Here is a 72,089-nt window from a genome sequence, read left to right as displayed (position 1 = left end):
CATATGCAACCTTCTACTTCTCAACCCCTCTGAAGTAATAAATAATAAGTAATAGAATTCTGAATCTATCCTCTCTCTGAATGGTTGTCTGCTCACCCGGTGTAAGGAGTACTCTGGAAGTTCTTGATGGCTGGGGCATATCAGGAAGCGGGAAACACGTTCTAGTACACTTAAAATTGAACACATACAGATTGTCTATAGATCTCGCTGCTCAATTTAGGTGGACAACAATATCCCTGATCATCGTCAGCTGAATGGTCCTTAAGATATAGTATCTAGAAACTGAGGATCATATATAATATCTAGGAATTTAGGATCACATTGTCTTGTCACTTATAGTATGTCCTAATTTTGTCACAATTTTCGTGTTTAAGTGGACAACAATACCGACAATCGACCAGACAAAGATGTGAATATGAAATGTACCGACAAGCGGATAATGGTTGTCTAAAAACTTTGATCCCAAATCTCTCTTAAAGTTAGATATCATTTTTATTTTTGTTAAATTTGTCATAGTTTCTTCTAATTTAAATATTAGGAGAGCATTAAAAATTAAAAAAAAATCAGAAAAATTCAAAAATAAAAAAAAAACAAAAGAAAAATCAGAAAAATTTAAAAATCCAAAAATAGTGTTATTTCTGTTTTATTTCTTGTTCAGAAAAATCGAAAATCCAAAAATATTTTTTGTTTCTGTTTTTCATTTGTGTGGTAAGTTTTCTTTTAGTTTTGTTTTGTCTTGAAAAGTGATTTCAGGTATAGATAAGACTCATGGAGTTTGTGTTGAAGATTTCTGAGCCAAAGCCTCGTCCGTGAGCATCGAAGAATTCACATTCGAAGGAGCAAGAAATGAAGATTATTCTTTCGACATTCAATCTGTCAACCCCAGAAGCATGGTGAAGCTGTACTTGAAGATTATGTCACAGATTGCATTGAAGCCTCCTCAATCAATCTGCTGCTATCTTTGTACCTGCTGAAGTGATCCATTAGATTTGTTCTCTTTGTAGATTCTCAAGCTGAAGCGCTATCTTTCAAGAATCTGTACATCAAGCCTCCTCACCCAATGTGCGTTCAGAGTCAAATCTTGAAGAAAAGCCCAACCGCTCGAGATGAAGTCATTCATGAATATTCATCAAGTTCATCTTGAAGCTGTGAAGAAATCAAAGATTAATGCTGAAGCCAAGCTCCCAATGAAGATTAACAAGAAAAAGCCAGCTACTTTTTAGGGGGAGCTTGTTGGGTCAATTAGAAAAGAAAGTTATAAACCAAGAGGGAGATTTTTGGGTCAAAAATATGGTTTATACTTTGCTTTTCTAGGAAAATATATTTTTATGTAATGTTGTATGTGTTTGCGGTTTGTGTGTACGACCGTACACCCTGTGTGCGGCTGTACACATGTGTATGGCTGGAGGCCCATATAAATAGAGGAGTGCATGTGAGTGTACGGTTGGAGAAAAAGAAGAGAAAAGGCTAGAGAAGAGAGAGAAAGTTAGAGAATAAGAGTGTGTGTGTGTGTGTGTGGATCTATTGTAAGGAGCATAATTCATATCATCAATACATTAGATTCAAGTTATTCTTCTTCTCCTTCTCTTCTATATTGATCTGACATCATCCAATTAATTGGGATTCCACACCACCAATTGGATCTGATTGATACACAAGCAATTTTGGGGACTTACAATTGGTTTCAGAGCTTGGTTGTATCAATCAATTTTTTCAGATCTGGAGCTTATTTGATCTTATTTTGAAAAGATAATAGCGTTTTTGGATAGATCTCGCAAAAATAAGGTGGGTTACTTCTTTGCATTTTTCATAAAAATGAGTTTTTGATCAAGTTTTAGAGCAAAAAAGTGTGAAAAACGTCGTTTTTTTCGCGAATCTGTTGAAGGAGTGCGGCCACTTGAAGGTGTGCGTCTCAGCAGCCTCGGTGTACGGCTCGGAGTATACGGCTCGGTGTGTGCGGCTCAGCAGTGCAGCTCTGAGTGTGCGCCTCGGTGTGCGGCTAGGGTTTCGGTGTGCGGCCTCGGTATACGGCTCGGTCTCGCCTCTGTTTCATGGCTCAGCAGCATCGTTCTCGGCTTCGCAGCTCTAGTCCTCGCTTCGCAGCCGTCCTCGCTCAGCAGCCTTCGTATAAAAAAAGGAAACGAAATTGAGTTGCCAGGGATCGAACACTGGACCTCCAGGTCATTGCCCCAGCGTCTTACCTTCTCGTTTAGGAGGCTCCTTGTGTCCAACATCCGAAATTTCGAATATAACTCATCCTTTTCGCCTATAATTTCGCAAATTGACATTTTCAACCCCAAATATTCAAAATTTTATTTTTAAAATCCTTTTTCAACCCAAAAATTTTAGTTTTTAAATTTGAACTTTTATTTTTGATTTTTTACTTAAAATTTTGACTTTGACTTTTAAAAAGTTGACATTTGACTTTAAATTTTGACTTTCTCGTTTGACTTTTAATTTTTCAAATTTGGCTTTTCGGTTTGACTTTTATGTTTGACTTTTCAAGTTTGACTTTTTAAATTTGACTTTTAAGGTTGACTTTATCGGTTTTTTTTAGTCAAAGGGCAATTAAAAATATATAAAAAAATTAAAAAAAAATTAAAAAAAGAAAAAAAAGAAAATGAGTTCCACATCAATTCCGGTAAATGAAGTTTCATGTACTCCATCTTGTAAAGCTACAATTAAATTTCTTCGCGAACAAATTGATTTGTTAAAAAGAGAAAATGAGGACCTCAAATACGAAGGCTATACTCTTAGGAAAGGACAGAAACCCCTGAAAGCTCAATTAGAGGCCAAAATCAAGAATTTCCGAAAATTGCAAGAAGATTACAGCAATAAGTGTGAGAATTATGATCACATTAAAAGAAAACTTGCTGTTGTAACTGAAGAACTTGACGCTTTGAAACTTAAGTGTGGAAAAACAGATATTAGTTTTAAAAATTACACTGCCTCAAGTAAGACAGTCGAGTCATTATTTGAAAACCAATTAAAATTCAAAGATAATCGAAACAAGGGTTTAGGGTATGATAGTGTTCCTCCACCTTTCAATCACAACTATAACCCACCCCTTGAGACCAATGAGGAAGAAATGTATGCTCAGTATGGCCAAACCTCTGCTTCAGCTTCAGTTAAGACTGAACAATCAGGGCCAACTGAGGATGTTGAGATGAACGTTTCTAATAATTTTGTTACATGTGCAGGTAAAGTAGCAGAAGATGAGAACAAGGAGAAAACTATTGAACACACCAATGCCTCCTTGAACTCTAAATCTGTTGCTTCGAGCTCAATTGCTTCTGATCATCCTGCTGTTGAGAAGTACAGGCCACCAAATCAAGTGAAACAGCCGACTTGCTACAAATGTGCTTGTGGGAACAATCAGAAACAAGGCAAGGATACGCCACCAGGGGCAGGAAGAAACAACTCCACAGTGAAGAAAAAGACATGTTTTCACTGTGGAACACGTTGTCACATTGCCAGAAATTGTCCAAATCGCGCATACGTTTCTTACTATGCACATGGCTGGCAGAACGCGCCAAGAGGAAATCACTTTAAAAGAAAACCTTCGAGGCCACGTTCAAACAATAATAACTGGAATGCCAAGAAGGACAAGAATCCAACTCCCAAGAACAAGAAGGGAATGCCAGCCAAGAAGAAAAATCCAAGAGATGCTCCCGAGAAGCCAAAATCAAAATCATCTCGGAAGCTGACTTCGAGTTCAAAATCAAGGGCCGAGTCACCCATCGGATCGAAAAAGAAATGGGTCAAACCCGACTACAGATGGGTTCCAATGGCTCACTCTCCCAAATCAACTAATGACTCTAATATTTCTTCATCTTCTGTTTGTGATAAACAGGATATGTCATGGGAGAGTGTACCATGCAAGGATGAAAAAGGTCAACCTAGTTTCAAAATGGACTGGGTTCCAAAGGCCAACTGATCCCGCTCTGTGTCGGATCAGCTATGGAGGCATATCATCAGACTTCGGTTTGTTGGTAGTAGCTGTTCCAGTCACATGATAGGAGACATCTCTCAACTATACAATATTCAGACATTTATTTGAGAGTATGTGTCCTTTGCAGGAAGGGAAGAAAGGAAGTGATCACTCACGGGTTTTGTGCTTAACGACATGAAGAGTTTTCGGATCTGTTATGAGATTACACGTACTGTTCTCAGACCTTTTGGATGCAAATTCAATCGGTGACTTACGGTTTGAGTTTTCTTCTCTATACTCCTGAGTTTTTCTTAAGCTGATTCGCTTTAAAGACAAATTTTTGTTTTAGGATTGTTTAAATTTGCACATTTACTTTCGTTTCTCTCCTATGCACAAATTTAGGGGGAGAAATAAAAACAAAACAAAAATTAGAAAACTTTAGAAAATTAATATATATATATATATATATATATATATATATATACATATAAAAAAATAGAAAATTAAAATATAATATGTTGGTTATGGAATGTGCTTGAGGGAGATGTTTTGGGAAGTGAATGATAACGGGCAATCTGAGTCTGCGTAACGTACCCAAAGTTGAAGGGTCTATGCTCTGGTTTGATGTGTCGGTAGGCACGAAAGATTCTAAATGGACATGACTAGGCAGAGTTGAACTTAGGAAATCAAATGACTTGACAAATCTTGACCTAGATATTTCCATTTAGCCTGACAATACGACGCTCGGATAGGTTGAGCAGGGAGATATATATGGGAATCTACTCGTCACATTAATTGAACCCGTACTTGGAACCGTGGTTTAACTTTTCCCCGATGTGCGGATTCTGTCCTTAATTCCGGTTGGATGGGGCGACTGGTAAATTCCGATAAATTAGGTCTGTAGAATATCATTTTCTTTCTTTCCGTCCGTTAGTCATATGTTGTCTCCTTTGCGTGACTTCTAATCCGACCTGCTATAAAACATATGCAACTCTATTTCTCTGCATGTTATGTATGTGAAAAACTTCTTATTTGTTAGCCATATGCTGTCTCCTTTGCGTGACTTCTAATCCGACCTGGTACACAGCATATGCAACCTTCTACTTCTCAACCCCTCTGAAGTAATAAGTAATAGAATTCTAAATCTATCTTCTCTCTGAATGGTTGTCTGCTCACCCGGTGTAAGGAGTACTCTGGAAGTTCTTGATGGCTGGGGCATATCTGGAAGCTGGAAACATGTTCCAGCACAATTAAAATTGAACACTCAAAGATTGTCTATAGATCTCGCTGCTCAATTTAGGTGGACAACAATATCCCTGGTCGTCGTCAACTGAATGGTCCTTAAGATATAGTATCTAGAAACTTAGGATCATATATAATATCTAGGAACTTAGGATCACATTGTCTTGTCACTTATATTATGTCCTAATTTTGTCACAATTTTTCGTGTTTAAGTAGACAACAATACCGGCGATCGACCAAACAAGGACGTGAAGATGGAAGGTACCGACAAGCGGATAAAGGCTGTCTAAAAACTTTGATCCCAAATCATTCTTAAAGTTAGATATCATTTTATTTTTGTTAAATTTGTTCATAGTTTTCCTCTATGCACAAATTTTAGGGGGAGAATTAAAAATAATTCAAAAATCAAACAAAAATCAGAAAATTAAAATCCAAAAAAAATAGTGTTATTTCTTGTTTAGAAAAATCAGAAAATCCAAAAATATTTTTGTTTCTATTTTTATTTTGTGTGTTAATTTTTCTTTTAGTTTTGTTTTGTCTTGAAAAATGATTTCAGGTATAGATAAGACTCATGGAGTTTGTGTTGAAGTTTTCTGAGCCAAGGCTTCATCTGTGAGCATCGAAGAATTTTCATTCGAAGAAGCAAGAAATGAAGATTATTCTTTAAACATTCAATCCTTCAACTCCAGAAGCAAGGTGAAGCTGAAATTGAAGATTATGTCATGGATTGCATTGAAGCCTCCTCAATCAGTCTACTGCTATCTTAAACCTGCTGAAGTGATCTAGAAGATTATTTCTCTCTGATAGTTCTCTCTGAAGATTCTCAAGCTGAAAGTGCTATCTTTCAAGAATCCTTTCATCAAGCCTCCTCACCCAATGTGCGTTCAGAATCAAATCTTGAAGAAATGCCCAACCACTCAAGATGAAGTCATTCATAGAAGATTCTAGTTCATCTTGAAGCTGTGAAGAATTTAAAGATTAATGCTGAAGCCAAGTTCCCAATGAAGATTAACAAGAAAAGCCAACTACTTTTTAGGGGTAGCTTGTTGGGTCAATTAGAAAAGAAAGCTATAAACCAAGGGGGAGGTTGGACAGAGGGTCATGAGGAGCACGGAAGTAATTGTAACGCCCGTGTTTCTAGGCTAGGCATTAATGATGATGTAATAGTCTAGGTCAACCTTTGTAATTTGTTTTGAAATAATAAAGATGTATTATTTGATTATTTTTGTGTTTATTGCTTAATTATTATGATTTAATAAGTTAAGAATAAAAATAAGCGTCAAAAATAAACGTTCGATAAACCTGATATCTAAGAATGAAATTGTAGTGGTTTGAACAAGGATTCCGAAGATATAAAGAATGTCGAAATCCGAGTTACAACGAAAACGTTATGATTTGTCGAAGTTTCGCGACAGATCTGTCACAATGTTGTATGACGTAAAATGTGAATTTACGATAAAGTTCTTTTTAGCCTTAGTGATCTAAACGAAAGTCGTAGAGTTCGTTAAACAGAGAGTGTGCATAAAAAGAATGCCCAAATCTGACTTCGTATGAGGAATTATGATTTTTCTAAGTTTCGACTTAGCAGTATGTAGCCCAAAACTCAAAATTTAGATCGAGTGATTTTTAGTCGAAACAATCTAAACGAGAATCGAAGATCTCATCGAAATTAGTGCAACGGTAAAAAGACAAACGAAAACGGACGTCAGATGAAGAAGTTATGAATTTTTAACAAACTTTTCCTGTCCCGTCCTGTTAAAAATAACTTTAAAAATTATCTCAAAATTAGCTGATGGAGTCTAAACGAAAGGTGTAGAGCACAGTCTCAGCTATGCGTGGATATAAAGAACGTCAAAAACGGAGCTCGTATGCAAAAAATACAAAATTTTGAAGTTTGGAAAAAATGGGAGTACGCCCAGCGTACTCGTGTACATGACCTGGAGTCTGTCACCTTCCCTACTCCATTGCATGAATGCCACGTGTTCGTAGCTTGGACACGTCCAGAGTTAGCCCCTACTACGCCCAGCGTACTAGTGTACGCCCAGCGAAGAACCTCGCGAGACAGTACACCCCACGTACCTGAGCATTACGCCCAACGTACTAAGGAGCTTCAGCCTCCTAAAAATAAGAACCGATGCCATCCGGATTTTTGTTACAGATTTCCATTCTCTTACCTTATACTCTCTCCTAAATGGCAAGAAATACCCCCAAAGCTTAGTGTATCGTCCTAGCACCCGAAGCAAGTTCTAGATCCCCGAAGATCCCGAGAAAAAGAGTTTTCGAGCCGAAACTCTGTCCACGTGAAGCCCGGTTTTTGAGAAAACACCCTGGTTTCATCGAAGAATATTATTTTAAAAGACGAGGTGCTGCCCAATTATCGTCTTAACAAGTGAGTGTATAGTCATTTTCTTCTTTCACATAGATATGAAGTATTTTCTATAAAATACGTGTTATGTGTAATTATATGGTTTGTTTATTTGAGATGGGTGTTGATAGATATTTTATACAAGTTTTGACCTTTATATGTATTTTTCTCTACAAATATGTTGGGTAAAACATGAGTAGATAAAATAGTCGATGTGTGTTAAAATGATGAGAGGCCTCGATATTGTTATTGTTTCAGTCATCTAGTGGAGTATAAATGACAACCACGGACCTTTCTAGACAGTCCAGAGGAACGCTAGTAGGTTCGCAACCTGTAGGTGTTTGTGAACTTAGTGTTTGATGGTATACTCCATCCCCCACATGGTTGCCTTATTTGAGATAAATTGCTGAGGAATCCCCTAAAGCAGTGTTGTCACCCCAATGGAAATCCTTAGGCTAGGTCCCTTATGAAAGGTGTTAGGGAAGTAAAGTAAGGATAATGGGAAAGGCTAATCTGGGTTATTGTTTAATGAATTTAATAAATTTATTGTTGGTTGATAAAAATTAATAAATTTATTATTTGTGGGTTGAAAACCCTATATGCTCACCAGACTCCCAAGTCTTGCCCACTCAACTTTATGTATTACAGGTAGTGGACCCTGAGCATAATTGGAAAACAACGAGAGACTTTTTGATTATAGGCCAGTAGTTGTAAATAACTGTTGTAAGACTTATAATGTACTGTTTATGCTTTTGATCTGTATCAGAACATGGCATCCCAAGGTTTTGTTATATAATGAAAACATATTTCTTTAAGAAATGTTTTGATAAACTTTTATTATATTTTGTTTTGGTAACAAATTCCGCAACACATTTTGGAGAACTTACTCTGATTTTATTTTAAAAGCATAAACTAAATCGGTCTTTTCTGGCCGAGAAAATTGGGGATGTCATAGTTGGTATCAGAGCATTAGTTTAAGCGAACTAGGAATTTGTAGGATTTCTAGACTTAAACTTAGAATGCTAAGTGATGATCGTTAGATGAGTGTCTACCATATTTTAGACACAAGCACTAGTATATTTTAGGAGAGATGCCTAAAATGCTTTTATGTGCTAATTGCTATATGTTTACCATATATGCCATTAATTGTTTGGATTTATGGTCTGTTGCTGACCGGATCTAGAAACTTTGTGTTTAGGATTCTAAGCGTACGAGTACGATATTAGAACTAGCATATAAATGTTTCAGAGTAATAAAGTGAATTTAAACCTCTATCGTGATTAAAGATCTTAATTCACCTATCTTGATGTATAGATCAAGATGGCAAAAACCAGAAGTGGAGCTGGAAATGCAAACATAAACTAGCAACCTCAACCCCAAGTGGTGGAACAGGTGCCGATAGTAGAAGTTGCACCAGAACCCATCACAATGGCTAGAGTAAGAGCCATGATTCAGAAAATGATGGCTGGTCAAAGGGAGGAAATGAGACAATTGTTGTTGAACAACATGGGTGAACCTTCAGTGACCTGTTGAACAACTGGAATTAAATGATGATCAATCAAGATGAACCGATTGTGGTTTGGAGGAATAACCCGGAGAGGGAAATCCACGGAGATAGGCGTATGTATAAAGATTTCTTAGGCGCCAAACCGCCAAGTCTCCGAAATGGAGATGATATTTGAAAGCTGCAACTGTAGTGACTAGCAGAAAACTGTTTTTGCGGTTACACAACTGAAGACCAAAATATTAAGCTGGTGGAAGTTATTGGCAGACATGATGCCACATGGAGAAGCCCTGAAAATGTATTGGGAAATTTTCTTGGAGCAGTTAAAGATGCAATGTTGCTCAGAGATAGATCTGATAGATCTAAACAATGAGTTTTAGAACTTGAAGAAAGGGAAAATGAGCATAGACGACAATGCTACTGCATTTACCGAAAAAATGAAGTTATTTCCATACTTAGTGCCAACTGAACTCTCAAAAATTAAGAGGTTCGTAAATGGACTGGCAGCCGACATTGGCCTAACGGTCAAGATGGCAGCTACTCTGAAGACAGCAGTCCGAACAACTAAAAATGTGGAAACCCAGTTAAAAGAAAGGAATCAGGAAAGGGCAGAAGTTGGCGAAAAGAGAGAGTTTGAAGGAACTTCAGGTTCCAACAAGAAAAGTAAGTTCTTGAAGTCTGGTTCGAGAAAATTCGGAGGAGGAGACGAAGCAAAATGGTGTGATAAATGTAAGAAGAAAGATGTTGGGAAATGTAACGAGGAGGTCACTTGTTTTAAATGTGGAAAGCCAAGGCACTACGCCAGCAAGTGCACAACCAACAAAAGGGTGTGCTATAGATACCATGAATAAGGGCACATTTCAAAGGATTGCCCGAAGAAGATAGAGGCAGCGAAGCCTAATCTCCCAAAGCCAAAAGCCAGAGCTTTCCAAATGACATTAGAAGCTGCAAAGGATGCAACAGATGTCGCTTCAGGTACCTTTCTTGTGAATGGATTGCCTGCCAATTTATTGTTTGATTCCGGAGCGAATTACTCCTTTATATTACATAAAATTGGTGAAAGACTAGCATTGCCTATAGAAAATCTAGATGATGCCCTAATTGTAGAAGTTTCTAGTGGCAAATTCATACATGTTAGCGATTATATTAGGAATATCTTCATCGACCTGAATGGAAACGAATTCCAAGAGAAGTTGTTATCCATCGAGTTAAATGGTTTCGACATTGTTCTAGGAATGGATTGGCTTAGCACCAATGATGCCGAAATACTATGCAAGAAAAAGATAGTAAGGGTAAACCTGCCTAGAAAGGAGTCATTTATGGTATACGGAGATAAGCATCGATTAAATTCTGGAATCATTTCCCTAATGAAAGCCAGAAGATGTTTGTCTAAAGGATGCACTTCATACTTGTCATTCGTGATCGATGCTAAGAAAGAGAAAAAGGGTATGCAAAGTATAGTAGTGGTGTGTGACTATCCGAAAGTTTTTCCTGATAATCTTCCTGGATTTTCCCCTGATAGACAAGTGGATTTTAGAATAGACTTGTTACCAGGAACAACACCAATAGTAAAAGCCCCATATCGATTAGCACTGACAGAGATGAAGGAGCTTATGAAGAAACTTCAGGAGTTGTTGGACAACAGTTTTATTAGACCTAGTTCATCACTCTAGGGTGCTCCGGTGTTATTCGTGAAGAAGAAAGATGGGAGCATGGAATGTGTATAGATTACAGGGAGCTGAACAAGGCAACAATAAAGAACAAGTACCTGTTGCCAAGAATTGGTGACCTGTTTGATCAGTTGCAAGGTTCGAGCTATTTCTCGAAGACTGGTCTTAGGTAAGGATATCATCAACTAAAGGTAAGGGAGCAGCATATTGAGAAACTGCATTCAGAACAAGATATGGACACTACGAGTTTTTGGTTATGTCATTTGGACTGACCAATGCTCCAGCAGCCTTCATGGCTTTAATGAACAAGGTTTGTAAACCATTCCTAGATAAATCTGTGATAGTGTTCATAGATGACATTCTGAATTACTCGAAAATCCAGGAGGAGCATGGAAGACACTTGCGAGAAGTGCTAGAAGTATTAAAAAAGGAGAAGTTGTATGCGAAGTTCTCCAAATGTGATTTTTGGATTCAAGAAGTCCTATTTTTGGGTCATGTGGTTAACCAAGAAGGGATAATGGTTGACCCAACTAAGAATGAAGCTAGAACAATGTAACATCCGGATTTCCAGGGATAATATTTTGAGTATTCATTTCGAGATATGGGGAGTGACTCGACGAGTTGGTGCCCTAACTCGTCGAGTAGGGGCGCGCTTTGGTGACGTGTTTAATGAATGGACTCGACGAGTCGGGTATCTGACTCGCCAAGTCAGCGCTGCTAAGAAAAACCCTAATTGTTCGGGTTTGTGACCTATTTAAAGGCCCTTATGGCCTTCATTTGTGGCCACACTTCCCTTAAGAGACCCTAATTGATCCAAAGAGCATAGAGAGAAATAGGGAGCTAATTTTCATTAGTTTGGGTGCATTCTTGTGAGGAAGAAGGAGAGTGTTCAAGCTAAATTGTTGGAGGGGCTCAGATCTACTACTATTCCATTCAAAGCTGTTGTTTGAGGTATAAATCTCTACTTATTTTCGTATGGTTAGTAGATCTCATGAATTTAGGGTTTCTTTACCCTCTTTTGAGTTGAGTTATGATGAAAGTGAAGTCTCCTTGAGGCATAGACATCAGATCTGGACCTTGAGAGGTCCAGAGAGTCCCATGATCCTAACTTTATGTAGTTACATAAGAGTATTGAGCCTAAAAGACCATTATGAGGGTTATTTTGTCAATTAGAGCTATATGTACGATGCATGATCATAAAGATTGAACCTTTATGTGATTAACGAGCCTTGTGAGCATAAATCTGAAGTTTGGGAAAGTATCTTGCACTAAAATGGTCTGAATGCAAAAGAGTCTGAATAGACTCACCGAGTTGAGCCGCTGACTCGGCGAGTAGCCAGGGTTTTGTCCCGATGAGCTGAGTCAGGTGGTGACCCGACGAGTTAGTGGTTAGCTCGTCGAGTTGGAGTCTGTTGGGGTTGCCATGAATCGACTAGACTCGACGAGTCTTCCAAGTGCACTCGGCGAGTCTGGTCAAAGCTGGAGTTGACTTTTGTTGACCTTAGGAGTGAAAGAGGTCATGAAGGGTAGAATGGACTTTACCCATCCGAGAGAGAGCATAGGAAGGGAATAGTCTAGCCTTTGAGATCCATTGTTAATTAGAGGTAATTTTTGTATGTGATTAGGCGGAGGCTAGATCAGTGTTTTGAGTTTGAGATCATCCGAGTTTACCCGAGGTGAGTCTTCTCACTATACTTTACCTTGAGTGGTAGTTATGTGTGAACGGAAGGTCTTATGTACTTACATTGAGTATTATGTTATCCTATTGTATGTGGTATGCTATGCATTATGTCTTTGTGATTATAGACCAGACCGGAGGGTCCAACGATCCGTGAGGCCGGAGACTCACAACCAGACCGAACCGGAGGGTCCAACGAGCTACGGGATTAGAGGGTCCCGCTGAGACACATTGACCGGAGGGTCTTATAGAGTATAGCCTCAAGTGGCGAATTATTGTACGTGGTATTTTGGGGAACTCACTAAGCTTTGTGCTTACCGTGTTATGTGTTATGTGTTTCAGGTTTCTCAGGATCGCGAGACAGCACCAACTTGGTTGTACACACCAGAGAAATAGTTATGAGGAACTTGGATTATTAATGGAGTTGTGTTTTGTAATTTGAATAAATGAGATTTTTATACAATATTTTATGAAAAGTATGCGATGTTTAAATGAAAATTTGGTTTGAAAATTTACGTTGTTACAAGTTGGTATCAGAGCCTTGGTTTGAGGGATTCGGATGCGCCTTCGGGTAAATTTGGACTCAAACTGAGGATTTGAGAAAAAAATTTCAAAGAAAGGATATTTCTAAAACGAGCAAGAGTTTCTAAAAGAGAGAAAAGAAAGAGCAGTGTGTACAATGGGCTAGAGCCGGAACAGTGACTTCCCAAAATACCCTTACTTTTGTGTTATGAAATGTTATGAGATATTTTATGAGATATTATGCATGCTAGAGATAGGCTAGGTATTTCATATTTTTGGACTAGAGTGGCCCGATTTGTGATGCCTTAGCGTAGGAGTTGCTGCTATGTGCTTTCAAGTATGTGCTGAGTAAAAATATCCAGCATGAATCCTTTTTAGAGAGGTATTTGAGTAGAGGAGTAATATAGGAGAGATACCTAGATGAGCATTTATGGAGTCTACTGAGAGGGTAGTCAGGTGCCCGTGTGGGGGTGAAGTTGCTTGAGTTCGGTGGTATGCTACGAGTATGAGGAGAGCAAGTAGGATAATAGCCTAGATGGGTTTTACATGCTAGTGGAGATTATTTGATGCCCGGATGATGCTTGCTTCGTGCTTTGTGGAACTCTTGATGATTGGAGTCACCAACTAAGTGAATATAACGATATTCAAGAGGTAGATGGCTGGCATCATTAGGATTTCTTCAGCAGCTGATGGCAGAGAAGTGTGAGTACCTAGGAAGAGCCTAGGGGTGACCGTGGTCAGATGAGGGCGCTGAAAGGGTAGAGTATTTCGCTGGGGAGCGAACACGAGTAACGGGATGGATGAGCGAGAAGGTTGAGCAGCCACTTAGGAAATTTGGGATGGTCCGTGTTGATGGTATGGGTAGATGTGGTAGGTAATATGGGCCCGTACTAGTGAAAGCAGAGGACCCATACTTGATGCAGGGAATATTCTGGAGATTCTAAGTAGCAGATTGAGAGGTGATGTCATGGTTCGAGTACCATGATTGGTAGCAGATTGAGAGGTGATGTCGTGGTTCGAGTACCATGATTGGTAGCAGATTAAGAGGTGATGTCATGGTTCGAGTACCATAATTGGTAGCAGATTGAGATGTGATGTCATGGTTCGAGTACCATGATTGGTAGCAGATTAAGAGGTGATGTCATGGTTCGAGTACCATGATTGGTGGCAGATTGAGAGGTTATGTCATGGTTTGAGTACCATGATTGGTAGCAGATTAAGAGGTGATGTCATGGTTCGAGTTCCATGATTGGTAGCAGATTGAGAGGTGATGTCATGGTTCGAGTGCCATGATTGGTAGCAGATTGAGAGGTGATGTCATGGTTCGAGTACCTTGATTGGTAGCAGATTGAGAGGTGATGTCATGGTTCGAGTACCTTGATTGGTAGCAGATTGAGAGGTAATGTCATGGTTCGAGTACCTTGATTGGTAGCAGATTGAGAGGTGATGACATGGTTCGAGCAACATGGCACGTGACGGTTAGTGTTACTGGTTCTACCAGTTATTCCGTTGTGATTAGTTAGACCGAGATCGGATGCGATAGAGTATGAGGTCAGAGGGCCATGTGGAACAAGTTCCAGCAAAGCATCCCTTGTGAGGGAAGTCGAGATGACTCCAAGGTATTTTTGGTGAGATGTTAGATGAAGTCGAAAGACTCAAGGATGAGTAGAGATGGCGTTTATGGAGGATTGCGACATGAGTTAAGCAATCAACTGATAGTGGAGATGTCACCTTCTGTGACCGGGGTGGTGTTATTTCCATTTCCTGGGGGAAACATAAGTGGTGTCGAGATTTCGGTTTCTGAGCTTGGGGGTAAAACCCTGCGGGTTAGCATTGATGGCGACCTTCCATCAGAGTATTTGGGTAGTATGTCTGCCGAGAGGTAACGATAGAGCATGAGCAGGTTGTCAGTAGGGACTGAGATGGTTAAGGACAAGGATACACCCTATTTCAGCATAGTAGGGCATTTATTAGCTACAGAGGCGGACGATCAAGAAGATGTTATTGGGGTAGTGGCTCTTATTGTCTTTGTTGAGTATTGAGTGTGGTAATGAGGTCTCAGCTCTTATGATAATTCACGTGATGGGACGTTGGTTGAGGAGTCGAGAATAAGGAGTATGTTAGTTCATTATTTTCAGAGTGAGAGTCATGGTTACTACTAGATAGTTGAGATGTCCGGTAGTGGGATGGTGCGAGATTCTGAATGACTAGAGGCAGTCATGATGAGAAGTTTCTAAGGATTTTATCTGAGATTTGGGGTATTTGGAGTTGTTTGATCTCCATTGGGGAGATCATCGAGCATTGCGAATCACCTTCCAAGATTAGGTGCGATGTTACTGGTAAAAACAGTCTATGGGATAGATTGTTGGTGAACCAATTGGTGATGGTTCGAACCCTGAGTAGGGAGAACCGGGTACTTTTGAGAAGATAATAGATTTGTTCAAGAACGGTTAGAGAACTTGATATAGAGACCTGCAATATGGATTCCTGAGACCACGGTTATTGGTGGCCAGGGCGAGGTGCAGACCGAGATAGTGCATGTGGTACGTGTTTGAGAAAGGATGAGTGTCTCCACGGAGAGTGGCCGTTGGTCGGAGACCTTGTGTTGGTTAGGAATCCATCAAGGTTATAATGGTAAATTCGAGGTGGTTGGCTTGTAAGGTTAGTTCAGCGGTTGAGAATTTATGGTTCAAGGTATGGGCTATTATATGTAGTGTGTGAAGGGAAGAACACTACTAGAAGAACAGCCTTTTACGACGCTCATTGCGCGTCGTAAAACGCTCAGACGACGCGCAAATGCGCGTCAATAAAGGCCCTGTCATAAAGAGAGACGACGCGCATTTATAATGCGCGGTTACGACGCGCGGTTATGACACGCAATGCACATCAAGGAAGGCCCTGTCATAAAGGAAGATGACACGCATTTTCGTGTCATAACCTTACGACGCGCGTGTTTATGATACGCAGTGCGTATCAAGGAAGCCCCTGTCAAGAAAGGCCATGTCATAAATGAAGATGACACACATTTTTTCATATCATAATTATAATTGTTCTAAAAAAATATATTTATATATTTATTAATTTTTAAATTAAATTTGCATTTAATGTCTCATAATATAAATAAAATATCATATACAAAAAATACAATCCATTGCATAAAATTTAATGTCATACAATTCTATTTCTTACTATATCTAAATTTACATCTAATCTACTCTGTACATCAAATTCCAACTAAGTAAAGTTGCATCTTGTCTTTCATAATTCTTTAAGACTTAGCCAAATTCAAGTCCAAGTCTTTACTGCATCTTGCTGATAATGCTGCAAGATTTGAATCAAGTGGCTTCATATTCCTTTCTTCCATCAACTTTACCTGATGCACAAAATACACAGAAACAAAAAAAAAACATTGTAGAGGAAGGGGTAATTTGGGAAAATGTGAGCGGTATCCTCTGAAAAACAAAACAATAAATATCCTTTACAAGATTTGCTCTTTAGTATCCTCTGCAAAAGAAAACAAAAAATATATATCAAAAAATGAAATTTTTTTATAGTTTTATATTATAATTATGCCTAGAGTATTGCATACCTGAAGAACCATTTGTTAGCTCTACAACACTTTTTTTATCTGAACCTTGTCTTTCATTACTAACATCAACACCTTTTGTAGCCCCTAGGACTCCGCATAAAAGTTAGAAAAACTAAATATTCCAAAAATACCCCTAGGACTCTTTTTGTCCCAGAATATGAATTAAACCACAAGTGATGCTTCGATTTCTTTGTTTCTTGCAACTTCAACATGAAGTGTTCTGATGTTGTATGTGTAAAGTTTCACACTTTACAGGAGATTCTTGGGGAAGGAAAGAAGGTTAAGCTTGAACAGAAGGTAATTTCATATCATATGCTTTTGTGTTTTAAGGGTTAAACGAATCATTTCAAGATTTGAAAATTATTAAAAAAATGTTATAATTGTAGAAAACAAATTGATAACCTTCTAAAATCTTGGGAGCTAAAATATATCCAATTAAAACAATGAAAATGTGATTTTGTTTTTGTTTTCAATGTTGTAGTAGTAGGAAGAGATGAAAGTTTGATATAATAAACAAATCACTAAAAGTAGGTTGCTATTTCTTAAAAAGTAGTTCAACTTTGGCATATTATAGCTTACCTTCTCTGTTGGTGGCAACTGCAATGAGTTCTTTCACGACTATATCAACAACTTTGGATACAAAATCAGAACTCTGCATGGATTTTTTATAAAAAGGATTAAATAATCACTTAAATAAAATAACTGAAAGTTTATTGATGGATTCCAAATAAGGCTGTGTGATTATAGATAGAGTTGAATGCTGAAAACGATTGAATCTCAGGGTACTCATTCAAAACTCTAAGATCTGCTCACGATAAAAATCCAAAAAAATAATTTAAAAATTAAAATTAGTATGTGAATTATGATAACTAATTTTAAATTTAATAAAAATAATATGAAGAAGCAACTCATAGAGATGAGAGTACATCCCTTTTCCAGGACCACCAGCTGAAAAGGATCCACCTCCTCCTATTGTCTTTCGGTCTCTTCGAGTAGATATCCTTCTCTTTATGAGCAATACTTTGGAGTTAATCTGTTACTAGTTTGACCATCGATCCAGAACGACTACACAAAACAATACACATGTTTCAGAAGGCAATATAGGGGTATCTTGGTCTTTTTAACAAAGTGATGATATTGAATTCAAACAAGTGTAGATGATATTGAACTAAACGCTTTGGATGTGGATCACTCTCTCCATATCCTACTCTGTCAAATGACAGAAAGTAAATTTGCAGCTCTTCAATAAGTTCCTGTCATTATAACAAGATATATCAGAAAAAAAAAGACCAATATGTTAAAGATAATGAATATAGTGTTCATGATAACTGAGAAATCGGGAGTTGCATGTCTTTGGAGCTATCAAAGCCATGAATGACAATGATCTTGCTGATAATATATGCATGTTCATTTTTATCAATTCTAAAGTCCAAACAAATTCTAGAATCCAAATACCAAGCAGCTCATCAAAAAGCTTTAAAGGATCAAGAGCTGCAAGTTGGAATATTAACATTTCGGGAGCTATATCAGTATGCGACAAAGTATATAAAAACTTAAGACATTTTTTTAATCTTTAAAAAAAAGTTTTTGAACATATACATACCACTTTGCGATTTCTGCATCCGAAAAATAAAACGAATGATCCGAGTTGGGATTCGGATTCCTTTAGGGCTAATCTTTCTTGAAGGAAACCCCTAAAAGGAGCCAATCCGGTTCCTAGACCAATCATAATAATTGGGATTTTAGGATCAGATAGAAGTCTGAAATTTGAAGTTCTGACAAAAATAGGTGCCCAACTACAATCTTCACTTTCTGTCATTGGCACTGCATTCTGAAAAATAAAACCATAAACTTCAAATCTCATGTTTACCCTTTTGGTTGCTATTTATAGGAAGAAAATAAAAAGTAATTGATAATTGATAATTGATACCTTCATCCAGGTGGAACAAACTCCTTTGTGGACACGTCGTGATGGTGTTTTCTCATACACTAATGCACAAGTAACATGAATCCTTTCTAGTGCCATTCTGTAAGATTAATAACATATAAATATTATTACATTCTTGAATTATTATTTTAATAAATAAAATCAAGATTATGGAAATAAACTTACTTAGGGGAGGAAGAAATTGAGTAGTATCTGGGTTGTAATTGAGGGGCAACAGATGCAAAGAAAACACCAAGTGGAGGTTTAGCTGAAGGGAAAGCCTCCATGACTTCAAGAAGGCTTCTTTGGCTTGACACTATCCACTGAGCATATTCATCCTGAACAATATTTATCCAACAAATAAATAAATATATAACATCACTTTTCATATTAAGAAAAAGAAATCCCAAACCTTTCTAGCAGGAGATGCAAGGAATTTCAGTCTCTCAGCTTCATCAGGATCAGTAGCATGAGCAGCTAGGGCAAGTAAAGCAGACTAAAATAAATAAGCATCAAGAATTTGCTAAGTTTAAATTCGGATAATAATTATTGAAATAATAAATAGTACATTGCTAGAAATGAAGGTATAAATTATAATTATAAATACCTTTTTGGGAGAAGTCAAAACGTCTGCATAGGAAGCCAATGCTTTTCTTAAAGTGCATGGTGGGAAAGAAGGCGGCAAGGAGGTTCCACCATGGTCCCTGGTCTCCTATCTAAAATACGAATAAATAAATAAACAGATTCTTCCAACAACCCCTGACACTGTCAGATGTAAATCAGGTACACAGTAGCCACTGACTACCACATTGGTATGCAAAAGGGTTATTCTTCCAACAACCCCAGAGCTTCCTTGCAATAACTTCCTTGCTTTATAAATTACTAGTTTGACCATCCATCCAGAACGACTACACAAAACAATACACATGTTTCAGAAGGCAATATAGGGGTATTTTGGTCTTTCACCACATTTACACCCACCCCTACTCCCAATCTGTCCCAGCTTCTTGAACCTTAACCTGAAACAAAAAAAAGACGAATATAGCCCTATCATTTTCTCAAGTATTTGACACTACCCCAAGTACAATCTCAATTTTATAAATAAGTTGATGAACAAATACTTCACTGAACTCAAACTCTTCTTCATGGTCATGGGAGCCATGATGACCTCCCTCCACCAATGACTCATCTATTCCTTCAAGTGCCACGTAGGAATCACCTTGGTGTGTCTGGAACATTAAATAAAGTATATAATATGGTCTTTAAATATTTATCAAAAAATATAAACATGGTTAAAAAAATAAAAAGAACATGACATACCCTGTTATGATGTGCCTTTAAAATGAAAGGCTTGGGTAGTAGCATCCATGGGACAACAATTAAGGATAGAAGTAGCAGCATAAGTTGCCACTGCCATTGCCAATCAGATCATTTCTATTAGTTGTCACCTTCAATAAACTTTAGTTGAATAAAGTTTATTTTAATAAAAAATAACATTTTTGCTTTATTCATTAACTTAATTGATTTAGTTTTCTAGTTATACCTGACTGTCTTTCAGCGGAGATGAGTGATGACCTAAACTCTTTGCTATTAAGTGTTTTCATTTTTTATATTGCTTTCAAGTTATGATATGTAATTACTTGTGCACCAGACTTAATTTATAATCATATGCACTCGTCATTAGCCTAACATTGCAACCTGCATCTCATGAATTCTTTTATGTTGGATCACACTGAAAAGAGCAAAAATAAATATTCTTAGCTAAAGATTACTTTATAATAAAATCCAATAACACAAGTGAAGGAATGTAGTGGTAAACAAAGAAGTATGAGTTGAAAATTTGGTAATGGAAGTTAACCTCTACTGTTCTTTTAGCTAAATAAGATTCATTTTTCAAATTCTCCTCAACATTTGTACACATGACAGCTATCATCTTAATCACACATCTCCTATTATAAATAGAAAATCGTTATTAAAAGATGGATATGATAAATAAAACATCAGAAAGAGGTTAAGAGCTATCTCCATATTAGGTGAGCATGAAAGGTATGTTCAAGCACATTTGGCAGCCATCTACCAAATGAGTAAGCATCAACATTAAAAAAGAAGAGAAACCTTAATTGTGAAACGGAAACATACCCATGCCAACTCTAAGATTCCTTTGGGCATTTATACAAACAGATTGTACGCATATCCATGTTCCACATAATCATATAAAAATCATGCACTAACATCGATCCATGTGGTTAGAAATTAATGAATTACAATACACAAAAAAAAATTAATTTTTCCATTTCAGTTGATGGATGAATCTCACTGACACTCAAAAATTGCTTTGATAACGAAATTTATGAAAATATGAACTGGTAAAAAAATGTATCGATGAAAGAGATGAGAATAACACCTCAAAATTTGGTAACGTTCACACAAGTCAGCCACCAAGTGATTATAAAAATTGATTTTAGGGATGTCATTCTTCAAATTACTTGCTCTATAAATGAAAAAACCCTAGTATCAGGGGGAGAGAGAGAGAGAGAGAGAGAGAGAGAGAGAGAGAAGAATCAAAATAGGACCTGAATGCTCAAGTTGTTAGCTCAACCCGTCTTTTTCCATCCTCGTCCCAGTTTAGAGAGATGTGCTTGAAATTTCAAAAGAATATAGGGTTAGAAAACCTTGGACGGCCTAATTCAACTGTGGACTTGATTTTTTGCTAATAGAATCGCACGATAGGGATGTAAACGTGTATCTGGTGGAAGCTCTCCAATCTTCCTTCCCTTAATTATGTCGTCAACTTTGTGTGCGTGAAGAACCGAAAAGAGAAAAGTAGAAGCAAGGAAGGAGAATAAGGCGGGTTTTTCTATTTTTCGGGGATTTCTTTTCCCTCTTCGCTATTAAATGTCGAAAAACGCGTGTTTCATCGATTTTTGCATCTAGGTTTGAAGGAAGAAGAAGGTGTGGTTAGAGGGGATGTATGAAACTGAGAAAGAGTTAGGACGAGCGACTTGTACAATTGTTTCCTTGGGTAACTTATTGAAAATTCGAGTCCCTTTAGGCGGATTTTGATGAAATGAGAAGAACGATGACAACCTCGACGGCTCCGATTGCATTTGGACATAATGGGATCCACTCCCTCCATCGGACATCAACTGCTCTACTCCGATTTTGATGAAACAAGAAGAACCAATCGGATTCTTCTGGAATTAGGGTTCTAACATGGCTTGATAACAGGAATATAATTTGTTAAGATACAACAAAAAGGGAAGAACTCATGTCGGAGCCCTGAGCTTTGGTAAATGAAATCTGATTGGCAGACCGTGTGAACGTAAGAAGTTGGCGATGCAGAAAAAGATGAGTCGAGGTCGCCGGCAGGAGGTGATTCGAGGTAGAGAACGTTGTTGAAGGTTTCAGGAGGAGAGTTGATGTAGAATGTGGTAGAGAGCCCTCATTGACAAAACCCTAGAAAATGATCCCTGTGAATTTTTTAATAAGATAAATAGTCTAAACGCGTGTTCATTTTAAAAATTATAAAGCGACATGACTAGACGACACGCCTTTTATGCTGAGTGCCCTCCGTGTTTTTTTTTTTGTTCTGACACTTATTTTCAGGGCACGCAAAAATGCGCGTCCAAAATCCTTCAAATTTTAGAAGAGATGACATTATTTTTAGGGCATACGCTTTTGCGTATCGTAAATCACTGCGTGTCATTGTTTGTGCGTCATTAAAGGCCTATATTCTAGTAGTGGAAGTTGATTGGGCAACCAACTTCAGGGTTGTTATGAGAATTCTTGCACGAGTTTTGAGCAATAGAGGAGGAAGTTTCATATTGTCGTCTACGTATTCTGAGTCGCTGACGACTCCTCCGTGTTTCAATTTAGAGTTGGAATATTACGGAGTTACGAGTGGTGCGAGAGGATGATCAGTTGCAACAATTTGAAAGGATGCTTTGCGGTATCAGGGTATGATGTTGTATATAGGAGATCGGTGGGTGAGGAAAGACTTCATGAGGTTCGGTGACGGTGTACCGAGGTATCCAAGCATGATGCCCTGATTATCGGGTTATACTGAGGCTTGAATTGCGAGATAGTAAGTGGAGTATCAAGTATCTATGATTCCAGTGGGATCCCTTCGGCTAGCGACATCAAGAGAGATTATTTAAGAATGTGGATGGTAGCAAGAAAAGGTGTTGTGATACTATGGGGAGCCGTAGTACTCACTAGTCAGTGAGAAGGTGTTATGATATTGCGGGGATCCGTAGTACTCACTAGTCAGTGAGAAGGTGTTGTGATACTGTGGGGATCCGTAGTACTCACTAGTCAGTGAGAAGGTGTTGTGATATTGTGGGGAGCCGTAGTACTCACTAGTCAAAGAAGGTGTTGTGATACTGTGGGGAGCCGTAGTACTCACTAGTTAGTGAGAAGGTGTTGTGATACTGCGGGGAGCCGTAGTACTCACTAGTCAGTGAGAAGGTGTTGTGATACTGCGGGGAGCCGTAGTACTCACTATTCAGAGAGGGTGTTGTGACACTGCGGGGAGCCGTAGTACTCACTACTCAGTGAGAAAGTGTTGTGATACTGCGGGGAGCCGTAGTACTCATTAGTCGGTGAGAGGGTGTCGTGGTACTGCAAGGAACCGCGTTATTCGTTAGTCGGAACATGACTCAGGAGAGTTCTTAGGCTTGAATAGCCTTACTGCATTGAGTAGGCTTGAGTAGCCTTGTTGCATTGAGTATCCGAGAGCCTGGTGGCCAGATCAGGAAAGAGACGGAGGTCTCTATGATAGTCGGGAATCATTATATCCTGAGTTAGGCTATGGAGACCGTAATGGGAAGGAATCGGAGAAGTGATGTACGAGTGGGTTGCGAGTCATGAGTCATGAGTTGGGTGATTTATTGGGACGGGTGGTTCCAAATTCGCGTCGGGCCAGACTCTCGAGTTGAGTTTGATTCTAGTGGTGTATCGAGTAAATGGATTGAGATTCCGGATTTAGAGAGGGATTTATTTTTGGAAGGGGTATTGTTCTCATCTGGTGTCTTGGAACTTGGTGGGTCGGTTCGTTGGTGTGGGAAAGACCACGAGACACATGAGACTAATGGGTAGTTGTCGACAGAGGTTGAGGGTGAGACGATTTTAGTTGGGATTATAGTAATCGCTTGGGGTAAAGAGAACTCCGTGACTTGTGTGTCACTGGGCAAAGATAGTTGTTGTGAGAAGGAAGTCAGTGAGACATTTCAGGATATGTTATGGGTAACCTTTCGAGGTTCAATTGCCGAGTTGAGAGATGACCTAGTACTCAGTATGGAGTAGGATAACTTGAGAGTAAGTTGGGGTTTATAATTTTTGATGCCATAGGGAACTTCTGAGCGAACTTGATTATTTTATTGTGTCTGAGGATAGGGTGTTGAGGGTTCAATGTTCGGACGTATTCTGACAGTAGTCCAGTGGATGGGTCTCCGGTAGCGTGTGACCCTTTCGTCTATGGAAGTGAGTTTGGGATCATTTGGTATGTCTGGCATGGGTGATCGGTAGCCGATTCTTGGGCTTATCTTGTGAGAATCTAAGGGGCAGTGAGTTATCGGGGTCTGTTATTCGAGGAGCAAATAACGTGATGATATCTTTAGTGGACAGTCTAGCGGCGGACCAGACCACTAGAGTTCCAGATTTGGAAAGTCAGAAGGGGTATCCTAGCGGAAGAGGGGTCAGTATTGTTCCGACTTTAGGAGTTCCTATTGGGTTCATGTATCCATGGAGTAAGATATCGTTTTGGTGTGAGATCCTTTCAATGGTGCTTTTCAGGTGTTTGGTTTATATCTATGTGGTTGGAGCGATTTTGAGGGCGAAATCTAATTCAAGTAGGGGAGAAATGTAACATCCGGATTTCCAGGGATAATATTTTGAGTATTCATTTCGAGATATGGGGAGTGACTCAACGAGTTGGTGCCCTAACTCATTGAGTAGGGTCGCGCTTTGGTGACGTGTTTAATGAATGGACTCGACGTGTTTAATGAATGGACTCGACGAGTCGGGTATCTCTACCTATTTTGGTATGGTTAGTAGATCTCATGAATTTAGGGTTTCTTTACCCTCTTTTGAGTTAAGTTATGATGAAAGTGAAGTCTCCTTGAGGCATAAACATCAGACCAGGACCTTGAGAGGTCCAGAGAGTCCCATGATCCTAGCTTTATGCAGTCACATAAGAGTATTGAGCCTAACATACCATTATGAGGGTTATTTTGTCAGTTAGAGCTAGATGTGCGATGCATGATCATAAAGATTGAAGCTTTACGTGATTAATGAGCCTTGTGAGCATAATTATGAAGTTTGGGAAAGTATCTTGCACTAAAATGGTCTGAATGCAAAAGAGTCTGAATAGACTCGCCGAGTTGAGCCGCTGACTTGGCGAGAAGCCAGGCTTTTGTCCCGATGAACTGAGTCAGGTGGTGACCCAAAGAGTTAGGGGTTAGCTCGTCGAGTTGGAGCCTGCTGGGGTTGCCATGAATCGACTAGACTTGACGAGTCTCCCAAGTGCACTCGGCAAGTCTGGTCAAAACTGGAGTTGACTTTTGTTGACCTTAGGAGTGAAAGAGGTCAGGAAGGGTAGAATGGTATTTACCCATCCGAGAGAGAGCATATGTAACGCCCGTAGATCCGGGTTAGACAATTTAGAGGCAATAAGTGTCGAAAATGACTTTTTGGCAAAATATTATTTAGAATAAATAACATTAACCAACTTGTAGAATATGTATCAAGGTTTCCGTAGATATAAAGAACGCCAAAATCCGAGTTTTAACGAAGAAGTTATGGCCCGTCGAAGTTTCACAGCAAAACCGGCACGGCACCGGGAAACGTAAAATAATGAATTTACGATAGAAGACTTTTTGGCCTTCGTAATCTAACCCAAAGTTGTATTATACGTTAAACCGAGAGCGTCCATAAAAAGAACGCCCAAATCTGACTTCGTATGAGGAAGTTATGATTTTTCGAAGTTCCGACTTAGTAGTGTACGGCCCGAAACTCGAATTTTAGTTCGAGCGGTTTTTAGCCTACTCGACCTAAATGATACTTGAAGATCTCATTAATAGGAACTCAACGGTAAAAAGACAGACGAAAATGGAGTCCGTATTAAGGAGTTATGAATCCTTCGCGGTCATTTAACAGTCTAATCTCCTCCTACTGTTAAATTTTAGATCGGTCGAGAATTAGCCGACAGAGTCTAAATGAAAGTTGTAGATTTTGTTTTTACCTACGCGTGGATCTAAAGAACGTCGAAAACGGAGTTCGTATGCGAAAGTTATGAATTTTTGAAAGTCGGCTGATTTCCACCCTGTGTGCGATGCCACATGTTAGCACCAGGCAGGGCCTGGCTGTAGCCAGCCTGGCTCACGACGTGAATATTAAAAATTCACGCTGTGAACCTTCCTCCAGCCCCTATAAATCAGTGGTGAGGCCTCCATTCCTTCCTCACACCTCGCCTCACTTCCCTCTTTCTCTAGAACTTCTCTCTAGCCCCGAAACCCCCCGAAAATCCTAGGGAACCTCCCTAGCACGAGGTGGAAGCCCCAGAGTGCCCGACGACTCCGAGAAAAAGAGCCTTTTGGCTCGAAAATGCTGCTCCAGCGAAGCCCGGTTTTCGAGAAAACCCGCTGTAAGTGAGCTACGCCTAACCTATCTTTAGTATAGCTTATGTTTCAATATAGTAATGATATTAGGACCTTAAAATAATTATCTGGGCTCGTATTATGAGTTATATAGGGTGTTGTTTAACGCTTATATAATAGTATTAATAGCTAGAGTATTAATTAGTTGCGGTTAACGTTAGATTAAACCCTAGTGATATTTTGATATTAGGTTTTGTCGAGGAAAATTATTTTAAGAGTAACGAAGTGTTGTCCGAGTGCCAAGTCACCACCTAATCAAGTGAGTGCATAGTTACTTTCATCTTACACATAGATATGAAGTATTTTATATAAACTACGTGTTATGTTTGTATATTTTCTGAATACTTGTTGTCTGTGCTGGGTGAAAGATTTTCATACATGTTTTAAATTATTTAAACTGTATACGTATTTTATATCTATAAAATGTGTTGGGTAAAACATGGGTAGATGAAATAGTTTCTGTGTGAAAAAAATAAAATGATGAAGAGGTGATATAGACCATGAGGTAAGGGTAAGAGGTCAACCATGAGAGAAGCCTTTTACCCAAGTGATGGCCCCGTCATCCAGCAGAGTATGGATGACAACCACGGACTATTGTAGACAGTCCAGTGGACACTAGCAGGCTCGCAGCCTGTAGGTGTTTTGAACTGTGTATTCACCAGGTGTACTCTAAAAACCCATCGACATGTATTGCGAGTGGATTCTCGGAAACGATACCGTCGATAAACGAGATAAAACCCACTGACCTGTATTGCGAGAGGAGTCTCAGAAACAATACTATCAATAAACAAGATAAACCTTGGTAACTATGGATTTAGTGCCTGTTGAGTAAACCTTGGCAACGATGAATTTCATGCCTATTCCTTAGGATAACCCTTAGGAATAAATAAACGAGGAATAGCTGAATTCTTAGGGTAGAATAAAGAAGATAATCGGGATGGGTAATTGGGTTGATTGTTTAAATGTTTAAACATAATAATTATATTATTGTGGGCTGAAAACCCTATGTACTCACTAGGTTTCCCAACCTGACCCACTCAGTTTATTTATATCACAGGTGTTGATATGAAGTCACATTACACTAAGAGATTAAGGAGATACAAATCACTAGTGATAATGAATGTAAGTTCTGTTTATGCTTATGTTTCTGCATTGACAATGACATCCTAAATGTTTTAAAATGAATAAAAATACTTTTCTTCGGAACTGCTTTGATAACGTATTTATCATGTTTTACTGGGAACAAATTCCACAACCTTTTTATTAAAAATAGATACTCTGATTTTTATAAAGCATAAACAAAATCGGTCTTTTCTGGCCATGAAAATGGGGATGTCACAGTTGGTATTAGAGCATTAGTTTAAGCGAACTAGGAATATGGATTTATTTCTAGCTTAAACTTAGAATCCTAAGAAATGATTGTGAAGAGTGTGTCTAATAGATTTTGGTAATACACCTGAATAGACAAAAGCACTAGTTTATTTTAGGAATGATGCCTAACATGCTTTTATGTGCTAAATGATTGATAATATGCATTATATGATCGGATGTATGGTCTATTGCCGACCGGATCTGGAAACTTCATGTGTTCAGGTTTCTAAACGTTTAATTACGGTATTAGAACTAGCATGTAACTTTTCGGAGTAATAGGGAGATTTATACGTCTATCATAAATAACACTTTCCTATCTTAAATTCTCGCCTCGGTACACCGAATGTCTGATTTGGTGCATATATCAACATGGTGAGCACTAGAAGAGGATTTAGAAGCGGTAACCCGCAGCTCAAGCCACCAGTGCTTGGGCATGTGCCATAGGTAGCAGCTGCACCTGGGCCAATCATGATAGCCGGAGTACTAGCAATGGTGTAGATAATGTTGGATCAACAGATGGAAGAAACAAGGTGTTTACTTCAACAAAGCAAGGACAAACTTACTATGCCATTACGCCAGACACCCACTCTTGAGGCGACCATCTGGGTTGCTAAGTCTGTCGATGAAGTGATCAACGACAGTATCGTCAACAAGGTTGATGTTGGAAAGAAGAGGAAATTTGAGGGGTCTTCAAGGTCTGACAAGAACAACATGTTCTCAAAGTTTGGAGGAGTAGGTGAAGCAAAATGGTGTGACAAGTATGGAAGAAAACACAACGGTAGATGCCCTAAGGAGGTAACCTGCTTCAAATGCGGGAAGACTGGTCACTATGTCCACGAATGCCCAACTGAGGAAGAAGTTTGCTTTAAGTGTAGTAAAGAGGGACACTTCAAGCAAGAATGTCCAATGAGAGCTACAAAGCCAAGTGTACCGCTGAAGCACCATGGGAGGTACTACGAAAAAGTAACTTGTTTCAAGTGTGGAAAGCATGGGCATTACGCCGATGAGTGTACATTCAACACCAGGGTTCGTTACGAATGTAATGAGGAAGGGCACCTTAAGTAAGACTGCCCAAAAAGGAAAGGAGTTACAAATCCAAAGGCACCACTAAAGCACTATGGGAGATGCTACGAAGAAGTGACTTGTTTTAAGTGTGGGAAGAATGGACATTACGCCAACGTCTGTACATCCAGCAAGAGGTTTTGTTACGGATGCAGGGACAAAAGGCATATATCAAAGGATTACCCGAAGAAAAGTGAAGCATCAAGAGTGGATGCACCTCCAAAGCAAAGAAGCCTCCCTAACGAAGCAGCGGAAAACGCATTGAAGAGTGAGGATTGATATCCAAAGCAAAGAAGCCTCCCACAAAGGAGCTACTTATGCTTGGAGTGAGAAGCATAAGGAAGCATTCGAGAAGCTAAAGAAGAAATTATGTGAAGCACCAATTCTTTCTCTACTCGATGGAGTTGAAGACTTTGCAATGTATAGCGATGCGTCAGGAGTCGGGTTGGGATGTGTTCTAACTCAAAGAGAAAAGGTGATAGCATATGCATCTCGACAATTGAAAGAACATGAAAAGAACTACCCTACTCATGATATGGAGGCATTATCTTTATGGCACAAAGTGCAAACTTTTCACTGTTCATAAGAGTCTTCAATATCTCTTTAATAATAAGGAATTGAACATGAGACAACGACCCTGGCTAGAGTTACTTAAGGACTACGACTGTGAGACACTTTACCACCCTGGTAAAGCAAATGTTGTCGCTGATGCTCTCATTTAGAAGGTAAACCTTGAAAAGAAAAGGCCAAGAGCGTTGAGAATTGAAGTAGTCTCGACAATTATGGAAAGTATAAAGAAAGCTCGGGAAGAAGCTTCAGAGAAAAATGACCGAAAGGAAGAACGTTTGGGCAAAACGTTAGTGTTCGGTACCAACAACCAAGGGTTGAAGGTATTCCAAGATAGGATTTGGGTACCTAAGACAGGAGGAATGATAAATCTTCTGATAGAGGAAGCTCACAAGACCATGTACTCGATTCATCCTGGCAGCACAAAGATGTATAGGGATCTGAAACCCTACTACTGGTGGCCGAAAATGAAGCTCAATGTTGCAAAGTATGTGGCTGAGTGTCTGACATGTGCGAGGGTTAAAGCACAACTTCAGAAACCGTGTGGGAGTTTAGAACGTTTACCTGTACCCATGGGTAAATGGGAAGACATCACTATGGATTTCGTAACTAAACTACCTAGAACAAAGAACGGTCACGACATGATTTGGGTAGTCATTGATTGCTTCACAGAAGGTGCACATTTCATAGTCGATAATGAGAAGTGGTCAATGGAAAAACTTGCAAAGGTTTACGTGAAAGAGATAGTAAAAGCTCATGCTGTTCCCATGACGATTGTGTTAGATCGTGATAGTCGTTTCACGTCGTGGTTTTGGAGAAGTCTACAAGAGGAATTGGGTACAAAATTGTGTCTGAGTACAGCTAACCATCGGCAAACCGATGGTCAGAGTTAATGAACAATTAAAACGTTGGAGGATATGCTGCGAGCATGTAACCTGGAGTTCCAAGGTAATTGGGATGAACATTTACCTCTGGTAGAATTTTCCTATAATAATAGTTTCCACTAAAGCATCAGGATGGCACCTTATCAAGCTTTGTATGGAAAAAAGTATCGAACGCCGTTGTGTTGGCTTGAAGCTGGGGAAAAGCAGTTTATGGGACCTGAAATAGTCCATCAGACTCCTGAAAAGTTGAAAGTGATTAGGAAAAGGATGTTAGAAGCCCAAGATCGTCAAAAGAGCTATACTAACAAGAAAAGACAACCGATATCATTCGAAGTTGGTGATTCGGTTTTACTTAAAGTCTTGCTGTGGAAGGGACTTATAAGATTTGGTAAAAGAGGAAAGTTGAGTCCAAGGTTGATTGGACCGTTTAAAGTTCTTCAGAGGATTGGGAATCAAGCTTACAAATTAGAATTACCAAAAGAAATAGAAGGTATTCATCACACCTTCCATGTGTGTTATTTGAGGAAGTTCACAGGAGAAGTTACCGACATCATTCCAATTTTTGAATTAAGGTTGGATGAAAGTTAAAGGTTGATCGTAGAACCAGAGGCAATTGTTGACTGTAAGACTAAGAATTTATGACGCAAGATGGTCGATTTAGTGATATTCTGTTGGAAACATACGAATGGGCCAAATCTCACCTGGCAAATGGAGAATGACATGATGAGTCGCTATCTGTATTTGTTTGCTGATGAGTGATTCCGAGGACCGAATCATCCTTAGGGGTAGAAGATTATAACGCCCGTGTTTCTAGGCTAGACAGTAATGATGATGTAATAGTCTAGGTCAACCTTTGTAATTTGTTTTGAAATAGTAAAGATGTATTATTTGATTATTTTTGTGTTTATTGCTTAATTTGTAACACTCTAACAATTCAAACCAATTTAAACTTTTCAAAAACAACCCATTTTCATTAATTCATTACAAAAAGGTTTCCAATTCATTTATTATCAGAGTATTTCCCAGAACCACATCCTAAGTACATAAAACATGAGGAGCGGTACGATCACGCCTTTGCCTTGCCACAGTCTCCTGAAGTACCTGAAACATAAAACCACAACTGTAAGATACCCCTAAAATACTACATACAACACATACGCCCTTCCAGGCCATAACTCAATGGGATCTTCCGATCCGAATGTCTCAGGGGATTTCCATCCCATAACTCTGTTGACCTTCCGGTCCGTATTCTATTGACCTTCCGTTCCATATCATCTTGACCTTCCGGTCCTTACCATACACAACATACATAGCACATACATATCATATAACCGCACATAACATGATGACCTCCCAGTCCATAACATATTGCTCATATCGTAACATAACACATACAACTCTCATAACATCTCCCGACATACATCTCATACTCTTCATAGCACATAAGACCTTCTATAACATGATGACCTTCCGGTCCATAACATACTGCTCATAACGTAACATAACACATACAGCTCTCAAAACATCTAACGACATATATCTCATACTCTTCATAGCACCTAAGACCTTCCGGTCACACATATACCATCCTAACTATCTGGATGCAAACATAGCAAGGCAATAACATAACAACAATACCCGGATTTCCATCTGATAGAGGCCGTAGACCCTGTTAGTATAGTGAGGATAACTCACCTGAAATTGCTGACTGGATAACTAGATCACGCTGCTCCGTCCACTGCTACAAACTCCACCACTGCACACTACCAAACAACCAATTCCAGTAAACACCAATTTACCAAAATACCCTTAGAAGACAAACTGGTAAATCCCTTGGTCAAAGTCAAGCTTCCTGACTGACCCTACTCACCGAGTCAACCCGCTGACTCGTCGAGTCCCTATACTCTGAGAAACCCCATATCACGAATCAACTCGCCGAGTCAACCCGATGACTCGTTGAGTTCCTATGCTCTGAATACTCCCATGCCTCGACTCTACTCGCCGAGTCACTCCGAGACTCGCCGAGTCCAGGGATCCTCGAGTCCTATCCTGATCAGCACACCGAGTCGTCCCTCGACTCACCGATTCACGACTTAACCAGAAACGTTAGGGCCCCACGACCATACTCGCCGAGTCCAAGGCAATCTTCAACAGACTCGCCGAGTTGTTCTTCAAACTCGTCGAGTCCATGCTCATGTTCATACAACTCGCCGAGTACACCCATGTGACTCGCCGAGTATCTCTAGTTCTCAATCCATACAGAGGCTTTCCAAGCCATGCAGGGGCTCAAATCCATAGATCTACTTTTCTACAAGCCATCCATCACGTAAAGTGGCAAAATTTACGTGAATCCAAAGAGATCTAAGCCATACACAGTCTAGGCTAGGGTTTGGGATAAGAAGGCTTCACCAACAACTCAAGAACATGGACTTTATGCACTTCTGAATCATCTCAATCCCAGATCTGAGGTAGCAACCTCAGATCCAACCTCCAAACCCGACATAACATTAGATGTGCTCCCAAAACTTCCACAAATGATAGATCTAGATGCACAAAAGCTCAAGCAACGAATTATTACCTCAAAAGAAAGCTCCAACTGAAGAATAATCACAATCTCTGTAAAGCCCCTTGCTCCAATCCCCTTAATCTTAAAAATCTCTTCACCAATCACTTTTCAAAGCTCCAGTTTGCTCTCCAATGCTCTCACCAACGGATCTAGGGTTTCCTGGACTTCAAAGGGGGCTAAGGGGACTGAAGGGAGGATATTAAGTCCTTTAAATAGGGTGCAACCCCGAAGATTAGGGTTTTTCTCTCTTCAGCACGAACTCGCCGAGTCCAGCTGTCGACTCGCTGAGTTGGCCACTTAACACGCGACCAGAATCGCGACTCAACTCGTCGAGTCTACCTATGGACTCGCCGAGTTAACCATCCTTATTTAGACTTTGAACCCTAAACTTGCACTTCTGAACTTGGGATGTTACATAATTATTATGATTTAATAAGTTAAGAATAAAAATAAGTGTTGAAAATAAATGTTAGATAGACCCGATATCTAAGAATGAAGTTGTAGTGGTTGGAACAAGGATTTCGGGGATATAAGGAATGCCGAAATTCAAGTTATAACGAAAACGTTATGACCTGTCGAAGTTTCGCGACAAAACTGGCACAACGTGGTATGATGTAAAAAGTGAATTTACGATAAAGTGCTTTTTAGCCTTAGTGATCTAAACGAAAGCCGTAGAGTTCATTAAACCAAGAGCGTGCGTAAAAAGAACGCCCAAATCTGACTTCGTATGAGGAATTATGATTTTCTAAGTTTTGACTTAGCAGTATGCAGCCCAAAACTTGAAAATTAGATCGAGTGATTTTTAGTTGAAACAATCTAAATGACAATCGAAGATCTCGTCGATATTAGCGCAACGGTAAAAAGACAGACGAAAACGGATGTCGGATGAAGAAGTTATAAATTTTTAACGGACATTTCTTGTCTCGGCCTGTTAAAAATATAACTTTAAAAATTAATTCAAAATTAGCCGACGGAGTCTAAACAAAAGTTGTAGAGCACAATCTCACCTACGCGTGGATATAAAGAATGTAAAAAACGAAGATCGTATGCGAAAGATACAAATTTTTGAAGTTAGGAAAATGGGAGTACGCCCAGCGTACCGGAGTATTTCCAGCGTACTCGTGTACGTGACCCGGATTCCGTCACCTTCCCTACTCCATTGCATGAATGCCACATGTTCGTAGCTTAGACACATCCGGAGTTATCCCCTAGTACGCCCAACATACTAGTGTACGCCCAACAAAGAACCTCGCGAGGCAGTACGCCCCGCGTACCTGAGCATTACGCCCAGCGTACTAAGGAGCTTCAGCCTCCTATAAATAGGAACTGATGCCATCTAGATTTTTGTTACAAATATCCATTCTCTCACCTTATACTCTCTCCTAAATTGCAAGAAATACCCCCAAAGCTTAGTGTATCGTCCTAGCACCCGAAGCAAGTTCCAGAGCCCCGAAGAACCCGAGAAAAAGAGTTTTCGAGTGTAAACTCTATCCACGTGAAGCCCGGTTTTTGAGAAAACAGCCCGGTTTCATCGAAGAATATTATTTTAAAAGACAAGGTGCTACCCAATTATCGTCTTAACAAGTGAGTGTATAGTCACTTTCTTTTTACACTTAGTTATGAAGTATTTTCTATAAAATACGTGCTATGTGTAATTATATGGTTTGTTTATTTGAGCTATGTATTGAATAGATATTTGAGTAAATTACTGAAATCGTCCCTATGGTTTGGTCAAAATTGCATCTTTGGTCCCTCACTTTCTTTTTGCACTCAGGTCGTCCCTGTGGTTTGATTTTGTTGTATTTTTCGTCCCTTACATACATAAACTTAGGGACCAAACGTGTAATTTTGACCAAACCATAAGGAATAAAAACACAACAAATCAAACCACAGGGATGATCCGAGGGCAAAAAAAAGTTAGGGACCAAACGTGTAATTTTGGCCAAACCATAGGAAAGATTTCAGTAATTTACTGAAGATATTTTATACAAGTTTTAAACTGTATATGTATTTTTATCTACAAATATGTTGGGTAAAACATGGGTAGATAAAATAGTCGATGTGTATTAAAATGATGAGAGGCCTCGATATTGTTATTGTTTCAGTCATCTACTGGAGTATAGATGACGACCATGGACCTTTCTAGACAGTCCAGTGGAACTTTAGCAAGCTCACAACATGTAGGTGTTTGTGAACTTAGTGTTCAACGGTATACTCCATCCCCCACATGGTTGCCTTATTTGACATAAATTGTTGAGGAATCCCCTAAAGCAGTGTTGTCACCCCGATGGAAATCCTTAGGCTAGGTCCCTTATGAAAGGTGTTTAGGGACGTAAAGTGAGGATAACGGGAACAGGTAATCAGGGTTATTGTTTCATGAATTTAATAAATTTATTGTTGGTTGATGAAAATTAGTAAATTTATTATTTTTGGGTTGAAAAGCCTATATGCTCACCAGGCTCCCAAGCCTGACCCACTCAGCTTTCTGTATTACAGATAGTGGACCCCGAGCATAATTGGAAGACAACGAGAGACTTTTTGATTATAAGCCAGTAGTTGTAAATAACTGTTGTAAGGCTTATAAAGTACTGTTTATGCTTTTGATTTGTATCGAAACATGACATCCCGAGGTTTTGTTATATAATGAAAACATATTTATTTAAGAAATGTTTTGATAAAATTTTATTATATTTCGTTTTGGGAACAAATTCCGCAAAACATTTTGGAAAAATTACTTTGATTTTATTTTAAAAGCATAAATTAAATCGGTCTTTTCTGGTCGAGAAAATTGGGGATGTCACAGTAATGCTCAAGACGACTCAGCCTATACAAGATGTTAGACAGAGGTTGCTGACTGATCAGAGCCACCAGAAGAGTTATGCGAATTGGCGGCACTCTGGGTTAGAGTTTCATGTGGTGGATTTAGTGCTTCTGAAGGTGTCACCCTAGAAGGGTGTTATCCGCTTCAGAGAGCGGGGCAATTTGGGCCCCAGGTTTACTCGCTCTTTTCGAGTTTTGGCCCGTGTGGGCAAGGTGGCTTACCGGTTGGAGCTACCGAAGGATTTGAGACATATTCATGATATCTTCCATGTTCCCCAGCTGAGGAAGCATATAGCTGACGAGGTAGCCATGGTCCCTATGGAGGACATTCAGATCGACGATCGCTTGAACTATGTTGAGAAGCCTATGGCAATTATGGATCGAAAAGTGAAGACCTTGAGGAACAAGTTGTTGAACTTGTTCAAAGTCCAGTGGCAACACTGAAAGGGATCAGAGTGGATATGGGAACTCGAGACCAAGATACGTGAGCACTATCCTGAGTTGTTTCCTGAGGATGACTTCAAGGGTGAACTCTGATTCTAGTGGGGGAGAATTGTAAAATCCCAACATCAGGTATTATTATTATTATTGCTCGTTATTTTATGTGAAATGGCACAATTGGTCCCTAAGTAGAAAAGGCATGCACTTTGGTCGTACGTTGGGCGTACTCGAGGGTACGCACAATGTACTCGTGCTTTTTGGAACGCGGATGACTTGCTAGTACGCTGGGCATATGGGTTGTATGTCGGGCGTACTAGCCCAGACTCCAAACCCTAGTTTTAAGGGTTGCTCCCAATTTAAACAACATTATATCCCCATTTGATCATCCTTGTCAGCCACCCCCAAACCCTAATCCCAAGTCTAAGTTGTTTGTGTGAGTTTTGTGGGCTTATTGAGTGTTTTGGTGCATTTTGTTGAAGGAGTCTAGAGAAGAAGAAGTGGTTTCTTGCAAGCTTGTAGATCCATGAACATTTTCTCCTTGTGCATCTATTTCAGGTATAAAGTTTATACCTTGTTTTCTATTTGATCTACATGGTTGAAGTTTTATGAGCTTTTGTCCCCAAGATTGGACCTTTATGATTTTAGTGCACTCCAGGGAATTGTAGATGTCCTTTATGCATTTTAGCACATATAGATTCATAAAAATGGTTGTTTGATCATCCCCTATGGCTCATGCATGAGTAAAGTAGATTAGAGTGAGTTAGAAGTTAAGGATTGTTGCATTGAGTCCTTCCTAGCCATGGAAAGGCTTAAAGTCGATGACTTCATGGATTAGGACATCTTAGATTGGTCAGATATGAGGTTTGGTTAGTTGTCTTAAAGGATTAAGACACAAAGTTGGTGAAAATGGAAGCAGGCAGAGTATGTCGGGCGTAATCCTGGCTACCCCCCGCGTAGTCGGTTCCACCCCCGATAGGTTCTGATTGAGTTGTATGCCCCACTCAAGGACATGTACGCCTAACGTATGCGTTGGGCAATTGACTTTCTGACTTTTGGTTAAGATTTAGGATTTTGGACCATGTGAAGGGAAAAATGGTCTTTTTGCCCTTTAGGACTTAGTTGTGGGATATGGACTCGCGGGTTGAGTTTTAGACCTTAATTATTAATTATGGTTAATTATTTCGTTGATTATGCGGAGTCTAGTTCCGACAATTCGGGTGTGAGATTTACTTGTCGACAATGTCAGGTGAGTTTCCTCATTTATACTTACTAGTGTGGTAGGATAGTTGTATCTGTGATGACCAGCTGGGTCTAGCTGTTATTATCGTGTTATGTTGTTTGTATGTGACTGAGACTACTGATCGTCTACAGGGTTGATGATAACCCACCGGGCGTTACGGATGAGAGTGGGTCCAAACCCGAACCGGGAAAACCCAGAAACCGGTTAAAAATATATTTTAGGACCGGAAACCGGATCGGTATATAGGAACCGGTTTCGGTTCGGTTCCGGGTAAGGTACCGGGTAAAGTGGGTCTAGAATCAGAAAACCTGGAAATATCAAAGTGGGTCGAATGGAACCGGATAAAGTGGGTCTAAAACTGAAAAACCTGGGGAACCGGGTAAAGTGGATCGAATGCATGTTTTAAAATTTCACAAAATACAAAAATAAAGCTGAGAAAAAAATTTCGCAGCTTTGATATCCCAACTTTGGGAGAGCATAAATCAATGAATATGAAACAAAAAATGACAAAATTATAGTCTAAAATCATGTACAAACTCTATACTACACTTTGAAAAAAATCGCATGCTATTCCGACTTCAAACGAATTAAATATGCATGTTTTAAATCTATCACGAAATACAAAGAAAGCTGAAAAACATAAAATTTTCAGTTTTGATATCCCGACTTTGAGAGACTATAAGTCAATGAATAAACACCCAAAATAACAAAATTATAGCCTAAAATCATGTACAAACTATAAAATACACTCCGGAAAAAACCTCATGTCAATCCGACTTCAAACGAATGAGATATGCATATTTTAAAACTATCACATAATATAAAAAAAGCTGAAAAACATAAAATTTCCAGCTTTGAAATTTCAACTTTGAGAGACTATAAGTCAATGAATATAAACCCAAAAATGACAAAATTATAGTCTAAAATCATGTACAAACTATAAAAAATACTATGGAAAAAACCTCATGCCAATCCGACTTTAAACGAACGAGATATGCACATTTTACAACTATCACATAATACAAAAAAAAGCTGAAAAACATAAAATTTCCAGCTTCGATATCCCGGCTTTGAGAGACTATAAGTCAATGAATATAAACCCAAAAATGACAAAATTATAGTCTAAAATCATGTAAAAACTATAAACTATACTATGGGAAAAAACCCATGCCAATACGACTTCAAATGAATGAGATATGCATGTTTTAAACTTTCCATAGAAACCGGTTCCGGTTCCTAACACGGTTCCGGTTCTTAAACCCAGTTTACCCGGACCCAGAGGACCCGAAATCTGGATTACCCGGAACCTGGATAGAGCCATTCTTTAAACTCGGGACCCGGACCGGTTTTACATATTCTGGTTCTAACAGTTCCGGTTCCGATCCGATTCCGGTTCCGGTTCGGTTTTCCGGCTCTAAATCCCATCCCTACCAGGCGTGCTGTTAGCCCATTGGGACTGATGATAATCCCCAGGGCTGCTGATAACCCATAACTGTTTATTCTTGTTGTCATGTGTGTGATATTCTGGGGAACTCACTAAGCTTTCTGCTTACAGTTGTTGATTTATGTGTTTCAGCTACTTCTGAGGACAACAGGAAGACGAATGTTCGATTATACGCACTCGTTGGGGTATTTGTTGTTGGGACGGTTTGTGAACTCTAATATTTTGTGACAATGTTTGTTTTAGATAATCGTGTATTTCAGAACTTGATTTGTGAAACCCTAATCTTTGGTAAATTAAAAATGAAAATTTTTGTTTAAATTTTGAGGTGTTACATGAATGGTTAAGAATAAATAGATAAGAAAAATATATGATTGAGCTCTACGAAAAAGATGTTGAGGATGTTATGGAAAAATTCGAATTACAGGAATATCTTGATGCTTTGCTTGAAAAAAATAAATGAATAATGAAACATTTAAAATTTTGAAGTGGTTTAGTGACAAATACACTACATATAAGGTGTTGACATCAATTGAAAAAGACATTCTAGTCATTCCGATTTCTTTAGTTGTTAGTGAGTCCACTTTTAGTATATATGGTCCTTTGGTAGATGACTTTCGTAGTAATTTGCTTCCAAAGACGGTGGAAGCTTTGATATGGTTGGTTGAGAGTATCAAATGTATGTATTAACCTTGAACAGTTATTGGAAGATGTGCAAAAATGCAAACAATGTAAGTTACACGTTTAATTATTATTTTATTGTATATTTTTTATAATATTTATTGTTCTACTTTAGTTTCAATTATAGAAATCAATCAACATTTGAAGGTAATAAGTAACTCCTTTTGTGATGTAATGATATTGATGTTATTGTTTATATTATTCCGTTTCTAGTTCATTTTTTCCCGATTTCTCCATCCCTACCTCTACCTTTAGAGATGACAATGTCCTTCAAAATTTCAATTATCATAACCATTCCCAACATATTCCTAATTATCGAATTTGAGAATCTGGTTGGGTTCTACCAAAAAAAAACAATAATCATCTAAAAAAACTGTCAGTCTTGAAGATACAACTGCTATCAACTTAAATTCACCGCAAAACATTTTTGTATAAGACTATCACATATACATACCACGAATTGGGTCGTGGTCTACGTGTCCACGATCGTGGACCGTGAACACCAGCCTACACCTTCGTGGTGGGGAGTGGTTGTGACGTTTTGTGATGCCAACAACACCCTACAATGGCCAATAAAAACTCTTTGCTCTTTGACTCATGGCTTGAACATTCTAACGACTACTTTGAGCATTTTTTTTAATTAAAATTTTACAATTATAAATGTCACTACAAAGCACCTTATTTGTCATATAATTCTTCTCTCCTTTTACTCACATTCACACATTTGTATCATTAAATTTCAAAACTATGGTTCCGAAAAGGATGAATTAGTCGAAAGAGGAAGAAGAGAGTTAACACTAGCACGAGTGTCAATTTCTGAAGACGAAGATTGTCAAACCTCTAGATATTTTTAGGGAAAAGTTCTAAGATTTTTCTATTTAATTGGTTGTACAAGTCAAAATCCCATTTAAATATGTTCGAAGTGACACAATATGAGGATAAAATGTTGTCAATTCAATGGAATTTACAACATGGTAAACAATCAACAAGAAGACGATATCCATGTGGTTAGTGTTGCCTTGCATCATTATGAAAATCATAAACCTTTTCCACATCTCAAAACATAGTTAAAGTTGAGGAATCGTCCAAAATGGAAAGAGTAGTTTATTTTTTTTGAATTTTTTACATTTGCCCAAAGTAAACTAAGATTGTAGGGATAGTTTATTTTATGTTTTCTTACATTTTATTTTAAATTGTCGTTTTTATTTTTGATTTAATTTTAATTACAAAAATGATGTGGAGTGGTGTATTAGATATTTCATGGTTTTAATGGTAGCACGTGGTGATGAGGTGACACTCACCACTATAACGGATAAGTGGTGGATATAATGGATGAGGTAATAGAATAAATGGTCTAACTCCCAACAAGATACATAATCTTTTATTCACACAAGGGACAAACCTCTACATGTCATTGCATTTCAAATTCTAGCTCTACCTTGACTTTTTTTTTATTATTATTATATATTTACAACCTAGATAAAAGAGCCGCAAAATGAAGACATGTAAATTGGATGAGAAAGGGATAAATGAGGACTAATCATATCGAATACCTTGAACTCCTTGCAGAAGAAATCCCAAGGAGCTTCATGACTAAGCAACCACTAATCTACTTGCTTTCTAGACCTCCATTTTCTCAACCTCGGATTCCAAGCCTTTATGTTGGTGGATTTTGGGCTTACTCACAGATCTACCAGATTTTTTATCATGTTTTTGCCTCCTCTTGTTGACTTTTGATGCTAATGTCTTTAATGGGATTGTGATGTCAAGAGGTAGTAAAACTTCCTGCAACTCATGCCATTCAAGATCTTCAAAATCCCCATCATCATAAACCACTCTATACCAATTCGATTCTTTGTCAAATTTGGTAACTTCCCCATTAAAGAACTTCTTCCCAAATAGCTTTTGAACTTTTCTACCTTCTAACCAGTCACCCAAAGACTCATTTGTTTTTGAATCTATGTCACAACAAACTTTGTAGGGAACAAGACTACCATTGACACTGGTACATACAGGAGGCACCCCATTGATAACCAATGCAGGTTCACCAGGTATCTCATAGATTCCAGACATTGGAGAATCTGGGTTGTCTTCCTTGAGTGTCATCTCCATTTCAAAATGCATAACCTAGACTGGATATATCCTACCAAATGAATAAAATGTATGAAAGATATGGCATTGTTTCAGTGTGTATCAGATATTTCGAATCTAACGACAAGTGACACCACAAAATCAGATATATATATATATATATATATATATATATATATATATATATATATATATCTTATTCAGAAGGTAGCAACTATAGCTTCCCAATGATATCCACAATAGTTCTTATATCCATGGCTCAGTTAAACAGAGAAAGGGAGACTGCACAATTTAAGCGATTAATTATCGCGTACGCTGCTATTAATCACGAAGATCTATAAGATTGTTAGACAAAAACTTGATAAAAGCAATTAGCAAAAGAGGAAACTATACGCTGGTACCCTATGTTTTTTCATGAATCATCACAATACCAATTTAACTGAAAGATTTGTATGAATTGCCTGCCTTATTCATTGATTTGCCAACATATTTATACAATTACAAGTCTTTATCAGAGACTAACCAACTAAGGAAAAGTTAAAAATAATGAAGTTTAAATAAAGATAAACCTAAATGCCAGCTAATCTTATCGCCTAACATCCCCCCTCAAGTTGGAGCATGGGGATCGAAAATGCCCAACTTGCTAACAAGACAATCAAATGCAGCTTTTCCTAGAGCTTTCGTCAAGATATCCGCTAGTTGCTTAGATGTATGAACATAAGAAGGTTTAATGAGACCATCAACTATAGCATCACGAACAAAATGACAATCAACTTCAATGTGCTTCGTTCGTTCATGAAAAACCGGATTTTATGAAACGTAGAGAGCCGGTTCACTATCACAAAACAGATCAATACTTTTCTTGTGATGAATTCCCAAGCTAGCAAGAAGACCTTTTAACCATTTCAATTCACACGTAACAACTGCCATAGATCGATACTCCGATTCAGCTGATGATCGAGACATGGTATGTTGCTTCTTCGTTTTCCAAGAGATAGGAGAATTACCGAGATACACAATCCATCAAGATAAAGATCGTCGAGTAAGAGGGCAAGCAGCCCAGTCAAGTCACACCAACCACTTAAGATGAGAGGACTATCAGCACATAGAAGAATACCTTGTCCAGGAGTTCCCTTCAAATATTTAACCACACGTTGAGCTGCTTCCCAATGTTCGATCCATGGAGACTGCATGAACTGTGATAGGATGTGAACTGAGTACGCTAGATCTGGACGCGTGACAGCTAGATATATCAAACGACCCACAAGTCGACGGTAAACTTCTGGGTCAGTCAACTCTTTACCCTGAGCGAGACCAAGCTTATGATTTTGTTCAATGGGGAAACCGGCTGGTTTGGCGCCCAAAAGACCGGTTTCAGCAATAATATCCAACGTATATTTGCGTTGACACAAGAAAACCCCAGTGGGATTGCGAGCCACCTCAAGACCGAGAAAATACTTCAAAGGACCAAGATCTTTCATTTTAAAACAATTACTTAAATATGTCTTGAAGTGTTTGATAGCTTCATGATTATTACCCGAGATGATAAGATTGTCCACATAAACTAGTACATTAACTTGCACCATTCCACGCATGTATGTAAAAAGAGAGTAATCAGAATAAGACTGACGAAAACCGTATTTCTTAAGTGCTGTCACTAGTTTAGCAAACCAACACCTAGGAGCTTGTTTTAAACCGTAAAGTGACTTGCGAAGACGACATACTAAGTTGGGATTCGAGCATTTGAACCCTGGAGGCAATTTCATATAGACTTCTTCTTGTATATCCCCGTGTAAGAAAGCATTATGCACGTCCATCTGATGTAATTCCCAGTTTTTTGAAGCTGTAATTGCCAGAAACATACGTACCGTAGTCATCTTTGCAACGGGTGCAAATGTTTCTTTATAATCTAGGCCTTCTTATTGATGATTTCCGAACACAACCAACTATGATTTGTATCTTTCTATATCACCATTGGAGTGATATTTAATTTTATATACCCAATGGCTACCAAGGGCACGTTTGCTAGGAGGAAGATGTTGCAATGTCCAAGTACCATTTTCTTCAAGAGCACGAATTTCATCTTGCATAGAGGCTTTCCATTTCGTGTCCTGCATGGCTTCTTTAAATGATCTCGATTCAGTTCCCGAAGTGACTGCTGAAATAAAGGCTTTATACCGAGGAGAAAACTGATCACAATTTATATAATGAACTATAGGATATGGCGTACCTGGGGAAGCTGGTGGAGACCGGTGTGTAGAGGACGGGGATGGACTAACTTTAGTAGACGCAACAAAGTCTTTAAGAAGGATGGACGGATACTTGATTCTTTGACCTCTACCCATATTTTCCCGTTGTTCGAGTGGAGACGGGGGGGTCCGGAATTGGCTTTGTATGAGAGCTTGGTAGTTGTTGACCAGGTGTATTAATGGGAAAATTTATAGGTGAAGTGTCACTAGGTGACTGATCTAGACCAACAACATCCTCGTCAATCTCATCAAAGTAAACTGATCCATCAGGTAGTGTGTTTGTGGTCTCACGTGGTGTTAAATTCATGTCAGAATAAGGATATATGTCCTCAAAGAATTTTACATCACGTGAAACAAAGTATTCGTTGGTGTCAAGATCAAACAATTTCCACCCTTTTTTTACCGAATGGATATCCAACAAAGACACATTTTTGGCTTTGACTAGCGAATTTATCTCCTTTTGCCTTTTGGTTATGAGCAAAACATAAACACCTGAACACTTTAAGAGTAGAATATGAGGGAAGAGTACCAAACAATATCTCTCATGGACTTTTGTTGTCGAGCAAAGGAGAGGGTGTGCGATTGATCAGATGTGCAGCTGTGAGGATGGATTCACCCCAAAAGGAAATAGGCAATTTTGCTTGGAACATAAGAGATCGGGCTACATTGAGGATGTGTTTGTGTTTTCTCTCTACTCGCCCATTTTGTTGAGGAGTACCAACACATGATGTTTGAAACAAAATTCCATGTGTAGAAAAATAAGTAAACAATCAATTAAACTCTGTTCCGTTATCACTTTGTACTATATTGATTTGTTTTGAAAATTGTCTACCAACCATAGCCACAAAAGACACAAACATTTCATAAACTTCAGTTTTATCAGTCAACAAATACACCCACACTGCACGTGAATAATCATCAACTATTGTCAAGAAATATCGAGCCCCACAGCTTGAAAGATGCTTGTAAGGACCCCAAAGATCACAGTGTACTTTCTCAAAAATTCGACTAGTTTTAGTTTCACTTAAAGGAAATTTATCTCTACTTTGTTTAGCCCGAAAACAAACTTCACATGCTTTATTCATACTACCCCTAAGGTTACAAACGGGAGGAAGGGATTTCACCACTTTTTCAGAAGGATGTCCCATTCTCTTATGCCATAACTCTAACGTGGAGGTTGCTGCATCCACTGAAACATGAAGAATTGATCCACATTTCCCAAAGTAGTAAAGTCCATCCCGTCTAACACCCGCTCCAATCAGCCTCCTCGACCGGTCCTGTATAGCACATATAGAAGAATCGAATTGAGTAATGCATTGCATATCATCATTTAATTGAGAAACTGAAATCAAATTGCAACTTAATTTAGGTACAAAGAGAACACTTTTAAGAGTGATGGTCTTTGAAAGTCTAACACAACCCTCACATATTGCAATGACCTTTTTACCATTTGGAAGACCCACAAGACGACCAGGTATGTTATGTGTATTTTCCAACCAAGAAGCATCACCAGTTACATGGTGTGTTGCTCCTGAATCGATAATCCACAATCGTTTTTTAAACTCACCATTCAATCTTTCATCTGTAATCTTGGAAGTACTCATAAGACCGGTCAGAGCCTTGCATTGTTCAGCTGTAAATAATAGCGGTGAGTTGCTATTATTTCCAGCCATTATACCTCCATTGTGAGAGCCTACAGTGACTGTGTTTGCTCTTACACTTCCTATCCCTCGTCCGCCTGATCTGCCTCCTCGAGTGCCACCATCAGACCTGTTGTTATGTTCCCACCATTCAGGATACCCTACTAACTCGAAACAGGTATTGGCTTCATGACCTGTTTTCTTGCAGTGAGTACAACTTAGATGTGACTTATCAGGTCTGTCTCCTTTTCCTCGTCCCCTATTGGATCCTACTTTAACATGAAAACCCAAAACTTCCGCTGGCTTTTCCTCCTGGACAGACTTTGAGATTCGTACTCGTTCATCTTGTACTACCAGTTGAAAAGCTTTGTCAAGTGAAGGGAGCAGATCCTGTGATAGAATGCTAGTTCGTAGAGTGGAGAAGTATTCTGAACATAGACCCATGAGAAACTTATGTAACATATCTGTATCTCTCCTGGTCTCGTGTCTATCTCCAGCTGTGCACTCTGTACAACACTCACAGCTAATTATAGGCTCATGCTTATGAAGTTATTCCCATAGTGCAGTTAGTTTGCCAAAGTATTCTGCAACAGGCATGGTTTTGCTCTGTTCACACTTTGCAATTGAAGCCTTCAATTGTTGAATCCTGGGTCCATTAACAATCGCATATCGTGATTTCAAAGTATCCCATAGTTTCTTCGCATCCCTGTATTTAGAGAGATAGCATTTTACCTCTGGTTCGATGGTATTCATGATCCATGAAACCAACATCGCGTTGATAGTGAGCCAATCTGAAGTTGTACACGGAGGAGCAGGACCTGTGATCGTCCCATCAAGAAACCCAAACTTTCTTCGTGCTTCTAATGTCGTCTATATGTCTCCTGCCCAATCATCGTAATTATCCCCACGCAGTCTTGTTGGAGTAATGAAATCACCTGGACGGTCTTGTGGTCCAAGAAAGAAAGGAGAATTGGATTCGATTTTAGGTGGTGACGATTTTGAACCCTCTGAAGGTTCTTCTCCAGATTTCGTCATGTTTTAGGGTTTTAGATTTCTCAATCCCGCTCTGATACCATGAAAGATTTGTATGAATTGCCTGCCTTATTCATTGATTTGCCAACGTATTTATACAATTACAAGTCTTTATCAGAGACTAACCAACTAAGGAAAAGATAAACACAATGAAGTTTAAATAAAGATAAACCTAAATGCCAGCTAATCTTATCGCCTAACATTAACATATCGAAACAGGATGAACGATTTACAATTGATCAGATTTGATTGAGAACTGGAACTCTAATTCCTTCGGTTTCTGATCTTCAAATATTTCGATTGCTATGAAATCCAAGTTTGCTTACCGGGAGAGCAAGCGGTTAGCCCAATCGAACTCAATTTCCTGCACAAACCCTAACACCTCCTCGTTCCTTTTTAGTTTTGCTTATTATTAAGTTTAATTTAATTTATGCTACCCTTATCGTTTATTATTACTAGTATTTTTTTAATAATAATAATTAGTTGGTATCTTCCAGGGTTATAGTTCGAAAGGCGAAAGCTAACGAGTTAAATTAGAACAAACAGGCAATTAAAAAGAGAGAGAGAGAGAGAGAGAGAGAGAGAGAGAGAGAGACCTAAATACCCGTGCCTTCGTTTATTTTTAAAGTGACAATTTGTATACAATATTTTTTATTTATATAATAATAATTTATGTTTTACAAAAGAATATAATTATAAAAAACTCTTTATGGTTGTTAAAAATATCGTGGTTTCTAAAAATATTTGGTAGAGCATAAGGAGTTTATTTTCAATCAATTAAAAAAAAACTATTTTAGAAATTAGGAATCGATGAATTTTGGTTTATTGGTTTTGCACTTTTAAAAGTTAATTCAAACATATTAAAAGAACCTCATTTTGAAAAAGCCATAATAGGTTAAAAAGCAACACCCCCCCGCCTTTCCCCCTAACCTTCCCATCTTCAAAATTAATGGAATCCGTCAGTTGCTACTCTACTTCATCGGAGTCGTTTACCTCTTTCCCAAACGTCACCACATCTATCATTTCACCGACGTCGTATATCCAAATTAAATAAAGTTAAACCCTAACTATTCTCCGTCATCGTCTCAAAAATCTCCACCGGAGAATGATAACGCTTACTATCCTTACCACGAACCATCTTCATCTTTGTGGAAAACCCTAATCTTGAGTGTGAAACAAAAACCTTAATTCAGATGAGAAAGGCAGTGATGCTAGAGGATCTACAAACGTTGGCGGCTAACTAGAGAAAACGAGAGGCGAAAGTGGTGGTGGCAGATTTGACCTGGTGGAGGCTGAAATCCTTAACCGCTGAAAGACAAAGGGAGACACCGGTGAAAGTGGTTTTGGTATAGTTGACGATGCCGCCTTTCGTAGAAATCTTTAGGGTTGTGCAATTATAAAAGACATGACAACCCTCGAGAGAACCTACCAAATCTTGAAATCTTTTATTCTTCCCTCTCCATTTCTTCTTGGAGATAAGCCTGATCTTGTTTGCATCGGCTAAAAGAAAACCTAAATGGTTTTATAACAAAAACCCTAATTAGGATTTTTGTAAGTTAAGATTTGTTTTGCTTGAATACTTCTTTGTGAGCGATTGCAATATAAAGGTTCTAATTTAGGATGCAAATACATAGCGGATAATGACTTAAAATGGTAATATATTTTTTGATTTGTACACATTTGGTCATTGAGTTTTTTTCATCCATATTTAACACTTGAACTTATTAAAATTTACACATTCAGTCCTTATAACCGGTTACTCCAGGTTAGCCAGGAAAAACGACTCAATAGGGTAATATATTTTCTTATTTTGTACACATTTAGTCGTTAATTATTTTGTACATATTTAGTCTTTAATACTGTTTGTTTCAAAATAAGTCATTTTTGTATTTGTACTCATTCGGTACTTATGAATAATTTCTTTAAGTTTTTATCACGACATCTTATGTGAGACAATCATTGATGAGGTTTTTTGGGCTGTTGATGCTTATGGTCATCGCGATCTCGACTACTTTGTTGTGTAGGTCTTGTGGTTTGACTTAGGTCTTGTGTTCTAAACGTCGTAATTTCTTCATACGATATTAGATTTTACTCCCGTTAAAATGTAATATATTTTTATTTATGATTTTATAAAAAAATAAATAATTAAAAATAATAAAAAAACATCTATACATACATTCTTAAAAAAACTTATAGATATAAAGATTGTAAATAAAAATATATTACTTTTTAATGGGAGTAATATAAACGAAAGTTGTAGTAGACTAAAATACGAACACATAGATATAAAGATCGTTAAAATACGAGATCATATGAAGAAGTTATGACGTTCAAAACACATGACCTAAGCAACCAAGTAGTCGAGATCGCGATGGACATAAACATCAACAGTCTCAAACACCTCATTTATTATTGTCCCACGTAAGATGCCGTGAGAAAAACCTAAAGAAATCATTCATAAGTACTGAATAAGTACAAAAAAACAAAAATGACTTTTTTGCAATAAAAAAATATTAATGACTAAATGTGTACAAAAATATTAAAGACTACAAAATCAAAATTATATTACTCTATTAACTCATTTTTACCGGCTAATCGGAAGTAGTCGGTGATAAAGACCGAATGTGTATAGTTTAACAAGTCGAATGAGTAAATATGAACGAAAAAAACTCAATGACCAAATATATACAAATAAAAAAATATATTACCCTTTCACTGCAAGGAAATGAGCAATTAGTGGCGACAAAAGTCGCCGGTAAAGGATCGAAAAGTCGCCGCTAAAGCTAATAGCGGCGACACGTTGTCGGTAAAGAGTTGCCGTTCCTGCTTCGTCGCTATTGATCAGATTGCCGCCGCTAATGCACCTGTCGCCGCTAATACTTTGTGTCGCCGCTAAAGAGAATGTTGCCGGTAGTACTCATGTCGCCGGTAATAACGTTTTTTTTTTTTTTTTTTATATATATTTTCGATTTTGGGTATAATTTATTCCAAATACTGTTATAATTAATTCTATACCAAAAATTACATAACAACATCAAATTAAATACCAAATACTGTTATAATTAATTTAATACCAAAATAAAACAACCAAAAGTTTGATAATTCTAACAAGTAGCAAAGCAAGTTTTACAATTCTAACAAATTGCAAAGTGTGACAAGTATATAACATACAAATAAATCTTCTCCTTACATATTATCATCTTCGTTGCCATCATTTCCTCCTTGATTATTATGTGATTGAAAAAACGAATAAAACTCCTCCCAACATGTCGGGTCGTTGAGTAATGTCCGAAGATTTTCCAACTACATAATAAATAACAATATATATAAATTATAAGTTAACTTTTCCAACTAGGGACGAAAACACAATTACCAAATCCACATGCATTTTATGACACCAAAGTACATTGCTATTTTTAAACTAAGACAAAAAAAAAAAAGCAAAGTACATTGTTATTTCTTGCATATGGGACAAAAACTCAAATACCAAAGATTTTAGCAAATACTCACCAAAAAACAAATGACCAAATCAACATACATTTTATGATGCCAAACTACATTTCTATTTTTAAACTAAACCAAATAACCAAAGTACATTGTTATTTATTGCATTTGGGACAAAAACCCAATTACCAAAGCTTTTAGCAAATAATCACCACCAAACCAAAATGACCAAATCAACATGTATTTTATGATACCAAAGTACATTGCTATTTGTAGCATTTGGGACAAAAAATTAATTACCAAAGCTTTTAGAAAATAATCACCACCAACAAAAATTACCAAATCAACATGCATTTATTGAAATTAAATAATCGTGTTTTACCTGTGATGGTTGTGATGATTGTGGTGGTGGTTGCGACGATTGTGAAATCGGCGGGAGAGCAGATGGTTTACAGTCGATGCCTCTGATATGGCCACGTCGCTCTCCTAATACTTTCTCAAAAGCGGCTATTTCTTGAGCGGATGTTAACTCACTTTCATCTTGGGTTTGTTCTAAGAGCTCTTCGACTAACCGATTTTGTAATTCCCAAAAGTGAGTAACAATTAAGTATAAATAAACATTTAATTATATGATAAAATTATAATTAAATACTTACATATTGTTGTTCCGCCTCGGTAGTAACCTTTACATAGGAATACACATTTCTATTTAAACTAAAACTTTCTAGTATTTGTAGATAAGTTTTTAACCAATTTTATATCATTTTTTTTGTTTTTTTCAATTATAACAATAATTTTTTTTTTTCAAATTATAACATCCTACTTATACCAAAACTTTAGATTTGAATTTATTGCCTTAATGCCTTTAACTTTTCAAATTTTCATATCGATAGTTTGAAATATTATACAAGAATGAACAACAACAACAACAACAACAACAACAACAACAACAACAACAACAACAACAATAATAATAATAATAATAATAATAATAATAATAATAATAATAATAATGATGAAACAAGTGTAATGTATACTTTATAACACATCGATTTGTGCACCATAAGACGTAAATCAATGAAAGTTTATGCATGGGTAATATATTATTAGTTAATTAATGAAAGCTAAAATATATCGAAAAACTTATTAACCTTTTACCATATTATTGATTTAATTAAAGAAAAATTATATATATATATATATATATATATATATAATTCTCTTACTTATAAATAATAATATAGATAATTTATTAATTTTATTTTTTAATTTTATTTAGACCAACTGCACATACTCTCATATATATATTATAACATCCTATTTATACATAATACACAAATTTCACATTCATATATCACATATACAACAAACATACATACATTCACATACACACATAATAACAACATACTTCTACCAAATACTCATATATCATATATACATCAAACACACATACATTGACATATATACACCAAATTTACATAGATTCACATACAAATATCAAATATACATACATATGACAATTTTCAAATAATTGAGACACCTACACATATTTTGCAATTAAACTAAAATTTCACAATAAATAGAAGTAAATAGAACCTGTGGTGGTGGATATCAATGAAAATGGTCAGTGGTGGCGGTAGTCTCGGGTGGTGGTCGGGAACGTAATAACACAATCAACAAAACTGAAATTGACAATTTTTTACAATTAACCACTCCAATAAGCTTAAAATCGATGTTACAAGATAAAAGGGACCGAAAATTGACCTGGAAGTAGTTTGGTGTCGCCGGAAAAAGTTTGGTGTTGCCGGAAAAGCTTGGTCCTCACCGGAAAATCTTTCTCCACCGGTGGTATCTTCTTTGTGGACAATTTCACCCCCAAATTGATAATTCTCACTGGTATCCCATAATAATCGACGAAGTAAGATGCAGACGAGAGAAGAGAAACATGCGAAGGGAGTGAAACAGAAAGAGCAAAAGGAAAAAGATCGAGTTTTTTGGGGTTAACTGTGTCGGCCTTTAGCGGCGACACCTTTACCGGCGACAAATTGGGCTTTAGCGGCGACAACTATCAATAGCAGCAACTATCAGGAGGGAATTATTACCGCGTCATATTAACCGATAATATATTTCCCAAATATATTATCACGTGATACATAAGTCAATATTATTTAGTCAAGTCTAGCATGTTTATCTCATGTATAAGCTCCTTTATTATCTCCATTAGGTTGTAATCTTTGGCTATAAATCGCCTCTATGTTGTACACTATACTTAAATTAAAAAATTCAAATACAAAGCTTTTGCTTATATGGTATCAGAGCACCATTAGGCTCCAACGAGTATCAATCCAAATCCAATCGGCGACCTAAATCAAGCAATGTCTACAAAAGCCAAAATTCAAGTTACGGCGGCCACACATTTCACAATTAAGCTCACCCCTAACAACTATCCCGTATGGAAGAAGCAGGTGGAATCCACCCTCATCAGCCTTGACTACGACGGTCACATCACCTCGGGGCCTCCTCCGACGACACTCACTGACAAAGAACGAAAAACCAGCACAAATCCTGAATACCGGTCATGGTTCTGCCGAGATCAGATGATTCTCAGCGCAATGCTAGGCAGCTGCTCGGATGCAATTCAGCCCCTAATCTCTTCCGCTAACACCGCCAAGGAAGCTTGGACAAGACTACAATCCAGCTATGCGTCTACTTCCAGGTCACGTATCATCTCACTTAAAACTAAACTAGTTAAGAATCCTAGAGGGTCTCGTTCCATCACTGAATATTTACAAGATATGAGGGCAATTTCTGACAACCTTGCTCTTGCCCAAAGTCCCATCTCAGAAGAGGATCTTATGATCCACATCCTAACTCAACTAGGAGATGAATACAATGCTATCACTGCAACCCTTAGAGTTTCTAGTACAACCTTATCATATTCAGAAATCTTTGACAAACTCATGGATTTCGAAAGAAGCCTAAAGGAGACATCAGCCTCTCTCGACACAGTCCCAACCACAATCAACTACACCTTACGAAACCAAGGCTACCAACACAGATCAAACAACAATCAAAACTACAACCGAAACAATAGATCTTCATCTTCCTATCAGTCTCGTGGCAATCAATCCCAGTGGAACCAAAACACAAACAACTCCAACAATAGCAGGCCCACAAACCGAAACAACCAGTTTTGCCAATACTGCAACATTCTGGGCCATTTCACCAAAGAATGCCGCAAGCTAGCACGTTTCCTCAGTGAGAACAACATCCACATTGATGCCACCAAAACTCAAAATCCTACAGCTCATGTCACAACCTCGGCTCCAGCCTCTACCCAATGGCTTTTCGACACAGGAGCATCCAACCATGTGGCGTCTGATCGCAGTTCACTTCATCAGGTTTCTGACTATGGTGGTCTGGACGAAATTGTCCTTGGTGATGGTACCAGTCTCCCTATAACACACACTGGCAAAGCTTTTATTCCCACACCACAAAAAAAATTAATACCGTCCAATGTGTTACATGTTCCTAAATTACATAAAAATCTTGTATCAGTCGGTGGCTTTGTGATACTAATCTTGTTTCAGTGGAATTTTTTCCATCTCATTTTTTGTGAAGGATCTGTTCACGGGGGCGCGTCTCATGCGGGGAGAGAGGGCTGAAGGAGGTTATCTCACCAAGCCACCCACAAATCGAGTCCTTCATTCCACACTCAAATACTCTCCACTACTACTTCACCACAAGTTTGGTCATCCGTCTCGTCAAGTGTTTCAACAAATAGTGTCAAAGCTAGGTTTTAGGGTCAAGTCTGAGTCTGATATTCATTGTTCATCATGTTCTATTAATAAAAGTCACAAGTTACCTTTTGGCCAAAACTCCTTTGTTACTACAAAACCACTTGAATTGATTTACTCTGATGTTTGGGGACCGGTTCAAAAATCTATTGACAAATATACATACTATGTTCTCTTTGTCGATTATTTCACCAAGTATACATGGCTGTATCCCATCGCTCACAAAAGTGATGTTGCTGTCATATTTCCTCAGTTTAAAGTCCTTGTCAAAAAGTTCTTTCAAACTCCCATCGTTTCTCTTTTTAGTGACAATGGCGGTGAATACATTGGCCTCTTACCCTTTCTACAACAACATGGAATTTCCCACTATACCACCCCGCCTCATACACCTGAACAAAACGGCACCGCAGAACGCCGCCATAGACACATTGTTGAAACCGGTCTGGCTCTACTTCATCATGCAAAACTCCCACTCACCTTCTGGACCTATGCCTTTCAAACCGCGGTGTACTTAATCAACCGGCTTCCCACAAAAATACTCTCCAACAAATCACCCTATGAGTGCTTATTCCATCAACAACCGAACTATCATAAACTTCAACCCTTTGGATACTTGTGCTACCTGTGGCTATGACCCTATACGTCATCCAAACGCCAACCAAGATCAGCCCCATGCATTTTTCTTGGATACTCCACATCAAAATCAGCTTACAAGTGTTATGACACCGAAACCAAGAAACTTTACCACTCCAGACATGCTGAATTTATACCCACTATATTCCCATATCAACCTACTACTCCAATTGAACAACTGCCCACCTATGACACCTTTTTCACCTCCCAGCCGACACCTCCTACACAAAATCCCACCTCTGATCAGCAACCTACCTTTCCTCCACCACTCGAACCCCTACCAGTTTCTACCTCACCCGAAACCGTACCACACACCTCCACCATCCCAGCTGCTCCCTTGCCACCTAACACTCCTCCACCAGCATCCCCTCAACCTACTCCGTCTCCCCCTCCTTCACCCACAACCAGCCCACACCTCTCTCCCACACCGCCCCAAAGCCCTCGCATCCGCAAACCAAACTCAAAATATTTTAACCCATCTTTTGTTAATACCACTACCCTACACCCCATTCCTAAAACACATGAACCCACCACCCATACCCAAGCATTAAAAGACCCGCAATGGCGTGAAGCTATGGACCAAGAGTTTAATGCTCTTATTCACAACGGAACATGGGAGCTTGTTCCAAAAACAACTCAATCTCCTATCGGATGCAAGTGGATCTTTCGCATAAAACGCAACCCGGATGGCACCGCCTCCAAATACAAAGCCAGACTAGTAGCCAAGGGTTTCTTACAACAATATGGAAAAGATTATTTTGACACCTTCAGTCCAGTCACAAAACCCGTAACAATTCGTACTGTCCTTTCCATTGTGCTTACACACAATTGGCCACTTCATCAGTTAGATGTCAACAGTGCCTTCCTCCATGGCACTCTTCATGAAGAAGTTTTCATGTCTCAACCTCTCGGTTTCACCCATCCTGATTTTCCTAATCATGTCTGCAAACTAAAAAAATTCCCTCTATGGCCTCAAGCAGGTACCTCGTGCATGGTACCTTGAACTTACCTCCTTCCTTATCTCGAGTGGTTATAAGAAATCCTTAGCTGATCCGTCCCTCTTCATATACAATTCTCATGGTGTCATTAGTTATCTTCTAGTATACGTTGATGACTTTGTACTTACCGGTAACAATCCCACTTTTCTCGAGTCCTTTGTATACTCCCTTGCTAAACGTTTTTCCATCAAGGATCTCGGTCCACTTCACCATTTTCTTGGGGTAGAGGTCATTCCTGTCTCATCTGGTTTATTCTTGTCTCAACATCGTCATATCCATGACTTGCTTGCACAATTCCATATGGAAGGTGCCAAGGAAGTCATAACTCCTCTAAACTCCTCAGTCTCTCTCACCTTGCAAGACGGGTCCGCAAGCACAGATCCAACACAATATCGAAGACTTGTGGGCTCCCTTCAGTACCTGGCATTCACTAGGCCCGACATCTCATTTGTGGTTAACACACTCTCTCAATTCATGCATGAACCATCTGAGCTTCATTGGCAGTCCCTCAAAAGAGTCCTACGCTATCTTAAAGGCACTATTCATCATGGTTTGTATCTGCACAAGAACTCTACTACTCATCTTACTGCCTTTTCGGATTCAGACCGGGGAGGTATCGAGTATGGGGGTCGCTCCACAACTGCTCATCTACTATTTTTGGGGTCTAATATTATCTCTTGGCGCTCCGCAAGACAAAAATCGGTCTCAAGGTCCTCTACAGAGGCAGAATACAAGGCGCTTGCAAATGCTGCTTCCGAAGTCATGTGGGTTCAAAATCTGTTACTTGAGCTTGGTATCAAATCCAATTCCGATCCTACTCTGTTTTGCGATAACACCGGGGCTACCTATTCATGTGCTAACCCAGTCTACCATTCACGCATGAAACACGTGGCCCTTGACTACCACTTTGTTCGGGAGAAGGTCCAAGATGGTTCTCTTATTGTTCGTCATTTCAACACACTTGATCAACTGGCTGATGCTCTCACCAAACCACTATCTCGTGGTCCATTTCAGCGATTACGTTCCAAGATTGGCGTATCCGATGGATGCTCCACCTTGCGGGGGCGTATTAACCGATAATATATTTCCCAAATATATTATCACGTGATACATAAGTCAATATTATTTAGTCAAGTCTAGCATGTTTATCTCCTGTATAAGCTCCTTTATTATCTCCATTAGGTTGTAATCTTTGGCTATAAATCCCCTCTCTGTTGTACACTATACTTAAATTAAAAAATTCAAATACAAAGCTTTTGCTTATACGTCACTTTTTTTTATCTTTAGTGGCGACTATTTTGGATCATCAGCGGCGACAAAAATCGCCGGTATTTCCTTTATGCGTTCCACGAGCACCCTAGCCGTTGGATTAGAACAACGATCGGACGATTCGTGTTTGCCAGAACGTCAAAGAGCGGATCAGTGTCATTTAGCCTTTAGCGGCGACACAAGCCTTTAGCGGCGACTTTTTAATTTATCGCCGCTAAAAGCTCTATTTCTTGTAGTGGAATTTTAAATTATTATCCCGACCACCACCACAACTACAATTTCAATAATTTACTCAATATTTAATCTATGTAAAAAATTGTGAACAAATTACATTATACGATGAAAATTTAATTTCTCACAATTTTTGAACATCATTACGTACGTACTCAAAAAAGGGAAAAAAAATACAGGAAAAGAAAACATCGTGTTGCATGGGATACACATGTTACTCGAAGTGATATGGGGTACAATTTTATTGTGATAATGAAATTACATAAAATGTTGACCAGCGTGGAGAATATTCACGCCAGGTCCAACATATCATTAATGGAAAGAAGAAATGATTCCTAGTCTTCCCAGTTGTGCTTTGTAGGGACAAGGCAAAGAGGTGTCGTCCTACGAAGAAACGGGAAGCCATTCTCTTTCATATCCAGATCTTCCTTCTTCAATCCGGCTGGTGTTTCCCAGTTGAAGAAGTAAAGTAAGTTTGAAATTGTAAATTCTACAGTTGAAGTAGCCATGTTATTCCCAGGGCATGCTCTTCTCCCCCCTCCAAACGGGATCATCTCAAAATTTTTCCCTCCGATATCAGCCTTAATGTTTTCAAATCGCTCTGGATAAAACTCCTCTGCATTCTCTTTCCAGATTCTTGGATCCCTTCCTAATCCCCACGCAGTCACCATCACTTTCATACCAGGTAACACGTCATATCCACCGATCCGACATTGACTTACACATTCCCTTCCCATCAGAAAAGCAGCAGGTGGGTGCAATCTTAGCGTCTCCTTCACCACCATTTTCAAGTATGGCATCTTCGTAATATCTGATTCATCTACTTTCGATTTTCTTCCAACACATCTTCGAATTTCGTTTTGCAACTTTTCCATAACTCTAGGATTTTTAACGAGCTCGGACATAGCCCAAACCATTGTTATAGTAGTTGTGTCAACTGCTCCCTCAAGCACATTCTGCAGTGATGTTTATTAATTTCATGAGAAAAAAAAACAACAACAACATGCTTGAAACTGAAAACCATGAAATAAATGTATGCAAATATATAGAAAAGGATTTAAATGTGTTGTTTACCATCATAAGTGCTTTCATCTCCTCGGTAGTCAACCGAGACATACAGTCATCAACAAAATCATTTACATGACCACTTGTTTTTGTGTCATGATGATCATCAAGAATCATCTGGAGAAAGCCATCAAAATCAGTATAACATTTCTGTAGCCTGCGATTCCACCCTGTTAATTCGTCTAAAATCCAACCAAATGTTGGAAAAATAAACGAAAATGAGGCACCACCCATGACTTGTACCTCCTCGACTATATCTTTCAATGTTCTACCATTAAAAGTCTTTCCCCTATAGCTGTTACCAAATGCAACCTTACCCACGACATCATATACTAGAGATAAGAGGATGTCTTCTAGGTTTACTGTAGTGTTTAAGGAATGTGATGAGATAGAACGAATGACAGCCTCCATCTCAATCTCCATCATGTTTTTATATAATCTAATCCTTTTAGCACCCAAGAACTCAGATACCACAACCTTGCGCATGTCTCTCCAATGATCACTGTGTGGTGAGAAGGCAACGTCCATGTAGTTAAATGACAGTAGCTTGGTAGCCTTAGAGTACGGACGCGTACACAGCTTCTCATCATGAGTTTTTAAGACTTCAGTAGCCATTTCAGTAGAGGAAATGACGAGGAATGGTTGGGCTCCAAAATGAAGAAGCATAGCTGGGCCGTATGTCTGGGAGAGGTTCCATAGGGTTTGATGGACACCCTCTTTACCCAACACTTGGTGAAGGTTCCCTATTATTGGAAGCCTCTTAGGGCCTGGGGGAAGCCTGATGGATGACCTCCTCATTCGAAGAGCATACATGAAGATGGAAGTAAAGAAGAGAAGTAATGTTGTTGGAAGAATCCATGAAGGGAAGAATGATATGATATCCATATCGATGGATCCTTCTTTTACTTGTGCTTGAATCGTGATGGTGTTTCTCCATATTTATAGTGGAGATGGAGATGAAATTCTAATACGTACCGAATACTTTATCAAGAAAAGGATTTTGGAGGGTCAAATTTTCAGGATAAAAGGTTAAATTTTAAATATTAAAAATGCCCCTTAGTACGTATTATTCTTTAGTAACTACTATTTATTGAAAATACATAGTTTGGCTAAGCATACCTATGAAACCATGATGCGAATAACGTGATACGCGTGAAGATTCTATAAAAAATATTAATTTGTTAAAGCAAATCGTTTATATCACCATATTAGCTATTAAGACAAATCGTTTATATCACTATATTCGAGATATTTGGGTATGATCCGAAACATTAAATATTAATTTATGGTCATTCCTTCATATAATATTACGAATTGTAATTGTAAGGATTCTTGCGTTTCAACTTTCAAGCCCTTGGTTCAAGATTGTTATTGGAAGCTTATGATCAAACCGGTTTTTTAGTTGAACCAGTATGCTAATCGGTTTCCGGTTTAACCGATTCGACCGTCGGGTAAACTGGTTTCTATAATTTTCATCCCTTAACCTTTTTTCCTATACATATATACATACATAAATCAAGAATTTGATGTCCATAAGTTCAAATATTAAAAGAATACATAAAAATAAGTTTTAGGTTAATCCAAATACATTAGAATAATAACACAATGATAAGTATTACATCAATCAATATACATCAAGAAGAAAATATAAATAATATACCAAAACAAAATATAGTTTTAGATAAATACAAAAAATCAAAATAACTTTATAACATTTACGATATGTTTTTATTCCAAAAAAACTAAATAAATATGAAAAACATCATCAAAGTTTATTATAAAAAATGATTCATTTTCATGTGTTTTTTTTCAATATAACCGGTTCAACCTGTTTAATTTAACAGGTTCAACTGGGTTTTTGAGAAAACCGACCGTTCGTTCCGGTTCAGAAAGAGACATAAAACCAATACTAGTCGAACTGCTTATTTCCCTAGTTCTCGGTTCAACTGGTTCGACCGATCGGTTCAAACCGATTTTTAATACATTGCTTATGATAGGTGATTAATCCACATTTTTGTCAATCAAGATTTACACAAGTCATTTCAACAAAATAGAATTTCACACAAACCAATCCCTTACGGCTCACATAGATAGTGAGGTCATTTAGTGACAGAGAAAAAAGGTGTTAAATTGTATGGTGAGTAATTTTTAGCGCTCATATTCTTTGATATCAACGAAATATATATTCGTCATTGATCTGACATATTTTATTTTCCACCAACTTTGAAACCAAATAATATTAAACAACCAACACAGATCGACGACGGATGCATTATGGTTAGTGATACGTATCGATAAATATTTGCAATGGATGCTCGTTGCTAAGTCGTGATTATTTTTTTAAATTCATAAAGTTACCAAAATCTAGATTTTATAACAAACAAACCCATTTTAAGTATCAATAACATCAATAAACCACTACTAGAAAATTGGACAGTTTCCGACAACCTTGTACATCGGGAAAACTGATTTTCAACAGAATTTTCTGTTGTACAATCCCTGTCGGTAATTATTTGAGGCAGATTTCCGACGGTTTCTATAACGAATTACCGATGGAATTTTCCATATGAAGTAAACTGACAGAATATTTTTTGACAAGTTTGACAATATTTGGCGTATAGACCAACGGAAGGTACTTTCCAATGGATTACTGATAGACAGTTTTAATGACATATACCGACAAACACCTGATGGATTTACTGACGGATACTCTTTACTTTCGTTACAAACATTTCTGTATCATCCATCACTAAAATGTCTTTTGTTTTAAAAATATCTAGATATTTCTGCCCGAAATACAAGAAAAAGTCATTATATTGAAAAACATTTAACTTTCTAGTTTGACGGTATTTGGCTTATTCGTCCACTAAGATATGTCTAATTTAGTAATTTTCTTTCTAGTTAACAAAGCATTTAACTTTGAAAATCTACCTGACAAATACACCTAGAACCAAAATAGATTAATAGAGGGAATACATGATCACCATCTACAACTAAAAGACACAAGCAAAAAGGATTTCAATTGATTAAAAATATCTATTAATAATAGTAGGAAGGTCATTAAAGAACCAAAGACCAACTACATCTTTACCCATATGTTCAGTTGTCCTTCCAATCACAATCTCTCAATCGCTTAATCTGTCTCTTTACTCTTTATCTGTATAGCTAAAAAATATGCATGGAAAATTGTTTAAAGTGAGAGGGAATAATATAAAAATAGAAAATGAAGATATAAGAAGTTTACAAGTGAAATGGCTAAGAAGTCAAATGGGCATGGTTTGATCAAGAGCCTGTCTTTTTTGCAGACAAAAATAAACTATGGGTCGTAAACACTTCATACAAAACCCTTTTATTAAGTGCCAACTCAGAGACTATGCTCAATAGAATACCCTCTTCATTTCAATTCAAGAAAAAAAACGCAAATGAAATGAAGAAAATTTATGTTAAGCAAGTTCATTCACCAAAAGCATAAGAAGGAGCAATCCTTAGCATGAACTGAGACTCGTTTTATGATACCATTTTTATGTAAATCCAAAACCATGTTCTATCCACTATGAATTGAGACTTGTTTTATCATTCCAAATCAATAACCAGAAACCTTCTTGAATAAAAAATGATCCTCTGTAAACCCTAGAAAACACTTTTGTCTCCATAGACAATATGAAATCGGTGTAATTTTTGGTGTACATGCAGGTGCGATTCTCTCTCAATTTCCGTTGGTTTTAGGTGAAGCGCTTGAATTCTATTTCAATCCAGAAAAGTAAAAACTGAAGTTGGCCTGATGAATCAACAAGGGTTCTGTAGTTGGCCTGAACAAATCTCACTAAGATGTTCGTGATTTTCCAACAATCTACAAGGAAACAGCAGTCTGGAACGACAAGACGGATTTACCAACACTTTACCCTAAGATAATAGGGGGGGGGGGGGGGGGGGGGGGGTGTTGTTGTTTGTGTGTTTGGCTTGGATTTTTACAACCAAAAATCCTTTTTGAAAAAGAAAAAAAAACAAAAGATGTTGGGCAAAATAGTTTTAAAAACTATTTTAGTTTTTACATAAGGAAAATGAACTTTTTGGAAAAGTCAGGAAATCCCGATTTTTTGTAACTTTTCCAAAAAGGACTTTTGGGGTTTGAAAAACTAAGCCAAACATCCTCTTAGAACTTTCATTCTCCGGTCGATGTGAGCGCTTTATGAATGACTTTGTTCCTTGTTCAAGATACGATAACTAAGAAGGGACTAGGGAGCAACATAGAAAACGCACACAACTCCCAACTTCCGGAAGGAGAAATTAAATATTTCTCCTACTTTTTGTTTCTACATATCCTCCTACCCAATCAAATGGTGACATGTGTAACATTTAATGTTTATTTAATAAAATTTAATGATATTTTAGGATACTAATATGACACATGTCATCATTTAAATGGATAGAAGGATTGGTAGGATTAAAAGGTAGGAAGATATTTAATTTCTCATTTCTTAGGTATTTCGTTATCGTAGGGAAATAATTAAAAGAAAATGTCACTTAAGTGTTTTCTCTGACTTGATCAACTATTTATTTATTTATTTATTTTTACGCAATAGGTCATCTTCACATGTCATTTAAGTCATTATTATAAGTTTTTAACCATTCATCCGTTAAACAGTTATTTGAAATTACACAAATGACCCATATGGCTTAAATTTCTTGCTTGGTTGGTCCATACCATAAAGTCAATGGCTTAAATTAACACTCATCCACCATGAGACTCGCTCCACACCATCTCATTGATCTTAACGTCTACTTATTCAATTGTTTGACTTCATAATGATCCAATTGTGAAATCTGATAAGAAACGGTGCTAAAACGTTGAATTGTGGCCGCATTTCGAACTTCTTTGAGATTGATACAAATTGTCGTCGGAGAGACGAAGGTTATAATTAGTTGGTGTGCCCATGGAAGACAAAGAAATAACTTAAGATCGGATACAAAATCAGAAGATTGTGGATATGCTTCGAAACAACCAGGCTTCTAGATCGAAGAAGAACTGGAAGGCGTTTCGAGACATGCTTTGCCTTAAACGCGTCGGTAAAGCGTGGACCTCCACCTTCCTTATCCCCGCCTCTGATATGCCAATCAACACCAACAAAACTACTAATCGTATGATGATCTGACGTGGTTCTTCGAGGTATCCAAGTGACCCCGAGGGTCAACGAATTGGACGGTGATGCAACTCGACAGTTATGGTATATGTCAGATAGGCAACGCAATGACCAATTACTCCCACTGGATACCGACCCGGATGTGGAAGACGATAATAACCCCCAGACGAAAGCGGGGAAAATAATAAACAACAATTGTCATTGATGTCATTGCTCTCCGATCACATATCCGATTACAATGAAGGACCAGATGAACACGTTGAAAAACATCACAAAGAACCAAAACCAAAAGAAAATGAAGATTACGCGAGTCAAAATTTAAAGTAAATCATTTGAGATGGGTAAGTCCTTTTAGAATGCTATGGATTTAAATTGCTTGTCGATTTCATCAAATTGGGTGTTCTTCACATACATACTTGAAAAACAGGAAGGTCGATATTGTTGATTACTTATAACTTTTGATGCCTTTGGATGCTTCGAGGATCGATTACGTCATGGACTGGGCATCATGGAGGTTCTCGGAGGAGACAGATAACGTGGAATTGTATGGCTTGTTCATGGGTTGCATAGGATCTAGCCGGGGGAATAATTGGAAAGACAATGACAAATTTACATTCTGGTCCCCAGAGTTTCAGAAATGTGGCAGTTTTGGTCGTGCAATTCAAACCATAACTAGTAAAGGACCAACTATGAAAGAAATTTTAATGCCGGGTTCCTAGTATGTACATTAAATCAAATTTATTCATTTTTCTATAGGAACTCGACGAGTTGGAGGCCCTAAACTCGTCGAGTATGAATGAAATTTAGACGAGGAACTTAAAGTCTACTCGACGAGTTGAGGGACTCAACTCGATGAATAGGGCTGCCATAATGAAACCCTAATTTTACTTCAATTCTAGTAAAAACTATCTGTTAGAACTCAACGCTCATAATCATATAATATTTCATAATATTATTTACTTTTAAAAGTTACAAAACATGATAACCGAACATATATGTTACATTGAACCTTTTCAACATAACATCCATATATGTCCTTTGACTAAATTTAATCAAATTTTCTCAATCTAAGCTTTTAGATTTGAAATGAAGTATAATATTTTCTCCCTTAATTATAGCAAAACAACTTTTCAACCCATGCAACTTTGCAAAGTGAAACTTTTGTTTTCTATAATTAATATTGCTAATTTGCAACACTTAAAATAATAATCATGCTCCTACTAACATGATAATTATATCCATACTAGCATAACATTTATGCTCCCACTAGCTTTAACACGTATTTAGAAAATAGTTGACCTTCTAGAAATCAATACATATTGACTTCCAAAGTTCATATTTCTATTACAATATGCTTCGATAAGCCTTTATCTAAGCTTCTCAAACTCATACACCTTTCCTTAGATAGCTCATATGTATGTCTAAACTTATTATGAACTTATAGCAATAAGTCCTAAATGTTTAGACTATATGCCAAGTCTCACAATTTGAACTATGAAGAGGGATCCCATAATCATAATCGAATTTGAGAACGCAAATATCACAATTGCCATCTCCTTAAAATATCTCTTAGTAAAAGCGTTTCCTCACAATCATTTTCATGAAACGGAGATAAACCTTATAACACTTAGATTTTATGGTGTATGTGCTCTTATCCATGTGAATTTGTCATAACCATAATTATAAGATAATGTTAGTGACAAAACCAAACTCTTATGTACAGAACTTGTTCATTCTTAATTTCTTGCCATCAAGGGTCCCACCATTGCTTCCAAGTTTTTGGGCAGCTCATCCCTACCTATCAATGTACTTTCCATTGATCAGGGTTCCTTGCCTCTATGCAACCCATTGAGAACTCATAGAACTCACATGCATAGTTGACTAAACTAGAATGGCACGAAAACAAGAATATTTCAACACGATAGGTTACAAACCTCAAGTCGTGTACTAGTGTTTAATAGGTTTACTCTTGATTAGTTCTTGAAAATTTTCAAGATCATTTAGACTCCCAATGACATCTTGACATATAAGACTCTCTTGTCAAGAAACATTTCTTGACAAAAAAATATTCAAGAGTTAGCACAGATTCTTATCAAGACAAAAACTACACACAATTGGTCTAAGTTGGTCTTTGTCTTATCCAAGACATCACAATTTACCAATTTCAAACGTGCAAGGGTAAAAAAAACATTTTTATGCTCCACATTTGATGAGTGTGTTAGAACTTCTTAAGATGTGTCACTTAAGTCATAATCTTGGAGTATGACTCTAAGACTTGATTTTGGAACGAAGTATGATTCTCCTTTTGATTATCTCAACAATTCCCGATTCCTCTTCTTAGTCATACTAATGTACTAACGTGTCCTTAGAGGATCAACTGTGTTATGGTTTCATAATCAATTAGACGATCATAAAGCATGACGCTAAAGTCCTCTCCTATCTTTTCATACTAGAGAAACTTTTATCTTTCTGTCTTATTGATTCTTCTTATTCGTTCTTCCATACATTGAAACTTTTCAATGATTCAGAATTACACTTAATCTTGTAAGTATAACCATATTTACTAAACTTTTAGCAAATTATGACGAATACTCTTATCGTTTTTTGGGGCGTACTTGACCTAGTACACAACAATGTGTTCTAGATCCTTTATTCCTTCACTTGACTCACATACTAATGTGAACAAGGAATTAGTCTTAATTTCCCAAGTACCAAGATTTCCATACATCACATGACTCAAATCATATGATTCCAAGCTTCTGTCCAATTGAAACTTGGGCGATGGGAATCTTTCCTTACTTAGAAAACTACGACACTGCCATAAATAACATAACTAAGAATCACATCCACTTAATATTCTTATAATAGAAACACACAAGCATCAATTTTCACAAATGACATTGCAAGGAGATATAAATAAGAAAAAACTCAAAATTTATTTTATTTATAAAAAAAAAGTGCTGAAATTTTTTCCTTACAATGCAAATTCAAATGAAAACTATGCTATTACATATTCCTAAGCAATCTATCATAACTCTCTAAGTAGTAGCTCAAAAATCCGATCATTGAATCATGCGATCGAAATCCATTTCTTCTCGATCAGACTCGACTCACTTCTTCCTTTAAGCTTCCTTTCTTTTCTTCGATCCTACAACACATCAAAATGCAATCTTATCACATCATGTATTAAGAATCTAAAATAGAAAACTTAATAGAGTTAGATAGTGGATTTTACCTGAAGCAGAATCATACATCTTGACTCTCCCATCTCTTAGATCTCTCAGGTAGTCAGGGCAGCTTCGTAACTAATGCCCATTCTCTTGGCAGTAGAAACATATGGACTCTTCTGGAATGGTACACGGGACTATCTCAGACTCGGCCTTTCTCTTGCGTAGAGAAAACTTTTCTAGACTTCCATTGTTGCCATTGCCCATAGAAGGTTGGGATACTGATTTACCAGACAAATTTATTTGACCAGTGCACCAAATCATCAATGATTCAGCAACAATAAGCAAATAAGTCAAATCAATTAGGGTCACGTCGTCGTCCATCATATAGTACTCTCCAATAAACTCACTATATGATTCGGGAAGTGACTGAAGAACCAAGTCAACAGCCAACTTCCTTGAGACATCAACACCCAACATTCCTAATCTATCAATATGCAACTTCATATCCAAGACATGAGCACATACAGACTTTCCATCTTTGTGACTTTTTGCCAATAGGGCTTGAGTAACCTTGAACTTTTTAAGTCTTCGAACATGTGGTTCGGGGAGAATTATTAGAGGAGGTGGAGGAAGTGAATAATGATTTCCATTTCCATAATCCAATCGTGGAACATCATCTTCAAGCAGAAAACTTTTCCAATGGATTCAGGAAGACAATAGTTGTTAGACTTTGACATCTACAAAACGGGAGAAATTCAAGTTAGTTGATAAAATCCTCAATATAGCACTCAAATGAAATATTGAGGCTAGGATCCAACACAATATTCTACAATTTGGAAGAGGGATGTCGTAATCCAAATTGCAGAACATTTGAAGGTAGGTAAATGACAATTTACCAATTTCCACCATGAAAAACGAAAATTGAAAATTAGGTTTTAAATGAATTGAAACCCCTAGATCCTTTGAGATTCATTGAACTTTTCAATGACATGTTTAAATCTCGATTATTCCCTTCAAGTTTGTGACTGGGATGCCGAGGATCACAAGCAAGGTGTGGATAACCATGCAAATTAGCTTGGTACCCTTAATGTCACTATCACCTAATCAATGTGACGGTTAACCACACACGCTCCATTGATCTATGACAAACATCGAGTCACCCTTTTCCATCCTTGCCAGTCCCAAATTAGTGTGCCGGTTAACCACACACACTCCACTAACGTCTCGACAAGGTGTAAAGTGTAATTTCATGGGTTAGCACCAACTCCACATTTTTCCTAAAGTAACTAAGATTTAGGAATTTGTAAAATTGTTTAGTTACTTTGTACTTCATTATACTTATAATGGAAGGTTGTGTCATATCTGTTGGAATACTGTCTAAGGCTGCAACTATATTAGGCAAGTATTTGACCCGGTTGTGCATAGTCCTTTTGGGTTGCCTTCACAATAGCAACTTGATAGGATGATTTATTAAGAGAGAGTAATATTATTAATATATTATGAGAATAATATAAATAATAATATATTTTTATTTGATTAATATAAGTCATAGAATTAATTGGAATTAATTTGGTGACTTAAAGAGATTAATTAAATAAGAGGGTATAAACTGTCAATTGTTTGATAGTTGAACTTTAGACTGTAAATCCATATAGATATATGATGGACGGATTCTAGAAGCTAGGATAGCTTCAAATCGTCCAAAGTGATATCTATGGAAAGGATTTGGATAGCCTTAAGAGAAGATTATCCAATTAGGGTTTAGGTTGTAACCCTTAAGGAGTCTACAAGTATAAATAGACCCTATGGCTAAGGGAAATCGGCACTTCATCTAAAGCATAGAAACCCTGGCCGATTTCCTTCCCCTTTCCTCTCTCCCAAATCATCCTCCTTGCTATTTGGTGTTTGTAAGCCATTAGAGGAGTGACAATTGTGACTCTAGAAGCTCCAAGACAACAAGATCAACAAGGAATTCAAAGGTATGATTCTAGATTTGTTTTATCATTGTTCTTATTCTTAAATAGTCATTAGAAGTCTTGGATTCAAAGCATGTTTAATTAGAAAGCCTAGATCCAAGCATTAGGGTTTTGCATGCGCACATAGGAAAGTTCTTATGGATAAAACCCATCAGTGGTATCAGAGCGTGGCTTGGTTTTCATTAAATTGTTGCTTAATTGTCTGAAACATAACTACAAAATTCGATTTTTATGTTTCTGAGTCATGGACTCGGCGAGTTCCAAAGTGGACTCGGCGAGTTGGCCTAACTCGGCGAGTCCCTTTGTGCACTCGACGAGTCCAAGCGTCAGGAATGGCTAGATTCGGGATTTCTTTATAATTATCTTATGGTAACTTACCTTAATCATATTAGATCAACCCAAATCCGATTTTTTGATATATATGACTATTATCTTGATCTAATTAAAGATATTTATCAACTAATAAAATATTTAATTTCCTTATGTGATAATTAATTAATTATTTTGATTATTTTGGTAATTATCTTAAAAAGAAATCTTGAATAAAATCAAATATAGATAATTAGGATATTAATTGTTAATTGGAATTATTTGTTATTTGATCCTCCATGTTTTAAAATGTTTAAAACTTGCCCTCAAGTTTTGAAATTTATATTTTGTGATTAAAAGTTTTAATTTAGACAATTTGAATTTCAAACCCTAGATTTTAAAAGGTTTAAAATACAACACTATACTAATATGATATTACTAGAATAATATATATATATATATATATATATATATATATATATATATATATATATATATATATATGTGTGTGTGTGTGTGTGTATAACTAAATGCTAGTCTTACCGTTAGTAGGCCTCATTCACGTATAATAAGTAATACAAAGTAACTACACATATTTTTAAAATTTCCCAATCTTAGTTACTTTAGGAAAAGTGAATTGATGCAATCCCATGAAATTACACTTTGCACCCTTGCTAAGAAGTTAGTGGAGCGTGTGTGGTTTACCGGCACACTAATTGGTTCTAAGCAAAGGTGGCAAAGGGTGATTCATTGTTTATCATAGTTCGATGGAGCGTGTGTGGTTTACCGGCACATCAAATAGGTGATCGTTACAATGAAGGCACCGTGTGAATTTGCATGGTAATTCACACCCGCTTTGTGATCCTCGGTATCCCAGTCACAAACAAGAGGGGCATATCGAGATTTAAACATGCCATTGAATAGTTTCAATGAATCTCATCCGAACCTAGGAATTCTCAAAACATTTAGGACTAATAGTTAAGTTTTTATGGTGGAGAATTAGTGAATCGTCATTCACTTACCTTTAATTTATTTGCATGTTAGATTACGATATCCCTTTTCTAGTATGTAAATGTTATTGTTGGATCCTAGCCCTAATTTTTCTTATTGGGTGATAATTAGGGATTCTTATTCTAATCTATCTTTGTCCTTTCTATTTGTAGATGTCGAACGCTAACAACGCTGCTGCTAGTTCTTTCATGTTGATGAGCCTTTGCCAAAAGGTCACCTTCGATGGAACGAACTTTAGCAAATGGATAAGATACATTCGCACCATTGCTCGCTATGAGGATAAGGAGTATGTCCTCAATGAGAAGCTCGAGAAGATCAACCCTGAAATTGCTACTCCAGCTGAAGTCACCGCTTTTGAAACTCATGAGCGAGATGCAACGAAGGTACATTGCATCATGATTGCCACCATGAACTCCGAATTCCAAAAGTCCTACGAGGACATGTACCCGTACGAGATGCATCAAGACTTATTGGAGAGATACCACCAGAACGCGAGACAAGAGCGTTATGAGATTTTCACCAACATGATTTCCGCTAAGATGGGTCATGGAGAATCTCTTACCGTGCACCTGCAAAAGATGCAAAGGTATGTCGACCACCTTCGCAAGTTAAATGTTGACTTTGGGGAAGACTTGGCGATCGACATGGTGTTTCACTCTTTGCCTCCGATGTACAACCAATTTAGGATGACCTACCACATGAACAAAGAGGAGGTCACCCTAAGCAAACTCCAAGGTCTCTTGAGGGTCGCTGAGAGCAACTTCAAAGACAAGTCTGTTGCACCAACTCCCAATCCACCTGCTGCTCCTGTCTTGGCTATTGGTCAAGGAAAGGGAAAGAAGAGGAAGGCTTCGTCTAAGAACTATCGCAAGGTTAAAGCCCGAGATGGTGCCTCTTCTAGTGGAACCAAAGTTGATCCTGCTAAGCCCTGCCCTAACCTGAAGGAGGCAGAGTGCCACCACTGCCACAAGATAGGACATTGGAAGAAAAGCTGCCCAGAGTACCTGCAAGCCATCAAGGAAGGAAAGATCAAGCCATCTTTCGCAGGTATATACACAATTAAATCTAGCGATTCTAATCATGCTATTTCTTGGGTTCTTGATGCCGGTTGTGGTTACTACATTTGTTATAATGTTCAGGGACTAAGAAGAAGTAGGGATGTGGAGCAAGGAAGAATCAATCTAATCATGGGGAACAGAAGATCGTCGCCTGTGACCAAGATTGGAGTGTATTCTTTAGTGCTTAGGAATAATTTGTGTTTAGATTTGAACAATTGTTGCTATTCACCAGAAATGGATAGAAACATCATTTCATTTCATGGTTTATATAGACAAGGTTTTAGATTTTCTTTTAATAATGAGAATGGTTCTATTTTGGCTTATCTAAATGACGTCTTTTACTTTGAAGCTATACCATGTAATGGAATTTATGAAACTGTTATGATTGTTGATAACTTAGGAAATGATTTTTTGAACATAGATTCTTCCACTAGTATGGATAAAGCATCCTTGTGGCATTGTCGTCTTGGACATGTCGACAAGAAACGCATAGCCCAACTCCAAAAGGATGGAGTGTTGGAGTCATTCGACCTTAGGGAAGATGACACATGCGAGTCTTGTTTACTTGGAAAGATGACTAAGTCACCCTTCATGAGTATGTATGAAAGGGGTGAGGGTCTATTGGACTTAATACATACCGATGTATGTGGACCGTTTAGATCAACCACGAAGGATGGAAACCGCTTCTACGTGACCTTTACTGATGATTATAGTAGATATGGGTATATCTATTTAATCAAGCAAAAGTCAGAAACCTTTGAAAAGTTCAAAGAGTTCAAGAATGAAGTGGAGAATCAATTGGGCAGGAAAATCAAGATGCTTCGATCCGATCGAGGAGGAGAGTACCTAAGTCTTGAATTCCACGATTATCTCAAGGAGTGTGGAATAGTTTCGCAATTGACGCCTCCTAGGACACTGCAGTTGAATGGTGTGGCAGAAAGGCGTAATCGAACCCTATTAGATATGGTTCGATCTATGATGAGTCGTGCTTCACTACCTATCTCTTTTTGGGGGTATGCCTTAGAGACTGCCGCCCATATCCTTAACTGAGTCCCTACTAAGAAGGTTGCCAAAACACCTCTCGAGATGTGGACAGGGAAAGCTCCCTCGTTGGCACATATCAAGGTTTGGGGCTGTGAAGTTTTCGTAAGACAAGAAACTCACGACAAGCTCGAACCTCGTAGTGAGCAGTGTATTTTCATCGGCTACCCCCAGAGATCCTTTGGATATCTCTTCTACAAACCGAGTGACGATGTTGTCTTCATTGCGAGGAGAGGGGTTTTCCGAGAGAGAGAACTCATAAGCCAAGGAGACAGTGGGAGGCAAATCGATCTTGAAGAGATTCAAGAGTCGATAGATGAAGGAACCTCTACCGCTGGCACTCAACCCGAGGATGAAACTCCGGTTGAACCAATTGACGAGTCCTTACCTCTTAGACGTTCCGATAGAGTTAGAGTTCATCCCCAGTTTTATGGTTTTCATATTACTACTGAAGGGGACACGTATATTAGTGATGGTACACTAATAAATCTTGATGAACCTAATAGCTATAAGGAAGCCATGGTAGGCCCGGAGTCTGCGAAGTGGAAAGAGGCAATGGATAGCGAGATCCAATCCATGTATGACAACCAAGTTTGGAATTTGGTTGATTATGTGCCCGGACGTAAGACCATTGGGTACAAATGGATCTTCAAGAAGAAGACCGACGTGGATGGAAACGTACACACATATAAAGCACGATTGGTCGCGAAGGGCTTTACTCAAACTCCTGGAGTTGACTATGATGAGACCTTCTCACCAGTTGCGAAGATAAAATCTA

The 72,089-nt window shown here is 38.0% G+C and overlaps 3 protein-coding genes across 3 annotated transcripts; 1 reads left to right on the top strand and 2 right to left on the bottom strand.

The window, feature by feature from the left end:
* Positions 1-27,955: 27,955 nt before the first annotated feature.
* On the top strand, positions 27,956-28,519 carry LOC111916257 (uncharacterized). The gene has a single exon (XM_023911866.1). The coding sequence runs from the start codon at positions 27,956-27,958 to the stop codon at positions 28,517-28,519; it is 564 nt and encodes a 187-aa protein (XP_023767634.1).
* A 12,071-nt stretch (positions 28,520-40,590) lies between these two features.
* On the bottom strand, positions 40,591-46,526 carry LOC111916244 (dirigent protein 17). The gene is made up of 2 exons (XM_052768154.1): positions 46,495-46,526; positions 40,591-41,299 (listed from the first exon to the last, which is right to left on the bottom strand). The coding sequence occupies exon 2, from the start codon at positions 41,278-41,280 to the stop codon at positions 40,777-40,779; it is 504 nt and encodes a 167-aa protein (XP_052624114.1). The 5' UTR covers positions 41,281-41,299; positions 46,495-46,526; the 3' UTR covers positions 40,591-40,776.
* A 10,115-nt stretch (positions 46,527-56,641) lies between these two features.
* On the bottom strand, positions 56,642-58,529 carry LOC111916429 (parthenolide synthase). The gene is made up of 2 exons (XM_023912111.3): positions 57,615-58,529; positions 56,642-57,496 (listed from the first exon to the last, which is right to left on the bottom strand). Exons 1-2 carry the CDS (start codon positions 58,488-58,490, stop codon positions 56,876-56,878), a joined length of 1,497 nt encoding a protein of 498 aa, XP_023767879.1. The 5' UTR covers positions 58,491-58,529; the 3' UTR covers positions 56,642-56,875.
* Between the last annotated feature and the right edge of the window lie 13,560 nt (positions 58,530-72,089).

Source organism: Lactuca sativa, chromosome 2 (genome assembly GCF_002870075.4).
Source record: "Lactuca sativa cultivar Salinas chromosome 2, Lsat_Salinas_v11, whole genome shotgun sequence".
Classification (NCBI taxonomy): domain Eukaryota; kingdom Viridiplantae; phylum Streptophyta; class Magnoliopsida; order Asterales; family Asteraceae; genus Lactuca; species Lactuca sativa.
This window is presented reverse-complemented; position numbering and strand designations above follow the sequence as displayed.

What these genes read in the sequence shown, in the direction of transcription:
- LOC111916257 (XM_023911866.1), top strand. Translation starts at nt 27,956, where the DNA reads ATGTTGGATCAACAGATGGAAGAAACAAGGTGTTTACTTCAACAAAGC.
- LOC111916244 (XM_052768154.1), bottom strand. Translation starts at nt 41,280, where the DNA reads ATGCATTTTGAAATGGAGATGACACTCAAGGAAGACAACCCAGATTCT.
- LOC111916429 (XM_023912111.3), bottom strand. Translation starts at nt 58,490, where the DNA reads ATGGATATCATATCATTCTTCCCTTCATGGATTCTTCCAACAACATTA. An exon ending in AGATGAAAGCACTTATGATG is followed by an intron (nt 57,497 to 57,614) that starts GTAAACAACACA and finishes ACATCACTGCAG; the next exon opens with AATGTGCTTGAGGGAGCAGT.